The sequence below is a fragment of the Pongo abelii genome, chromosome 6 (assembly GCF_028885655.2).
Source record: "Pongo abelii isolate AG06213 chromosome 6, NHGRI_mPonAbe1-v2.0_pri, whole genome shotgun sequence".
NCBI lineage: Eukaryota > Metazoa > Chordata > Mammalia > Primates > Hominidae > Pongo > Pongo abelii.
Window position 1 is genome coordinate 54,367,392 of NC_071991.2, and position 72,089 is coordinate 54,439,480.

At 39.4% G+C, this 72,089-nt stretch overlaps 1 protein-coding gene and 1 pseudogene across 4 annotated transcripts; one reads left to right on the top strand and one right to left on the bottom strand.

The window, feature by feature from the left end:
* Positions 1-3,155: 3,155 nt before the first annotated feature.
* On the bottom strand, positions 3,156-45,420 carry GARS1 (glycyl-tRNA synthetase 1). 3 transcript variants are annotated; one of them, XM_054559081.2, is made up of 17 exons: positions 45,060-45,420; positions 41,316-41,417; positions 40,167-40,269; positions 39,016-39,157; positions 37,386-37,474; positions 36,936-37,012; positions 27,201-27,346; positions 24,670-24,819; positions 21,160-21,322; positions 19,933-20,097; positions 15,743-15,851; positions 14,778-14,922; positions 10,930-11,015; positions 8,602-8,711; positions 5,645-5,738; positions 4,754-4,944; positions 3,156-3,452 (listed from the first exon to the last, which is right to left on the bottom strand). In XM_054559081.2, the coding sequence occupies exons 1-17, from the start codon at positions 45,279-45,281 to the stop codon at positions 3,327-3,329; spliced, it is 2,220 nt and encodes a 739-aa protein (XP_054415056.1). In that variant the 5' UTR covers positions 45,282-45,420; the 3' UTR covers positions 3,156-3,326.
* Positions 32,202-34,652, top strand: LOC129060668 (ATP synthase subunit a-like; annotated as a pseudogene). The gene has a single exon (XR_008527524.2). The product of XR_008527524.2 is annotated as an ATP synthase subunit a-like (transcript).
* Positions 45,421-72,089: the final 26,669 nt, after the last annotated feature.

Consider the following 72,089-nt stretch of genomic DNA (forward strand, 5'->3'; position numbering starts at 1 on the left):
AACCCCTGGTGATACTCCCAAATCACAGCCCAATTTCTAGAGGAGACATTCCTCCAGATATCCACACAGCCTTAACACAATTACTGCTTAGAGGCAGCTCAATAACCAAAATTATTGAACAGGCAACAACAGGCGAATGTTGAGGCACAGCAAAATTAGTCATCCACTTACTTACTGAATCTTCAACTAAATTTCACTTTGGTGTTGGCCAAATGCCACAAACACCTGCCTTAAACATTGTCAGACTATCAGCAAAGATGCCGGTACAAGCAATGCTCTCAAAGCCTCTCCATCCTAGCCCAGCCCAAGAGATACAGATAATAGTTTTCCCTTGGGAAAGAAGGTTCATTTCAGGGCAACTATAACCAGAGATAATTTGGATTTATCTCTAGAGCATCCAGCCCTCTCAAGGAATAGACTCCACTGACTAAGACAGTTGCTGCCATTACCCTGCAATTACACTGGTTAAGGGAGTAGTAAATAAAGTCTAGAATGAATCTACTTCATGTGACTTATAATGAAAAAAACGATTTTGCAAGTTCTTATCACAAAGAACTTGAGACGTCTGACATCTTTAGTACCAGCTCATGAAAACAGTAAGATCATTTCCATGTTCTTTAGACTTGGTGATGAATTCCTTTTCTGGAACACCATCTATATTCACTATTTTGCTATTATGAGCTGTTGGGCAATATTAAGGTGGTGGACTCCTGCAGAAGCCAGGCACAGATAGCCTCTCTGAAGTAACTCCACATTGCATTTGACTGAATGCCCTGAATTCCAACCTAAGTATTAAAAATCTAATTCCTGTGTTCTTACGTAACAGTCCATGGAAATTAGTTAGAATCTGACCTTCCCCCATCATTATTTTTGGGAGAAGTAATAAACAGGAGTAACTTCTCCGAGATACAATGCTATTTATCTCGCTCTTGTTAAGCCCACAGTCCGGTACATACAGGTATATAAATAATTTAAAAGGCCTCAAAGAGCATTAAGCCAGAAAGATTCATGCTTTAAATACACATTGGGCTTGAACAGAAGAGGTGTGTGCGTATGCATACGCAAACTTGTGTGTAAAGAGTCTCTTCATTTAGAAAACAGCACTTCAACTGCTTGTTCTTAAAATCAAGCAAACATGGTACAGACAGAACCAGAGAGCTCTGCTGCCAGCCCATTTCCCTCACTCAGGTATCACTTTAGAGACCTGCTTTAGAGCAGGTGATCCAGGAGAAATCACGCATTGCTACCCAGGGGAAGGAACAAAAGAGGGCTTGCAGATTCAATATCCAGCCTCTACCTCATTACAAATGTATTTGCCAGTGAAAAGGGAAGTGAGGCTTGGTTCCAATCCCTTTCTGATCCAAAGTATTAGGTTGGTGCAAAAGTAATTATGGTTTTTCTCATTACTTTATTTATTTATTTGAGATGGAGTCTCGCTCTGTGCCCAGACTGGAGTGCAGTGGCACAATCTCGGCTGACTGCAACCTCCGCCTCCCGGGTTCAAGTGATTCTCCTGCCTCAGCCTCCCATGTAGCTGGGAGTACAGGAACGTGCCACCACACCTGGCTGATTTTTGTATTTTTAGTAGACGGGGTTTCACCGTGTTGGCCAGGCTGGTCTCAAACTCCTGACCTCAGATGATCCGCCCACCTTGGCCTCCCAAAGTGCTGGGATTACAGGCGTGAGCCACCGCGCCCAGCCTGTCATTACTTTTAATGGCAAAAACCGCAACTACTTTGGCACCAACCTGATAGGTAACTCTCACTATGTATTTAATGTATCTTTCCCTATTAATGAGCTTAAACCAATGTCTGAGGCTGTGGTGACTGTTTGACTACGGAGGTACCTGCTGTAAAAGCAGCAAATAAATGCAAAGTTAGGGCAGCCCCCTGCCAATGTAAAGCTGCTAGAACATATGCCCAGTTACAAGCTATATTATATGGAATTCGAAGTGAGAGAAGTCCCTAGAAAATGAAAACTCAGTTTATTTAAAATCTGGCTCCTTCTAATTTAATAATGAATGCTCATAAAAGCAGAGACGGAAGAGAAATATGCTTCAGTATAAGGCTTTCCTCCCAAAGAGGTCTGTTCAAAAAAGAAGTCTGTTCAAAAATTCAAGACTCATCCAAAGACTATTGAAGACCTACTATGTACAGCACTGCAGTAGGCACCATCGGAGATGAGATACAAATGAGGGAAATCCCTAGGAGATTCCTACTTTACATCTAAGAAATCACAACTTCAATTGTTCTTCACACTAGAGACAAAAGGGCACACTGGAGATCACCACTCCTCTATCCAATACTGCGGGGGAGGAAGTGGGCACACTAGATAAGGTCATAGCTCTGCAAATAAACATCTGCTCAAATTCACACAACCTGGAATTTTTCCCTTACAAATAAGCATAGTGTTCTGAGTTTTCTATACAAAAACATAAAAGAAGTAAAGTACCTTAAAACCTGAGCCAAAAACTGCTAGGCTAGAATCAAGACGGTCAGGAATTGCTAAATCAGACGAGACAGATGTGTTCCCCTAGCATCAGGAGCTTAATGATTTCCAGGCTATCAGTGGAGCCGAGTGCAAGCATGCCTTAAGATAGAAGGCAAATCTGGCAAGGCCCTCCCCTCCTGGAGAATCTGCAAACAGTAGGGTTAGCAGCCCTAAAGCACCACTCCAGCATACTGCCTCCCCCACTGCACCACTCCTGCCACCCCATCCTCGCCTCAGGCTTTCCCAGAAGTCATTTCACCTGCTTGGAGACTGCTGTCACAGTACCTGCACACTGCATCATTTTCTCAGAAAAAGATAAAGAATAGAAAAGGTAAATCAATAAACAGAAAGTAGAGGAGTGGTTGCCTGGGCTGAGGTTAGAATGGGAATGAGGTAAATGAGCATGAGACTTATTTTGGAGTGATGAAAATGTTCTAAAATTGGTTTGTGGTGGTGGTTGCACAACTCTGTAAATATACTAAACATCATTGAACTGTACGCTTAAAACAGGCTATTTTTATGGTATGTAAATTATACCCCAATAAAGCTGTTAATTTTTTAAAAAGTGTTAACTGTGTTTAACATTAAGCCATGAGCATGTCTACCCAAACGTGGGAGAAACAGCCTTGCTGAAAATGTAAAAACACGAGCAAATAGATCACAAGTTTGTTCAGGATTCCTTCAACTTTAATTGTGGGGGTAAAATCAGGCAGCCACTGAAGATAAAATACGGTCCCTGGGAGTAATCACAACGCTGTTTTCTTTTGTAAAGTGGACATAAGAGTTGTTGTTTTTTTTTTATTAGCGCAAGTGGTCAAAAGTTGTCAAAATTGTCCTCATTCCTCGATTGTCTCTTTTTTACCAGTCTCTTGCCCTTCAAACAGAGGATACCTGGCCTCCACATCGGCCCACGTGATGTTGCCATTGGCTAGGTCTCGGACTATGCTGGGCAGCTCAGAGACCTAGAGACAAGGAAAGAGAAGCCAAGTTATCAACCAACTTGTTCAGATTTTTAAGAAGAAGATTCATCCTGAACTCAGGAAACCTTACACAGAGCCAAACAATGTCATGCCGGGCATGGGTTCATGCTCTTCTTCTAGCCCACAACGCCCACCAGTTCCCCCAGACAACTCAATTCTGCCACAAAGCCTTTCCTAACTTTTCTAAATCTCCATGTCCCTTGAAGTTACTTCATGTGTATAAAATTTAACTATCAGAACAAACAGGACTCAGTCAAGTAACTCGTGTGAGGGAGTTACATAAGACTGGCAAACTGGAGAGCTCTGACCAAGGCTACTGTTCCTCAGCCAAAACCAAACACTGGCTGCCACACAGCAATGGTTCTCAAACTTAAGTGCACGTCAGAATCATCTGGACGTCTTGCTAAAACTAAAAAAGTTCTGCCTGCCCCCTCTGCCTCTCCACCCCCAGTTTATGATGTAGTAGGTCTGGGGTGGAGGTTTTGCTTATCTCATACATTTCCAGGGGATACTGATGCTGCCGGTCTAGGGACCACACTTTTGAGAACGACACCCAGATGGGGACACAGCTCCAGAGTAGCCAGATGGTCTCTAAAAAGTCAAGCTAGAAATTCATGACTTCTGGATTAGACTATAAACTCCTTCAGAAAAAAAAGCAGTCTTTTGCTTCTGTTTTCCCTATTATTATCTGTATCAAGCTAAGCACGCAACAGGCACTTGATGTGCTCAAAGGTGATAAATTAGGCAGGCAGATGTCAATTAAAGCAGCTACTCTTTCCTTTCCCTTACCACCCATCCTTCCCCTTCTGTGCTTCTACCATCTTCATTACTGCCTTCCTACTGACCAAAATTACTGAAACATGATTCACTGTTTTGAATATATGAACACGAAAAAGCTTATACATACACATGTATACGTGTCTGTAAAAATAAAAGATTAAAATGTCTAACCCCTCAAAAACCTACCAATAAAACTATGGCAACAAATTCTTAGGATCATATTTCTCCTGCCCAATAAACAAACAAGTATAAAAGCAAACTGCTGGAGAATGAGCCCGGAGCAACACAAATGTTTATAAAATATTAGAGAAGTGCTAATGGATATTTTCATAATTAAACCAGGGGGACTTGAGAATCTGGGCTCTGTCTGATACAAGCTGTTCATTAAAATTAAAAAGAAAAAAAAAAGGAAAGGAACCATAAACACATCAAAATCCAACACAAATCAGTAAGAAGCAGTATACATTTCCAAGGCTAAAAATGCCAAAGAGAAGGCCAGATACCTCTGCTCTTATCTGCCGCATTGAGTCACGGTCCCTCAGAGTTGCAGTGTGGGGGGTCTTGTTCACTGTGTCAAAGTCAATGGTGACACCAAAAGCCACGCCAATCTCATCAGTCCTGGCATAGCGCCTTCCGATTGACCCAGAGGAATCGTCTACTTTGTGAGACACTCCGTGCCTGGTCAGGGCTTCCGCTATCCAAAATAAAGTAAATTAAAAATAAAACAATGGAGTTAAGCCCGGTGTTATCTAACTACTGTCTTACAAGCTCGGGAGACTTATAAAAGGGACCAAGACAAGAAAGCAACAAGTTGAGTTGCAAGAGAAAGAAATATCCCTAAAGTTTGCTAAATCCCTTGCGGGAATCCAAATCTTCACTCATACCTCCATCTGATACAGCTATAGGGGGAACAAATATGGGACCAAGAGCCAAGGCCAGAAGGCGAGTCCTGACTCCACCACCTCTATTTATATGGCTCTAAGCAGGTCAGTGGACTCTCTCCATTTCCCAACTCTGAAATAAGTGGGATGTGCCAGATGCCCACCAGGATTCCTTTCAGGGCTGTGGATTCTGTGGCTGTAGATCCACTACGGCTGCTACACTCCACTCAGGTTCCCTCGATGAACTGAGCACCAAGGTCAGTATGAGAAGGAAACAATTTTTAAATCTGACTCTTGGGTCCTACCTTGACTCACTCAAATGCAAGAATAAAACATCTGAGCAAGCATATCCTCTCTCAGAAATAAGAGTACAGGCTAAAACCATGTACTCTTTATAAAATCATTTATATTCTTTATTCAATCTATATTTTTATTGAAATAAACGATACATTTCCTAAAATTCAGTCTCCCTGATGGTGTTCCCATGGAGTTTACCCAATTGAATTTGCTTACATAATTCCTTGACAAATGGCATGAACTCCTGGTTTTGGCTCAGTGGGAGGACGGAACATTTGAATGGAGCGACTACAGCAGGGAAACTGAAGAACTGGATGGTTTAAAAAGAAAAAATCCAAATATGTTAATTTGTAAATATCTAAATGCTAATATCCCAAACCAAAAGAGGTTAATATTCAGCAAGTGTTCAAGCATAACGTCATTACCAAAATGCCAGAAAACATGACATGAAAAGCAGTATGGCAAAAGAGAAGCAGAACCAGCATCAGAAACACCTGGTTTCAGCTCTGAATTTAGGCCAACTCATGAACTCCTTCTGAACCTTAGTTTCTCCATCTAAAAAGCAGGTCTCTACCACCTGCTCTGCTTGCTTCACAAGCTCGTTACTAAAAAAGTCAAATGATGTGAAAGCATTCTGAAAGCCACTGTATAAAAAGACGGTAATTTTTTGGTTCCACATAAAAGACTTTCTGTGGAGACTACCTAAATATTCAAACAAGTGGCAGTGACCCAAACCAAAGCCCATTCTGTCTTTTAAGAGAAAAATCTATGAACCTTAGTGACCAAGTGAAACAGAAAAGTTTAATTAGCTCACAAACATATGTCCAAAAGAAATAGTACAAAACAAAAAAAGATGTTCCATATACCTACACTAAAAAGTACAGCCTTCTTAAACTGCCCTGAAATAGTTTCTGAGTAACTCAGAAATCAAAGAAAGCAAAAATAAGGCTGGGCACAGTGGCTCATGCCTGTAATCCCAGCACTTTGGGAGGCTGAGGCAGAAGAACTGCTTGAGCCCAGGAAATCAAGACCAGCCAGGGCAACATGGAAAGACCCCATCTCTACAAAAACTAAAAAATTAGCTGGGCATTGTGAGGCGCACCTGTGGTCCCAGCTACTTGGGAGGCTGAAGCAGGAGGATTGCTTGAGCCCAGAAGTTTGAGGCTGTAGTCAGCTGAGATTGTGCCACTGTACTCCAGCTGAGCAACAAAGCGAGACCAAAAAAAAAAAAAAGGTGAAAATAAAAATATTCTGTGGAAGGCAAACCAATCTACCACTTTAGGTTGGAAATGGGAACTAAAGGCAGTTCTTAATACTTGTACAAAAGATTCACTTGAAGGCAAAAACACAGAATAAATTTGTCCCATAAAAATAATGAATGACACAGGTTCCAGTTTAGCCTCTCACCCAAAGTTGAATTAACCTTTATTGCCAAGCAATGAATATCCCACTCTAAGTAAGGCCTGTATTCCACCAATATGGCTGCTCACATCACAGAAGGTTCAGAATTCTATTCCCTTCCTCCATCTTGTGATATTTCTGTTTAATATAAGAGAGTAATAGGGACCTGCCTTTATAGAAAAATAATTTTTAAAATTTCACTAGCAATGTTTTTATACCAAATTTATAGGCAAATGGATTGAGGAACTAGGTGCTAATAATTTAGAAACATTTTTGGCTTCCCACAGCCTAATCAAATTTCTCTTCATGATGGGAATTCATGCAATTCATAAAACACTGTGACTAATTTATTCTTGTTTAGCCCTTACGAAATTTCTATTAAAGCTCTAGTTATATTAATATTGTTAGATCCAAAGGAACAGCTAAAAGATTTTCTAAAACCTTTTTATTAGAAAAATAAGCAGACAAAGCTTGAAGCAGACTTGACATCTAAAAAGAACACATGCAGTTATGTTTGTCATCATTTCTCAAAAAGAACCAAGCCTTATGTTTGCGCACCTGGGGCCTAGCCCAGGTTCTTACAATCTGCTGAATGAATATGGCTGCTCCTTCAAGGTTGGGAAATGAAGATGCAACTTTAGGGCAGAGAGTACCATACTAACTTTATTAGCTATGTATTACAATAGTGTGTCAGACTAAAGCACTGGTGCCGAGAACTCACTAGTTCATTCTTCGAGGTTAAATTGTCCTAGAAAGAACCACAGCGTTGATGTCTAACATTACGTACACTCAAGCTTTAGACTGGCCAAGTGGATGATGCTGTTTCTTTCAATTAACCTGACATATAGAGCCTCTCCTTTCTAGCCATTCTTCTGGTTGGCTTTCCTAGTAATCTGCCCAGGAGTGTAACTTCTGCAGGCAGAGGTGAGGTAAAAATGGTGAAGTAAGGCTTTCTAGCCATTCTTCTGGTTGGCTTTCCTAGTAATCTGCCCAGGAGTGTAACTTCTGCAGGCAGAGGTGAGGTAAAAATGGTGAAGTAAGGCAAGGAGATAAAGAGGAAGAAGGCAAGGAGCAGTGATTCAGAAGCATCAGACCCAAAAGAAAATTTGTGGGAGCTGATGAAGACTTCTTATAAACTTCTATCTTCAGCGATACTTGAATGCTAGGAAAGGCTATACACCAGATAACTATTATCTCATTTATGATCTGTCAAGCTTTCACAGTGAAATCACCCAGGATTCTTATTTTTTAAAAAAAACACCCAGATCCCTGGGTCTCAGACCTAGTGAATCAGCATCTCCGGAGTAGAACCTAGGAATTCACATCTTTACCCCAAAAGTACCCCAGACAATTTCATGCAGTTTGAGAGGGTTCCCTCTGATACTTTACCAGAGTACAGATACAGCTGAGTGGTCTGGCTAAATTCTATGAGTTATCTCATCCTTCCCAATTTTCTGAAACACAGCATATCCAGAAAGTACCATTCCTTCCATTGACATAATATAGATTGTTCCCCAAAGTAATAGGTTCAGTCTAAGAATAGAGAGCACCAGGCAACTAAAACAATAGCTTCTAGAATAACCTAAAGCTCAAATAAGATAACACAGGAAACTGGTTTGTCTATATATACTTAAGCAAAGATGAGTGTTAATAGCACTAGATTACAGTAATAACTAATTGACCATTCTAGTCTTATTAATGTACTTCACAATGTAATTCAGAAAATTTTTATTTTCTGACACTATAACAGCACATTGTACACGACAACTTACTGTTCTCTGTTCATCTCCTTCTCGTACATGGAATGTATGTTCAAATACCGTATACATGATCCTACCCAGGCCAAAGGAGGGTTCAATTACATTCGGAACAACTTCTTCCACTGCAAAAGAGATAGAAATTCAATAACATTCTCTCAAATACCACATAATGCATTTCAGATTCTCTCTAAACAATTCGCCAGCTGCGGTGGCTCACACCTGTAATCCCAGCATTTTAGGAGGCTGAGGTGGGTGGATCATCTGAGGTCAGGAGTTCGAGACCAGCCTGGCCAACATGGTGAAACCCCGTCTCTACTAAAAATACAAAAATTAACTGGGTGTGGTGGCAGGTGTGTGTAATCCCAGCTACTTGGGAGGCTGAGGCAGGAGAACTGCTTGAACCCAGGAGGCGAAGGTTGCAGTGAGCCAGGATCGTGCCATTGCACTCCAGCCTGGAAGACAAGGGCAAGACTTCGTCTCAAAAAAAGAAAAGAAAAAAATTCTTAGTGCTAAAAATATCTCTATTCTAGATGGATTTTTACCTCTGTATATCAGAACAAAGAAACTAGAACATACCTAAAAACTATTTGCTGATAGGAAACACGCCTTTGAAGAGAAAGTTGGAGTGAAAAAACCTTTCACCAAATTCTGTTTATACTGTGTAAAAATGAAACCTGAGTTACCAGAATATTCCTTCACCAGTTGGCAAACTACGAATAGCAGCAGCTACACTTTGTCTCTATTACCTGCCTCGGCTACCCAGAAAGCATAAAAAAACTAAGGCTTTTAATAAGATTTTGCTAGAATTTAAAATCTAACACAGCTGGCAAAATTCACAAAAATTCCTACACGCAAAAAGTATTACATGGTTTGTATTTGTTTAACTTTTTAGCTTGTTATCTTGATAAGAACTTGTTCAGAACCAAATTACTGGCATTGTATCACCAAGGTTCTGGGGTCAGGACGCCCTTAGGGGAGAGTTTGCTCAAAGAACAGCACTCCATCAAAGACATCTTACAGGGGCTCACAGCTCTTCCTGTGGGTAAGACAATACCCGTGGTATACACAGGAAATATACTGATGATTATCACTTATTATGTGGAAAGGAAGAAGCACTGCTAAGCAATGTCCAGGTCTAAGATAACTGGTCATAACCTTGGAAGAGTTTATGTTTTTTGGGAAATGAGATCATTGGTACCAAAACTCACACATGTAGGGGAAAAGAGAGCCTGTTTGTCTATGATAAAGAGTTAATATTTTAGAAACATGATCAAGGTATTTTCCCTCCATCCTTCTGTGGTATCTGAGTAATGGTGATGTGCAGCTCTGAACCAGCTGCCAGGATCATGGCTATAAAGCCCCAGAGTGTGATGGAGAAGCCCCCGCTTACTCCTACCACTGCTCACTGAAGCCTGGCTACAAGACAAGCCAAGAACAAAAGGAAAGGTATGCTCACTCTCTCCACTGGCAGTAGCTTCTCAAACACCCACTACTACTCCGTTTCCAGGAATTTCAATTCAGCCACAAATAAACTTCAGCATCCTTCATACGTGCTCCAAATTACTCATTGCCTAATTCACAGAATTTGTTCTACAAAAAAATCATCTTCTTAACTTTTAAAAAAGCATGAAACATCACTGGTCTAAATTACTTTTTTTTTTTGTTTGTTTGTTTTGTTTGAGACGGAGTCTTGCACTGTCGCCCAGGCTGGAGTGCAATGGCGTGATCTCGGCTCACTGCAACCTCCACCTCCCGGGTTCAAGGGATTCTCCTGCCTCAGCCTCCCGAGTAGCTGGGGTTACACGTGTGCACCTCCATGCCTAGCTAATTTTTATATTTTTAGTAGAGACGGGGTTTCACCATGTTGGCCAGGTTGGTCTTGAACTCCTGACCTCGTGATCTACCCGCCTTGGCCTCCCAAAGTGCTGGGATTAAAGGCGTGAGCCACCGCGCCCGGCCCCTAAATGACTTTTTAACAAGTTATTTTGCCAGAGAAGACAGGGAATGAGGGCCAGGCGTGGTCGTTCATGCCTGTAATCCCAGCATTTTGGGACGCGAAGGCAGGTGGACTGCTTGAGCCTAGGAGTTCAAGATCAGCCTGGGCAACATGGCAAAAACCTCATCTCTACAAAAAATACAAAAATTAGTTGGATATGGTAGCATGCAACTGTAGTCCCAACTAATTGGGAGGCTGAGACAGGAGGGAGGAACGCTTGAGCCCGGGAGGCAGAGGTTGTGCCACTGCACTCCAGCCTGGGTGACAGAGCGAGACCCTGTCTCAAACAACAACAAAAGCTTTAAGGAGCAGTGACTTTTTGTTTATTATTTTTACAAATTTACCATATAGTGTTTTCTGGAATCTCTTCACATTGACCATGTCTTTTGTTAACTGAAATGTTTTCCCTTCAGTTTCAATTGTGAATTCCCTACAAAGAAACAAAACACATTTTGTATTAGTTCAAACAGGCACCCCGTGCCTTAATTTAAAGCAATTTTGTAGATTGCTAAATTGTTTTTTATTTTTATAACTTGATCAACTCTCCAGATATAATAAGTGAGGTCAAATTTAAATTATTTCATAAGAAACACCAAATTAAGCATTAGTCTAACAATGGCACCAAAAAGTACTCTGAGGAGATACACCAAATTTTGACTAGTTTTATAAAATTCCACAAGTGACTTAATGACAAATTCCTTTGGTTTTGAGATCAAGGTAAAACCAAAAACAACTTTTTGAAAATTCAGTTTTAGAATAATAACAACTTTGTCAGAAATAGGCCTGCTGGTAAAAACACAAAGGTTCTCATTACTGTCCCAACAAATGTACAAATGAACCAGCATGCCGTCTTACAGAAGTAATTTTACAATCCAATACCCACACTATTTTCAAAATAAATTTTGACATTTGTGTTGATGAAGATCAGTTTAAAAGAAGTTTAATGTTTCTGTTTCATATGGCAATATAAAATATCCCCCTCAAAAATCACTGGCTGCCATGTATTTGTGTCCTGGGATATGCCCATTCAATTTCAGCTTATAAGAATTCATCTTTATAAAGAGCTTCATGTAATACCTGTATTTCAGCTTAAGAGGTATTTCCTCACATTTTGAATATCAATTTGGATTTCTCTTCCCTCCCAAGCAATTCAGTGCTAGGATAGAGAGCCCTCATGTGGTTGTCTCGGAAGCTGGATAGTTGGCATATGTTACAACTGTATTTTGCTAGTTTCCACCTGTGATAATCTCATGCCTCATCCGACTGGTGTTCACTGAATTCTTCCATTTTTACTATCCTGTCTGAAGTCTGTGTGTGCATGCATTAAAGGTTCCATTACATACACAGTGTCATATGCATCTTCTCTGTGAGCACAGTCTAAGTGTATCATAGTTAACAGCTATAAAAGAGTTGCAGTTGGGTCAGGCAAGGTGGCTCACACCCGTAATACCAGCACTTTGGGAGGCCAAGGCAGGTGGAACACCTGAGGTCAGGAGTTCAAGACCAGCCTAGTCAACATGGTGAAACTCTGTCTCTACTAAAAATACAAAAAATTAGCTAGGCATGGTGGTGCACAACTGTAGTCCCAGCTACTTGGGAGGCTGAGGCAGGAGAATTGCTTGAACCTGGGAAGCGGAGGTTGCAGTGAGCTGAGATCACGCCACTGCACTCCAGCCTGGGTGACAGAGTGAGACTCCATCTCAAAAAAAAAAGTTGCAATTGACAAGGAGACAGCCATTATTTGAGAATTAATAAAGCAAACTGTCTTTATGGATAATGATATTTAACTAGTAATATAACTTAGTCCATTTTAATGGGATTTGATATTGTTTTAGTATAAATAGATGTTAATTCTGGAAGACCAGAAATGTTTTTAAATTTTTCTGAAACAGATATCTTCAGCTTGCAAGAGTTCATCTTTGTCCCATCTGTTCTTTGTTCCTTTTCCTCTTCTCCCATCTTCTTGTGGAATATTTTTTCTTATTCTACTTTATCTCCACTATTGGTTTATTAGTTACACCCCTTGTTTTTTTTTTGTTTTTTCCAGGTGATTGCTCTAGAGTTCATTCTATCCACTTTTTAACTTATAGTTTATCTTCAAGTAATATTACACCATTTCACATATAATGTATACACCTCACAAGCATATATTCCCAATTCTTTGCTCCCATCCTTTGTGCTATTGACAGCATATATTTTACTTCCACGTTATAAATTCCAAATTATTTTTACTTTAAATACTCCATTATCTTTTAAAGAAATTAAGAGATAAGAGAGAAAATGCCATTTCTATTTACCCACATATTTATCATTTCTAGATCTCTCAAGTCCTCTGGGTACATCTAAACTTTCATACTTCTGCCTGAAGAAGTGCCTTTAACAATTCTCATAGTGGAAGTCTGCTGGCAATGCACTTTCAGAGCCCTGGATTGTCTAAAACAGAGGTGTTCAATCTTTTGGCTTCCCTGGGCCACACTAGAACTGTCTTGGACTGCACATAAAATACACTAACAACAGCTGATGAGCTAAGAAAAAAAAATTGCAAAAAAACCTCATAATGTTTTTTGGAAGTTTACAAATTTGTGTTGGGCAGCATCAAAAGCCATCCTGGGCCACATGCAGCCTGCAGGCCGCAGGTTGGATGAGCTTGGTCTTAAAGTACTTCGTCTTCATTTTTGAAAGATATTTTTGCTGAGTGTAGGAATTTTGTCTTAAAGCACTTTAAAAGATTTCATTCCATTATATTGTGATCTGTGTAGTTTTTGATATGAATTCTAATCATTCTTATCTTTGTTTGCTTTTATGTAATGAGTCTTTTTCCCCACTAGCTGCTTTAAAGGTTCTTCTCTTCATCCCTGGTTTTTAGCTATTTGATTCTCATGGGTCTTCATGTGGTCATCTTTGTGTTTATCCTGCTTGGGGCTAAGCTTCTTGAATCTGTAGTTTTACCGTTTTCATCAAATTTGGAAATTTTCCAGCTACTGTATAGTATTTTTTCTATACACCCTCTCTAGGACTGTCAATTACACATGCATTAGACTGCCTGATATTGTCCCACTGGACATTTTTTTCCCAGTCTCATTTTTTTCTATGCTTCATTTTGGATAGTTGCTATGTCTTTAAGTTCAATGACCTTTCTTCTGTAATGTATAATCTACTGTTAATCCCATCCAGTGACATTTTCATTTGAGATATTGCCTCTAAATGTTTCATGTTGTTTATATACATAAAAAACATGTGTTTATATCCATATTACACATATATTTTTCCATTTCTCACCTCACATGTTCATGTTTTCCTTTACACCCTTGAGTACATGAAGCATATTTATAATAAGTGCTTTAACATCCTTATGTACTTACTGCATCATGTTTGTTTTTTCTGGGTGTTTCTTTCGACTGACTTTACTCCTCATTTTCCTGCTTTTTCATATATATAATAATTTTTATTGTTTGCTGGATATTGTAAGTTTTACATTGTTCAGTGCTGGATTTTGTTGTATTCCTTTAAAGGCTTTTCTCTATATTTTTTTGTTTTTTTTTTGAGATGGAGTCTCGCTCTGTCGCCCAGGCTGGAGTGCAGTGGCGCGATGGCGGCTCACTGCAAGCTCCACCTCCCAGGTTCACGCCATTCTCCTGCCTCAGCCTCCTGAGTAGCTGGGACTACAGGCGCCCGCCACCATGCCCGGACAATTTTTTTGTATTTTTAGTAGAGACGGGGTTTCACTGTGTTAGCCAGGATGGTCTTGATCTCCTGACCTCATGATCCGCCCACCTCAGCCTCCCAAAGTGCTGGGATTACAGCCGTGAGCCACCGTGCCCGGCATTCTCTATTGTTTATATTCATGCTTAAACAATTACAGAGAGTATTCTAAACCTCCAAAAAGGAGAGAGAAGTGACCTGAGAGATAGTAGATGTAGTTTCTAACCCTTCCTTCCTCAGCCTGGCTGGACAAGTCTCTTTGTTTAAGACAGTTACTAGGAAAAAAAAAAAAAAGTCTTTATATTCTATTTCAAATCTTTTTTCAGGCTATAATGCCAAAATCTCAGCAAAGACAGTCCTTCAAATGCAGTCAAGATACAGTACTTACCTGCAAAAAATCTTAAGAAATTAATCTCACCCTAACTTTCAGAACCTGGCAGATGACACAACTGACTGGAGCCCACGGAAGAGTAAACATCTGATATCTTACCCTTTCTCATTCAGCAGCATCTCCATTTCTGTAATGTAACACTCATCACAAATGGCAAGATATTCCATCACCAGTTTTGCATCCTTCTTATACGCCTTACCAATTGCTCCCTTATTGGGTTCAAATTGAACAACATTGACTGTTTTGTATGAAGTAGTCAAGGAATCCAAAACTACAGCACTGCCTCATTATTTCAGAAAATGAGCCTGAGAACAATCAATCATCAACTTAAAACCACCCCAGCTCTCTATCAGTACTCCAGATCCTGTTTATGCTGATTTTAAGGCAAGATGAAACACCTGTCCACAAAATCATTCAGACAACTCTCACCCAAAATTAACACCATCAACAGAAACTTTTCCAGTTACAGTGAGAAAAAAGAGATATTATCTAATCAGCAATGACCCAACCCATAGCATAAGAACTTCTGATAAGAATTTATTTCTAAAATGCCCAAAACAAGATCTATTTCCTGTCACTGACCTACCCCCAAGAAATCAGCTCATAACTTCACTGCCTAGTAAAGAAAGAAAATTTCTATTTTGCTGATTTTCAGACCAAGTGAGCTAAATTATTATTTCAGCTACTATCAGATGGCACTCATCTTTTAATGGAAAAAGCTTTCACCAGGTACCCTTTATTTAAAGAGCATGTAGGTAGGTGCAGGTGTGAAGTGCGCTTTGGAAACAGCTGAGAAAAACTATTAACGCTCTGAAAGATATTCAGAGCATTTTTCTAAATATGCTTCTTTTAAAGGCCAAACACTGAGTGGGCACATGTCAGACTACAAGTACAGAGAATAGGAAAGGAACAAAGGGATAGGTAAAATAATAGGTTTAAACAAGTGTTACTATGGTGTCTAAAACATCTCCATTTATCCACAGAACAAGGTAAAGACTTGAACTTATTCATTAGCAAGATGTTCCCATGTGAATCCTGAGTTTTTGGAGTGACCAGAAAGGATATGGGTTCTTTCAGAGGTTTCTCAGCTACAAGTGGGACTTTGGTGGCTCGTGCATGACAGGAGAGGTCATAACAGGAACGATCAGCACATCCAACAATCTCAATCCAACCCTAAAAAGATATAATCAATAAAAACATTACTTACTTATTATTACTTATATTGGGTTCATTCACAAATGCATGCAGATTATAACCCTTTCATATATTCAAGGATAATTCGATTATATAATCTTCATTCAAATTTTATAAATATTTGAAATGGGAATAGCCTCATATATCAGGCAGCTAATAAGCCTATAAAATATAATTCACACTGATCTGGGTGTGATGGCTCATGCCTGTAATCCCAGGTACTTGGGAGGTTGAGATGGAAGGATCACTTGAGGCCAGGAGTTTGAGACCAATCTGGGCAACATAGTGAGACCCCCATCTTAAAAAAAAAAAAAAAAAAAAAAAAAGAAAGAAAAAAATACATAATTCACACTGTACACTGTACACAAAGTAGTCTTCCTTTCTGTATGGATTTATATTGTTATAGAGTCTGTGGGGTAAACTAATATATTCTGGAATTTAATTATGAAAATTAAATGTGAACCTAGACAAAGCCTGTAAATTTGGTTCAAATTTGTGAACAGAAATCAAAATGAATTTGGCAGAAACCACTATTCTTTAGATGAAGTACCTACTGTTCTCACAACTTGATATCAGATGGCTGACTAAACACTTACTTCAGCTGGCCATAAATGTGGGCATTTGGATTCAATTCACTTTCTTCACTGAACAAAAGAAAACTCAGTATAAGAGTGGGTAAAGTTCAGGTCACACAATAAAATTATATAAGAGCATTATGATCACATTGATGCCAGGTTCCCTTTCTTATAAATACACACATAAGATACTTTTAAAAAGCAAAATTTAAATTATTTTCAAAGAACCTGCAATGAATTGAATGCTTGTGTCCTCGGCAAAATTCTTATATTGAAATCCTAACTCACAACGTGATGGTATTAGGAGGAGGTGTCTTTGGGAGGTGATTAGGTCATGAGGATGGAGCCCTAATCACTGGAATTTGGGACTTCAGAGAGATCTCTTGCCCTCTTTCACCATGTGAGGATACAAGAAGTTGGCAGTACGCGACTGAGAATGGGGCCCTCACAAGGATCAGACGATGCTGGCACCCTGATCTCTGACTTCCAGCCTCCAGAACGGTGAGAAATCAATGTCCGTTGTTTATAAGCCACTCTGTATGTGGTGCTTTCTTATAGAAACTCCAACTATGACAAACTCTTAAGAACCCGTTATTTCAATAAGAACAAGAGTTTGTAAAGAGCTTATTTTGGTAGATATCTAGTTAGTCCTTCTAATGAAGATTCATTTTTTTTTTTTGCCCCTGATCCAAAGAGTTTGGGGAAATTCAACCATCAAAACTACTAAGCTTGGCCAGACACAGTGGCTCGTGTCTGTAATCCCAGCACTTTGGGAGGCTAAGGTGGGCGGATCACCGGAGGTCATAAGTTCAAGACCAGCCTGGCTAACATGGAGAAACCCCGTCTTCACGAAAATACAAAAATTAGCCAGGTGCAGTGCCATGCATCTGTAATCCCAGCTATTCGGGAGGCCGAGGCAGGAGAATCGCTTGAACCCAGGAGGCGGAGGCTGCAGTGAGCCAAGAATGCACCACTGCACTCCAGCCTGGGTGACAGAGTGAGACTCTGTCTCAAAAAAAAGAAAATCTACTAAGCTTTCCAAGCACGTTATCACATGGGGTGTTTGTAATAAAGCAAGCAAATATAAAACTCATATGAGCTCAGAAACTCCAACACAAAACAACAACAAAAGGAATTAAAGAACAAAGCCTAAAAGCATGTAACCTGGCAATCTGACATTCCCTATACATGTCAACTGGTAAGTATACTTATGTTCTTAACCATATAGTTTGGTGGTTATAATTTACTACAGATGTCAACTAACGTTTATGTACTAAAAGGTAAAATTACAAAAACGTGCCTGAGAATAACAACGTTGGGATAGTGATTACTTCTCTGGATGGAAAGAGAATTGGTGTGGCATTAACTGCAATGGTAACTTTTTTAATTAAAAAAATATATAAAGCACACAAAAAGTATTAAACTCTCTAAGGGAGTTCTCCCCTCTCCTTAAGAGCCTCTGGGACTCTGGAACTTCTTGTTTCATTTAGCCCTGTTTTCCAGTGACTTTCCATTTTCTGATCCCCAACCCTCACAATGGCACTCAGATAAGGACTAGCAGGCATACGGTGGGGTTTATAAAGCAGTACAGCATAACTGTTAAGAGCATGAGTCTGGCGTCAGATGGCCAGATTTATATCCCAGCCTCACCACTCACTGGCTGTGAGACTTCAGCAAATTACTTAACTGAGACAGTAAGAACAACATCTGGTTTAATCTGAAATTAGAGTCAGAGCAAACTAAGAGAAGGAGCTGGGTAGGAAACAAAAAGAAAAGAAATAATCTTTTCTCATACAAAAGGAAAAACATTTTATTGGTTTGATCTGAAAATAAAAAGAAGTCCCAGAAAATCTAAAAAGTGTAAAGAAATTAATGATCACCCATAATCCTAAGAATAATTACTATTATCATTTTGACATATGTCAAGCAAGCTTGCTAAGAAAATCCTAACATTACAGTAATTCTTTCTAATTCCACAAGGGAAAAAGAATATATTAAAAACAACATCATTAATAGCCATTTATAAACATATGCATATTATTATGCATTTATGCATGCATGTGTTAGAACACATAGAAAAAACATCTGGAGAAGGCAGACACACCCAAGACCATGGAGCTAAGCATGATCTTTTTTTGTTTGTTTGTTTGTTTGAGACAGGGCCTCACTCTGTCACCCAGGCTTGAGTTCAGTGGTGCAATCATGGCTCACTACAGCCTCAACCTCCCGGGCTCATGTGATCTTCCCACCTCAGCCTCCCAAGTAGCTGAAATACATGGGCGTGCTATCACACCTGGCTAATTTTTGTATTTTTTGTAGAGATAGGGTCTTGCTATGTTGCCCAGGCTGGTCTCAAATTTCTGAGCTCAAGCAATCCTCCCACCTCAGCCTCCCAAAGTGCTAGGATTACAAGCATGAGCCACCACACCCAGCCAGTTTGGACATTTTTTAAAAGCTGTAAAAAACAACAAAGTTATGTGACAGAGACTCATAGAGCTAAAAATATTTACCATCTGGTCCTTTATAGAAAATGTTTGCTCAATATAGAGAAGAGACATAAAACACCTGGGGAAAGGCATATAACTGGAAGTTTAATTTTCTACATAATAGTCTTCAGAATTATTTTTTCCTTTTTGTTTTAAAAAAAGTAGTCATTACTTTTTAAAATATGACTAATTTTGATTTTTAATTTAAAAATCCATAAAAAGCCATTTTAAAAAGTAAAAACTGAACCAAGGGTATACTGGAACCAATGACCCTGGACTAAAGTCTCTTTCTATGTAGGCGAGGAAGCCTCTCTAATACCCAATAAGGGAAATGCCAAAAGACTCTCAGCCTTGTTTTAGACGCCACATTTCCTCCTGCCACCAATATAGACAGCATCTCCTATATGCAAATGCATTTCGTCCCTAGCTTCAATACTGATGTTCATGTTTGGTGGTGGAGGCTGGAGGGGTGACAGGGTACAGGGGCAGGAGGGTACCTGGAGATCGTCTGTGAATTTTGAGTTAAATACATAACATTTGAGAAAGGTAGTTCTTAAGCCAGAGATCAGAATCAACTAGTATATTCCCCAAAGCTACTACATAGCTCATTGAGCTAAGAGCACTATGACTTTCTTTATTCAACCTCTCCACCATTTCCAATGTTTGCTGGGACTCTTGCCAGGAAGGAGAGGCCAATGTGTCTTAGATCCACTCCAGGATATTGCCAGTAATGCTGCCAATACACTGTACAGCAGTGTACACATCAGCACTGTCCCATCATCAACTAACTCTCTCTCTCAGCTATCTAAGACTACAACGGGCTCCTTAGCACACTTATAAAAAGGCAAGAGGCAACTGCTTTTTCCGTTTCGCTCAGGAAAATATCTATTTTCTTTTCCCTTTGTTCCTCTGTGACATAAACTGCACAAAAATTCATTTGGTACCTGTGCTCCTAAGTTAACAATGTGAAAATCACATGGTAAACAGCACTCCACTTACATAGGACGTTTTGGATTCTGCATCCCAACAGTCACAGGCGTAATGGGCCATCTCATTCTCCATGTGCTGCCGGAAGCGGAGTTTATCTGGAGATATTCCAACCTTCGTGAGGTAGAGGTAGATGCGGCCAATGAAATAGCCTAATACTGTGTTATTAATCACACCCTAAATCAACCAATAAGTAAGCAAGCACGGAGGAAGAAAAGAAAACACACATTAATACTCTTCAAAGCCAAGATATGTTCCCATTGACTCATTCTACTGAAAAATATTTGAAACCCAACGCAAACTATTTTATCTTGCTTTCAAAACAATTTCAAATACTCAGAATGAGATCTTGGTTATTTTTTTAATGGGTTAATGTCAAGATGATGATAATGGAGTTATTCAAAATCTGTCCAACATACTTACTGGGTCAGCAAAAATTCAGCCCAGTACCTCTTACCTTCTAGATCTACAGTACTAAAAACAATATTCATAATTGACACTAAAGAATGGCAAAGACATTCCCTTCTGAATTAACCAAAGTAATGACACATGTTGAGGGGATTTTAATGTATCCTTACCCACTGAAATTTGTGAACCCCGTAGAGTACACGTAATCATTTTGGTGTTTGCAAGGACCTTAGAAAACATCTAGCCCCATCTCCATACACTGCAGAGGTCTTCTCTGCAAAGTGGCTGACAAGCTATCGTCCAACCTTGCCAGGAGTATTTTCAGGGCCAGGAAGCTCACTGCTCCCTGAGGCAACTCATTCCACTAGTGGACAGCAGCTACTGTTGGCAAGTTTTCATGCACTCACTTCTCCAGGCAAATATTTACAAAGTGCTTATATGTAAGGCCTTATTCCACTGCCATGGGTAATACAAAAGAGTCTGAAACCCAGATGGCTTGCTTTCTGCGGGTCTAATGCTGTCTCCCTCAAAGTAGTACGTACTGTTGAGTCAGATTGGTGAGGCACAATGCAAACCAAGATCTATTTTCCAAGTACTCTGCTAAACGTTTTTTTTCATGCTAGCCCCAAGGCCCGCAAATTGAGATGTTCAGGTGATTTTTCTCTTACTATAATAATACTGTATAATAAATTCTGTACAAAACCAAGTACTGTATAAAAAGCAAATGACTGACAAAATAAAATATTTTGTCACCCAGAACACATAGAATTTGCTAATTGCTGCAAACCCTGAACAGGCACAATCTAAGTTAAGTTACCTCCAGAATCCTACCTGTTCAACAGCATCTCCCAGGCGCATTTTCCGAGCAGACTGTCCGCTGACCTGGGCTTTGGCTGAATACAAATAAAGGTGAAGGTCTGCCACATTCTGGAACTTGGGGTGGTCTTTCTCACTGGGATCTACAAAGTGCTCAATTTCTGCCATTGTGAATTCTCTGAAAGCAAAAACGTAAGCGATAAATCTGCATATTTAACTACAAAAAACAATAAGGCCCCTATTTTCAACTGCATTCTAGTGATAAAGGCTCCATACTATAGTAGTCTTTTTCACTAAACAGAAAGTTGGTTTCCTAAGGGAATGGCCAAAAAAATTTTGAATTAAATTTGTCTAGGTAGTTGTTATTTTAATTTTTTTGATGTATTATATTTCTACAAATTTATGGGGTACATGTGAAGGTTATTTTTAAACACATTAATGAAAATTTTATTACTCATTATTTAAAATAAACATGATCTAACTTCTCTGAAGTATTAATTCCTCCCCTCCAGCTACATCCAAAAAGATTATTACTTTTAACTGAAAATAGCTTGTTAAAGGCAGATTAATATAGTTTTTTTAAATTAGGAAAACATACGAAAAATCACATGCAAAAGAAATAAGATATTGAATAGTGACATCCAGATAAAATGGTTTTCCTTAAAGCATTAGCAAGTCTTTGTAAGTATACACTAAATGAAGTTCTTCATCCCATTTCAAAGAGTGGGAAATTAAAAGCGAAATGAAATGGTTCTTTAGCTTTCATAGCAGTTTGATTTCATCTTTTTTACTGCTACAAAAAAGTAAATGACTGATAATGGCATCATACAGCTGGTTTATTTGGAGTAAGATCTTCTTAAATAAAGTGTTATTCAAGGCAAAGGACATAAGGCATGAATTGAACAAGCTAACATCAAGCTAATTACCTAATGATGAAGTACACACAGTAATGGTTTCCCAAAGAGATTTCTCTGAATGCAATTTAGTAGCTATTTGCGGGGGAAGTGTTTCAAGTTAATTTTATGAGTCAAAATCAATCTCTCTTCTTTCAAGAAAAATCACATTTTCTGGTGTACTTCCATGATTATCTCAGATGTTTTACAAGTAATGTAAAATTGCTTAAATGGATCCTAAAAATACATGAAATACACTGCAAAAGAGGTTTAATTTTTAAATTTTATTTTTTAATAGTGTCTCTTATTTGGTCCTGCAGCACCTATGTTTTAGTTGTCTTTCAACAACTAGGAAACATCTTCTGCGCCCATATACATGTGAGAGAAACAAACACGGTGTTTGTCCTCACATAGCTTATAATTGGGCTGACAGCAACTGAACATCTACAATGCGGGACAGGATAAATTACGGGCCCTGCCTAGAATCTCCAAAATGCTGCTGCCAAAGTCTTTCCATCTGTTCTGTCACAAATCTCAGCACAGTGTCTATAGTTAATGATTCACTGTATACCTGAAATCCGCTCAAAGAGTAGATGTTAAGTAGATCTCACCACTAAAAAAAAAAAAAAGTAACTATGTGAGGTGATAATTACATTAATTAGCTTGACTGTGGTAATCATTTCACAATGTATAAGCATATCAAAGCACCACACCGTGTGACTTGAAATCATACAAATCATACAAAATTTACTCATCAATAATCTCAGCTCATAGATAGGAGGCAGGAATCATAAGAATTCTGAATAACTGCATCTGAGTTCAGAGACTGTACCTGAAACTGTAGAGAACTAAAATACACACAGGCTAGGAAGACAGACAAGTCAATCAAAATAAAATAAAATTTTAGAAAATCTTCATATGAACAATCTAATACCCCTAAACTAACAAAAGGAAATACAGCTATGCAAAGATTAATCACCAGAGAACTCTGCCATCAAGAAGAATCAGAACACTAAATAAACCAATCCTAGTCCTACCATGGAACAAAAGCCAGGAGGATGCTGACTCATGAAAAAATTAGTAGACTTCCGGTCAGGAACTTGTAAAGGACATAACAAAACTAGCCAGAATTCAGACACGACACTTTGAAGTGAAAATGACCGAAGAATCCACTGTTAAGAAGCCCCAGAGCCTTTCTACCAGTTAACCCCTGGGATCACTCCCAAGTTCCAAGCTGGTTTCCCTACTCACCATTTTTTTACTGCACAGGCCCCAGACACTGCCTTACTTCTCAGTCCTTCTCAATAATCTTCCCATAGCTACTCTGTGTAAACCCTCTTCGTAACACTGGCTTTAGACAAGGTCAGCCTTACACAGCTTCCTCAGTTTGGGAAGGCATGCTTGCTAGGTATTGAAACGGTCAAAAACAAAAAAACAAAAACACTCAAGACACTGGGAAATAAAACAAAGACTCAAATCTGACAAATTTGTCATTGCTATCATACCTGGCTAAAGTTTCTGATGACCTCCTCTTTTTACACGAAAGCCCAGAGGGGTCCTTCCCCCAACTTTCTCTAAGTTGTGCACATTCTTTCCTCTGTAAGTCCCTCCTTCCTAAACCGTAAACCTGAAGGGCCTAGAGATACAGTTTGCACAGAACATAGGCATCTTCTCCCAGATGGCATCATGGGTACTAATAAGATGAGGCAGGTGCTGTGGATGCTTTGATCCAGAGTCAGTGACTGGGCTACGTTATGACTCAAGTCTAACTACAGTGAGTAAGAAGACAGGAAGTGGGTGGGCGCTGAGGCAGGGAAAACACTTTGGGGCCTTAGAAAGTTATGTTTAGCTACACCTCTTATTTTATATGGAATGTATTACTCTAAGAGATGATACCAGGAATAACATGTATAGAAATCACAAAAAACTTAAGTCATAAACAGCTAAGTCATAATAAATTTCTAAAGAAATGTGGAACTCACCAGCCCCAATATGGCTTCCCACACACCCCTGGATAATCAGACAAAAGTAGGCTATTTGAATAGAGGCAAGTGAGTGAACATGAGTGATGACGGTAAGCTTGCTTGCTGGCCTTTCTGTCATATAGGCCCCCCAAATACCTGGACGGAGGTTGTGTCCAGAACTCCAGTTGGTTACTGATACATCCTCACCCCAACTTCAGCAATGTTGTCTGCCCTAGACACCTAGAACAATCCTCCTGCCACAACTTTCACCCTACCCCACCCGACCCCACCCCACACTTTATACACATCACCATTGCCAGTATTGCTTTGGTTTAGACAATCAAGATATTACCATCCTCGAAGTATATGATGAACAAGGAAAAAGGCAATTTTGGAGCAGGTGAGACTCTTAAGATATTCTCCACCCTCCTTCCTTTCCCTTCAAGTTCACTTTTGTCACTAAAAACTGCCTGTCATCCTGGAGATTACATTTAGAGATTATTCCAAATGTAAAACATGATTTTTGGAGAAGACAAAAATAAATTCATAATCAGCATTATGAAGCAGAATTGTTTCAAAACAGCAAGCTTTCATTTTCAATACAATGCCAAGGTCATTCACTAATTTGTATAGTGAACTAATTTGTAATAGAGTAACCTGAGCAGTACCTGACTCTGATCAGTCCAGATCGAGGGGAGATCTCATTTCTAAAAGAATTTCCAATCTGGGCAGCAGCAAAAGGCAACTTTCCTTGGTTGAACTCCAAAAGTCGTTTGAAATTCAAGAAAATCCCCTGTGCAGTTTCTGGTCTCAAGTACCTATAAATTTAAGTAAGTCAGTCTGTTACAAAGAAAGAAATTATGTTTTCCAACAATCATGAAATTCTAGATACAAATCCTAAAAGTCCTAAATATGCCATTTTCACAACAAAGTTGTACAGGCCCTAAAATGAAGTCTTAGAAATATTGTCCTCGGTAGCAAACATTTTCATAGCACGTATTAGAAAACGTATTAAGTAATTAGTGTGGCAATACTACTTTGGCAATGCCATTTCATTTAATTACACCAGTGAGTCAAAACCCCACTTCTCAAAAAGCAGAAATAAAAATAAATTTAAAAACACCACCTCAGGCCGGGCGCAGTTGCTCACACCTGTAATCCCAGCACTTTGGGAGGCTGAGGTGGGCGGATCACCTGAGGTCGGGAGTTCGAGATCAGCCTGACCAATATGGAGAAACCCTGTCTCTACTAAAAATACAAAATTAGCCAGGCATGGCGGCACATGCCTGTAATCCCAGCTACTCAGGAGGCTGAGGCAGGAGAATCACTTGAACCTGGGAGGCAGAGATTGCAGTGAGCCAAGATCACGCCATTGCACTCCAGCCTGGGCAACAAGAGCGAAACTCCATCTCAAAACAAACAAACAAACAAACAAAAAACACCACCTCTCCCATAGTGCCCCTTAAGCCCCTGATGTCTTCTAAGTCATCATGTACATGGAGGCAGATGACAATCTTAGGTTCTTTGGAAAATAATACCCATGCCTATGTTTAGCTCTGTTAACCCACATATTAAAACTTAACTGAGGGGCTAAAAAGAAATCAGTATAGGCTCACATTTAACATCAGCACTCACTTACCACTAACTATCACCTCACCAAGCCAGGTAATTTTCAAAGTTTTTCAAATCATTTTATTCTCTGCAGTATTTTATATTTTCAACCAGAGGCTTCCGCATTTCTCTGTATTTTAAAGATATAGTCAAGCAAATACACTACTATAGCCACTGCCCTCTCAATTTCCTAGGAAATATTCTGTGCAAAACATCCACTAAGGAAGCGCTCCCAATGGCCTACTTCAAAATAAGTATTTTACTAAAATAACTTTAAAACCAAGGGGTAAAAACCCTAAAATTGTACCCTCTTCTTACTTAACAGACCAACTCTTTTGATTTTTATGGCCCTTTCCAGATTTCATCCAAATGTTAGTAAAGTTTATATGTATATTTACAGTTAGTATGTATAAAATTATGTATTACCTATTTTATACTTCCCATTTTCTAAATAATGGCACAAAGTTCTCACATTTAATAGTGGCAGAATATTATCCCAAACTAATCCACTTTACCATAATTTGTCTAACCGCTCTCAAATTACTGAATAGGTTATTTCTACTTTTAATTTATATACTTCTTCTAAGTATAATTTCCTTTCCTTCTGAATTATTTCCTTAGATCAGTTCCCAGAAATGGAATGTCTGGGTCACAGGTTATGTCTCATTTTATCACTCTCTGTACATATGGCCAAAATGAAAGGCTTGCCGCTGGCCTCTTTCCATGAAATATTCCAAATCAACCTGATGTCTCATTAGAATAATTAACTGTGACACATTCTGTCACAGTTTTCTTATTCTTCAGTCCCTACTCTGGGAAACACGATCTATCTAGCTCATGTAGCAAAAACTTACTCTCTTACCCTATCATAAGAAAAATATCTAAAGCTATGAAATGGAACATTGGCTAACTCTGTTAAACAGTGGACAAGGAATCAGAAGATAAAGATTCCAATTCTGAATCACACTGTAAACTAACCAGATATTCTTTATCTGTGAAAACCACATCTTTCAAATCAACAGGCTATACCTCTGCTGTCCAATATGGTAGGCCACCAGTCACATGTCTATTTAAATTTCAATTTAGATTAAATAAATTTTAAAATTCAGTGCCTCAGAAGAGCTGGACCCATTATGAGTGCTCAAGAGCCAAATGTGGCTGGTAGCTAATCATACCGGACAACACAGATTACAGAACATTTCCATCACTGCAGAAAGTTCCATTGGACAGTGGCATGCTAAACTAAATAGTTTCTAAAACATCCTTCAGCAATAAGTTCAATGGCTTTTAAAACCATTCTTCAACTGTCCCTTCTACCCTATGCAGCTATAACTAGAAGATATAGTGATCAGAGACTTTATATCTATTTTATGGCAAAAAAATACATATATACCAAAAAAGAAATAATATTCAGAAAGAATTTTTTTAAAGACTTATTTCTGCCATTATTTCTCCATAATACATTCATCTGTACTTCTGTATATCACTTTTTAAAAATTTTTCCTTCATAACATTGATATTTACCTTTTAATATAAGCAATCTTAAAAACTTCATTACATAAACAGGTAAACAATAAGTGATACATACCCAGGCATGTTTCCTCCAGGCCCAATGAAAGTCTTGAACATTAAGTTAAAAGATACTGGAGGGGATAGATCATTTCCAGTAATGGGAGATTTTACATTATAGTTCACAAAAAGATCCGCAAGTTCTTGCTGTCCATAGTTATCAAGCTAAAAGACATATAAAGAAATTAGTGTAAAAGACAGAGAAAACAAGGCATAAGATATAAAGTATTATATATAACCCTAGCCATCCACTGTTACAATCACATACAATTCAGGAACATCACAATTAACCTAACCTTCAGGACACCCACATTAAAACCATAACCAATTTATACACTTTCCATTTACCAAGAGAGAAAAAAAAAATCTTTCTGGGACCTAAAACTCATATAGTCACTGTTTCAAAGTGAAAGATAAAGCAAAATACCTCTTATTCAATTATAACAGTTATTAGTTGGCAAGAATCTGAAATTACCTAAATAAGTTTTCAAAGCTGAATTTTACTACTCTGAACATATTTAAGGTGCATTTCTGCATTTCTCTGTATTTTAAAGATCCAGTCAAGCAAATATACTATTAATAGCCACCACCCTCTCCTCAATGGAATAATTAAATGTGCACTGAACTTTCCTTTCCCATTAGATATTAAGCGCCAAGAAGATAGAAGCTGTATCTTATTCACCTCAGCATTTTCCAGTGTATTGCACATTCTATACATTGATCATCAATGCCAAATCCTGTAAAATGATGTATGCCCTCCAATTTAAGAATTTCAAGTGACTATGACAAACCATCTAATAGTAAGCAATATTTAAAACTTAAAAGTCTCCTAACAGAAACAAAATAATTCAATAAATCAATTAATGGTCATAAGAACTGAAGCTTTGAGTTCAGAAAGACCTGGGCGTATCTCCCAACTCTATACCACTTATGGGTTGTGTGACTGAAGATTAAGTTCTTACCTAACCTCTTTAAGAACAGGGGAGAACAGCTTCTACCTTGCTATATAGGAATATTATGAAGATTAAACAAAACATGTAAAGTACTTAGCACAGGCAGGACCTGGTACATAATACCTACTCAATAAAGAGCAATTATATTTGCTACCCTCATAAATCCAATGGTATTTCCACTCCATAAAAAGGCAACCCACTCACACTAACTACATGTTCCAGATTTCAATGTGCAATTTAAAATATTAAGCCTTCTAGACTCTATTTCTACAGAATTTCTAGGAGGAATCCACAAAATAACATTATAAAATTACCCAAGAGGCTGGATCAATGAGGAAATTGTTCCAGTGAACTTCAAGACATGGGTACCATAAATATAAGCTGGTCCTACTAGAGTAGAAAGTTAAAGAGCCTGAGGAACATCTATTTCCCAGGTAATTCAAGAATATATAGTGTTTTCCAATAAAAGGCATAATTTAAAAAGAAATCAGGAGGAAAAAGATTCCTCCAATACAGACAGAAATCAAAACCCCTGGGAAAGGGAATCTGGCAATATCTAAGATTATTACATTTGTATTTATCCTTTGTCCCATTTCTAGGCATCTATCCCAAAGACACAATAGCAAAAACATGAAAAGATATAAGCACACAATTATTCAATGCAGCACTATCTATAATGTTAAAGATGGGAAATAACCTAAATGTCCAGCAGTGGACAACTGGTTATGTAAAATATATCCACACAATGCCGAATTACGTAGTTATAAAATGGAAGGAGGCAATCTCTATATACTATGAGGGACCAATCTCTGAAATATTCTGTTATGTGAAGAAAACCACAATGGAGAAAAGTGTGTATGGAATGCAACCATTTATCTAGAAAGGTGGGCATACAAATATCTATACGTCTTTGTTTATATTCTATTTTTTTAAAAAAGGAAGTTGTTTTAGGTTAAAAACTGCTCAGGGAGCAGGGAAGTGGAAGGAGGGAAGGTAAAGGGAAGAGAAAGATAGTAGACTACTTAAATATACCTTGTGTTTTAGATTTGCCTTTGGAGGTATAAAAAATGCTTTATATGATTATAAAACAAATTTTAATTTTTTTATTATACTTTAAGTTCTAGGGTACATGTATACAACATGCAGGTTTGATACATAGGTATACATGTGCCATGCTGGTTTGCTGCACCCATCAACTAGTCATTTACATTAGGTATTTCTCCTAATGCTATCCCTCCCCCAGCCTCCCACCCCCCGACAGGCCCAGGTGTATGATGTTCCCCACCCTGTGTCCAAGTGTTCTCATTGTTCAATTCCCACCTATGAGTGAGAACATGCAGTGTTTGGTTTTCTGTCCTTGTCAGAGTTTGTTGAGAATCATTGTTTCCAGCTTCGTCCATGTCCCTACAAAGGACATGAACTCATCCTTTTTATGGCTGCATAGTATTCCATGGTATATATGTGCCACATTTGCTTAATCCAGTCTATCATTGATGGACGTTTGGGTTGGTTCCAAGTCTTTGCTATTGTGCTATATGATTACAAAACAAATTTTTAAAAATGAAACCCTGAATACTGAAAATAAAATGAAATATATGGACTAACTGCATATCTAGCTGATGACATAACCACACAGAGAGAATGACTCCAAGTTACTTTAAATACAGTTATCAGACTGTAAGACTATACAGTACTGGCATATCCCTAAAGAAAAGAACAATAAAAGTGTTTTTAACTGTTTTCAACATTCATATTGCTGATGGTGGTGTTGGTATTGTCATTCTGAGACTGTTAACGTATACAGTGGGAAATAAGGCATGTCAATCATTATGTTTTGTTGCTGAGAAATGGGATTTTTGGTGAGGGTAAAGGAGAGAGATTTAAGATTAATATAGTAAAAACCCCATAAACCTAACTTTAAGTAAACTATTAAGTATCTATATTAACTCATGAAAAGTTTATCTTTTAAAAAATATCAATTTCCTAGCTCAGATCACTGACCAGGTTTATAATCAGTGATCAATACCATCCCCACTAATAAGTACCAGGGCTCCTTGGAGAAATGTCTGATTCCAAGTCTGAGACAGGAAATGTACAAGATGAGATGGCAATATCTTGTCATATTAAAGGAAGTTTTCAGAGACTACTAGGGCTGTGTCAAAAGGACTCAGCAGAGAACTCCTGGTCACCAAAGACTGGACAATTTAACCATCAATAAGATAACTGCAACTGACTGAATATCAAATATTTGAATCTAAAGTTCACAACAGTACGAGGAAAAAAGGAAAAGGCAGGCAGGAACTCGTGCATTTCTGAAGGATGTTAGGGAACCAACTAATGGAAAACAGGTTTAAAAAGACAAGATGTGGGAGAATGGATGAAGCACTTATTCTCACTTTTCTTTACAAATGGTGTCTCAGATAAATCAAATAGTTGATAGAAAAAGTTTTTTCATATAGAAATAGTCTAGCTAAAAAAAAAAAAAAAGAATAACAGAATGACAAAAATCACCATTTTGAAACCCTCTCATCAATTAATGCATCTAAACAATGGACATCAATGGCCACAGCCCACAGAAGAGCTAACCAGGTACTACGTACCTCTGGACAGAAGTCCATAACACCACTTAACCAAATATCTTGCCAAAAATACCTGGTCAAGCCTCTAAATCTAATACAGAAAAAGATGGACATGTGTAACCTCACTACAATAACATAATTAGCCAAATCCAGACAGTAGAAAACAGTAAGGAACAAATGACTCAGCTTCCTGAAAAAAATTTTAATGAAAATGTGGGGGAAAAAGGGAATGAAGGAAGGCCATACAGATTGGAAGAGATTTTAAAAACATATCAACCTATCACAAAGTATAGACTTTATCTGGATCCCAATTCAAATTTTAAAAACTGGAAACATTTAAGACAGCCTAGAAAACATGAACATTGATTAAATATTTGATGATATTAAATTGTTAACATTTCCCAAGGTAAGAGGATTGAAAAGGATTTTTTAAATCCTTTATTTTTAAAGGATTTTTCTCTTTTAGAGATAGATAATGAAAAATTTATAGGTATAATAAAATAATGTTTGAGATATGCTTCAAAAAAATTCAGGCTGGGTACCATGGCTCACATCTGTAATCCTAGCACCTTGGGAGGCCCAGACAGGAGGATTGCTTGAGCTCAGGAGGTCGTGGCTGCAGTGAGCCACGTTCATGCCCTTGCACTCCAGCCTGGGCTACAGAGTGGGACTCTGTCCCCACACTACCACACACAAAAAATTAGGGAAAAGAAGTCAGGAAAGTGAGAGGGGAATAGATACAAAAAAATCTAACAGTGAAGCAGGGTGATAGGTACATAATTATTATGTTTTTATTTAACATATAAAATTTCATATGTTTTGAATTTTTCATAAACAAGTTAAAAATGATTTTTTAAACTGGAACATCCAGAGATGGGCCACAAAAACAGACAGAGAAGAGAAACAAAAGAATTCGTTCTGAGCTGTTAAATCCACATAATAGGAGTAGAGGTCTTCCTACCACAGAAGGTGAATCAGGGCCTTTTAAAGAAACAATCATGCTTCATAAAGCTGAAAAGGAGTCAGACACTAAGGTGCAGAAAACACTACTCTGTGCTTAAGCAACAGAAGGGCTTTCAGCCAGTGAATCCACCAGGGCCATTTCTGAGTGCTACACCATTTCCCATGGGTCCCCTACTTTTCATTGAAGATTATATTGACAGCTGTACATGTATCTGATATGGCAAGTCAAAAACCAAATCGCTCTCCTAGAACACAGATCTGAAATAAAAGAGAAGGCCAATGCTCAAACAATAAATTGACTTGTCAAATCAACCAGTTACTTCCCAACTCTGACAATGTACTTGGAAATGAATGATACTGTTAAGATCAAAAACATATATATAGAGACAAAACCTCAGTAAATCTAAAATTCTGAATGGAAAATTTTAGGGATACTTAGAGGCATTTTCCATTTTTTTCTAATAAAGGGCATGCCTTTGGAAAAGAAAATGAGATGAACGTGTAGCTTCAACAGTATCAAAATATAAGCAGGCGACCTTCGACTCCTCGACGTCGACAACCGAGTAGTCCTCCCAGTCGAAGCTCCCGTTCGCATAATAATCACATCCCAAGACGTCTTACACTCATGAACCGTCCCCTCACTAGGCCTGAAAACGGACGCAATCCCCGGACGCCTAAACCAAACCACATTCACTGCCACGCGACCAGGAGTGTATTATGGCCAATGCTCAGAAATCTGTGGAGCTAACCACAGCTTTATGCCTATCGTCCTAGAACTAATCCCCCTAAAAATCTTCGAAATAGGACCCGTATTCACTTTATAACTCTTCCACCCCGCAACCCATCCTACCTCCTTTCCTGAGGCCCACTGCAAAGCTAATCTAGCATTAACCTTTTAAGTTAAAGACTAAGAGAATCGACCCCTCTTTGCAGTGAAATGCCCCAACTAAATACCACCACATGGCCCACCATCATCACCCCAATACTCCTTGCACTATTCCTCATCACTCAGCTAAAACTACTAAATTCACACCTCCACCCACCCACCCCACCAAAATTTACCAAAACAAAACCCCACGCCAAGCCCTGAGAACTAAAATGAACGAAAGTCTATTCACCCCATTCATTACCCCCACAGTACTAGGCCTCCCCGCCGCAGTACTAGTCATCTTATTTCCCCCCTTACTGGTCCCCACCTCCAAACATTTCATCAACAACCGACTAATTATCATCCAACAATGACTAATCCGGCTCATCCTAAAACAAATAATAACTACCCATAACACTAAAGGACGAACTTGATCCCTCATACTAACGTCCCTAATCATTTTCATCGCCTCAACCAACCTCCTGGGACTCCTCCCCTACTCATTTACACCAACTACCCAACTGTCCATGAACTTAGCTATAGCAATTCCCCTATGAGCAAGCACGGTAGCTATGGGCCTCCGCTTCAAAGCCAAAATTACCCTAACCCACCTCTTACCACAAGGTACCCCCACACCCCTTATCCCTATACTAATTATTATTGAAACCATCAGTCTTTTTATTCAACCACTAGCCTTAGCCGTACGCCTAACTGCTAACATCACTGCAGGCCACCTACTCATGCACCTAATAGGAAGCGCCGCACTAGCTATGCTAGCCATCAGCCTCCCCCTGACCCTCATCACCCTTACAACTTTAACCCTATTAACAATCCTGGAAGTTGCCGTTGCCCTAATTCAAGCCTACGTCTTCACACTTCTAGTAAGCCTCTACTTGCACGACAACTCATAATGGTCCATCAATCACACGCCTACCACATAGTAAAACCTAGCCCATGGCCCCTAACAGGAGCTCTCTCAGCCCTCCTAATAACATCTGGCCTAACCATGTGATTCCACTTTCACTCCACAACCCTACTATTAACAGGTCTACTAACCAATGCACTAACCATATACCAATGGTGACGAGATGTGGTGCGAGAGAGCACATACCAAGGCCACCACACACTGCCCGTCCAAAAAGGTCTCCGATGCGGGATAATCCTATTCATCACTTCAGAAGTCTTTTTCTTCGCCGGATTTTTCTGAGCATTCTACCACTCCAGCCTAGCCCCCACCCCTCAACTTGGAGGACACTGACCCCCAACAGGCATTATCCCCCTCAACCCCCTAGAAGTCCCACTCCTAAACACATCCGTACTGCTTGCATCAGGAGTCTCAATTACCTGAGCCCACCACAGCCTCATGGAAAATAATCGAACCCAAATAATTCAAGCACTACTCATCACAATCTTACTAGGCATCTACTTCACTCTCCTCCAGGCCTCAGAATATATTGAAGCTCCTTTCACCATCTCTGACGGCATCTACGGCTCAACATTCTTCGTAGCCACGGGATTCCACGGCCTCCACGTCATTATTGGATCAACTTTCCTCACTGTCTGCCTAGCCCGCCAACTATCATTCCACTTCACATCCAAACATCACTTTGGCTTCGAGGCTGCCGCCTGATATTGGCACTTTGTAGACGTAATCTGACTGTTTCTGTACGTCTCCATCTACTGATGAGGGTCCTACTCTTTTAGTATAAGCAGTACCGTTAACTTCCAATTAACCAGTTTTGACAACGCCCAAAAAAGAGTAATTAACTTCGTCCTAGCTCTAACAGTTAACACCCTCCTAGCCCTGCTACTAATAACCATCACATTCTGACTACCACAACTTTACCCCTACATAGAAAAATCCGACCCATACGAATGTGGGTTTGACCCCGCATACCCCGCTCGCATTCCTTTCTCCATAAAATTTTTCTTAGTAGCCATCACCTTCCTACTATTCGATCTAGAAATTGCCCTGCTACTACCCCTGCCATGAGCCCTACAAACAGCCAACTTACCACTAATAACCACATCATCACTTATATTAATTATCATCCTAGCCCTAGGCCTAACTTACGAGTGATCACAAAAAGGATTAGACTGAGCCGAATTGGTAAATAGTTTAAGCAAAACAAATGATTTCGACTCATTAAATTATGACAGCCATATTTACCAAATGCCCCTTATCTATATAAATATCATACTAGCATTCACCATATCACTCCTAGGCATGCTAGTCTACCGCTCACACCTAATATCTTCCCTACTATGCCTGGAGGGAATAATGTTATCATTGTTCATTATAATTACCCTCATAACCCTCAACACCCACTCTCTCCTAGCTAACATCATACCCATCACCATACTAGTCTTCGCTGCCTGCGAAGCAGCAGTAGGCCTCGCCCTACTAGCCTCAATCTCCAACACATACGGCCTAGACTACGTCAACAACCTAAACCTGCTTCAATGCTAAAACTAATTATCCCGACAGTCATACTGCTACCCCTAACATGACTCTCCAAAACACACATAATCTGAATCAACACCACCACCCACAGCCTAATCATCAGCTCCATCCCCCTACTATTCCTTAATCAAACCAACAGCAACCTGTACAGCTACTCCCTTCTTTTCTCCTCCGACCCCTTATCAACCCCCCTTCTAATATTAACAACCTGACTCCTGCCCCTCATAATTATAGCAAGCCAACATCACCTACCCAACGAACCCCCATCACGAAAAAAATTATACCTCACCATACTAATCTCTCTCCAAATCTCCCTAATCATAACATTTACAGCCACAGAACTAATTATATTTTACATCCTCTTCGAAACCACTCTCATCCCCACCCTAGTCATTATCACCCGCTGGGGCAACCAACCAGAACGCTTAAACGCAGGCACATACTTTCTATTCTACACACTGGTAGGCTCCCTCCCCCTACTCATTGCCCTAATCCACACCCACAACACCCTAGGCTCACTTAATATTGTACTACTAACTCTCACCGCCCGAGAACTAACAGACTCCTGATCCAACAGCCTAATATGACTAGCATACACAATGGCTTTCATAGTGAAAATACCCCTCTACGGACTACATCTATGACTCCCTAAAGCCCATGTCGAAGCCCCCATTGCCGGCTCAATAGTACTCGCCGCAGTGCTCTTAAAACTAGGTGGCTACGGTATAATACGCCTTATCCTCATTCTCAATCCCCTAACTAAACACATAGCCTACCCCTTTCGTAACTGTACTAAAACAATGAGCTTCAAGCAAGGGATAAAATTATACTCCACAAGGATCAAAATAAATCAGCAGATGATTCAACAGCCAAATTAAGAAAGTTTTCAATGTAAATGAAGAAGGAGAAATTATTTTAGCTATGTTGGAAAGTTAACTATCACAGAGAAAAAAAAAGCATGCTAAAAAAAAAATTAGGACAACAGTGGAAAAGTATCCAGTAATTCCCATGAGAAAAAAACAACAAATTAGGGAGTTCTATATTCAGGCAGAGAGAGAGAGAGATTGGTGTAAAGAAAATAGGTATAATCACAGTACTGGTTTTTTGTTTTTTTGCCCAAGGAAGTAAATAAAATTTAAGAGGTGAACCTCAGTAAACCTCATGACTAAACATGGTGTTGGAGAAATGTACTTTGCCTAAAAGGAACAGCCAATAGATGAGGTGAGACACCAGCAACATATATACATGAGCACATGCATCTTCCCAGGGAGACGTGCAGTTTTGACCATATTCTTAGGGTGGTCTGTGACCCAAAACAAGGATAAGAACTACTTCTTATATAGAAAGTATTCCTGCAATTGGTAAAAGGTCGGAATAAATTATCTGTGTGGTCTCTTTTTTGTCTTCTCTAAAATTTGTCAGCTTAAATATCATACAAATTATAAAACTCTAGGCCTACAGGCAAACTGAGAAAAGCAAGGACAGAAAAGTTGGGACCTGCTCATGAGGTTCTAAGAATAATAGCACGAAATCAGGGTCTAAGCAGAGGGAGATCAAGTAGCCAGTGAGAAAGTGCTCATCAAGTTATCTGCCCCGAAATCTCCACACCAGTGCTGAACACTACCCATCATCAGTCACTCCTGTGGTTTTAGCTATTAAATCCAAAAAAGTAGTTTCCAAGGACAGACAAATTTAATGCCCATTTACACTGACTTGTTAGTTTTGGCTGAAATAAAGGGTTAGTTGCAAAAGAGAGAAGCAAATAAAAATGCAAAAAAAAAAAGAGATGCTATAAAGGACAGAATTGACCTCTGCTTCTTTACAATGTGGCCAGGGTCAGCATAATGGGAAATGCAACAGTCATTAAACACTGAAAGAAGGACAGTGACCACCTAGGTTACTCTAATAACATCTTTAGAGTACTCACCTGGGCCAAAACACTTTCCATCTCTGATTTCTTTTCAACAGAACACTTCTTATCAGACATCAATTTCTGTAAATGAGCTGTAAGAACAGTGTTGACATATGTCAATCAATGGGAAAAAGGACAATGCACTTTTCAGTTTCAATGCTGGACAATTAAAAAGTAAATCCAAGGATAAAGTTCTTAATTTACATGAATCCCACGGTTGATTTTACAGCAGCAGTCATGGTATTGTCTTGATTCATTTACTACTTAGAAAAATTACCTGTATATAACTAATTATCTACGTACAACTTTTTTAAAAAATAAGGGACTTGATATATATACTTAAGATCTGTGCACTTTACTCTTTGAATGTTATGCCTCAATAAAAAATTTAATGAAAAACATCTGAGAGAAAGTTTAAACCTTTTATTTTGATCAATCCTACCTGAAGGACATGAAGAACCTCACCTTTTAATAGATGGTCAGCACGAAAACATTCTCCATTTTTTACATCTTTTACCATGAAGTCAGCAAATTTGTCTACATGGCCAGAGGTCCTAAAGTAACAAATGCCAACCCAATTTGTCATTCTTATACAAATTACACATAGATATTACCTTATAAGATAATTCCCCATCAATGTTTATATCTGTATATTTCAAAGATGGAAGCTCCCATATCTATAGTAATGATGTATCCATGACAGACAGTAATGTATGCCAGAGAAAATTCTTCCTCAAATCTATTTCTCACCCTCTCCCACATTCTTCCTTCCCATAAGAAAAAAGATGTTAACTAGACAATAAAAAGACAATTCTTTTCTACAAGTTGTCATAAAGTCTGTACTATTCTTCAGGATCAATTAATCCATGCCTATGCCATTATTATTAGTGATCTAAGCAAAGGCCAAAATCATTGGGAATTTGACTAGTTAAGAATTCATGACAGCTCAGTATAGACACTGAACCTTAAGGAAAGTGTTTTCTGCCACTGAAACCTGTACTGGCATTGGTATTATCTCTACAAAGTTCCTATTGGTGGAACAAGTAGCTAAAATGATAGGTAGTCCTGATCTTACAGAGCCATCATTCAGAATTCCTCATCTTAATTGGCTGAAATTATTAAGAGAACCTAACGGATGCCAATAGTAAAAATTAGCTCTCCACCAGGCAACCTTAAATGAATAATGATGAGTTACAAAATGGCAAGAATTCCTCTTTCAGTTTCACATTCTGAAATTCTGCCCTACTTTGGGAGGCCAAGGCGGGCGGATCACGAGGTCAGGAGATCGAGACCATCCTGGCTAACACGGTGAAACCCTGTCTCTACTAAAAATACAAAAAAAAAATTAGCCAGACATGATGGCGGGTACCTGTAGTCCCAGCTACTTGGGAGGCTGAGGCAGGAGAATGGCATGAACCCAGGAAGCGGAGCTTGCAGTGAGCCGAGATCAAGCCACTGCACTCCAGCCTGGGTGACACAGCAAGACTCTGTCTCAAAAAAAAAAGAAATTCTGCCCTACTTTCAATAATGTTGGTAGGAATAATCTAAGTTTCTGTATTGAAACTTCAATACAAATAGTATTTAATTGAAAATCTCTACAAATATACCTTTGCTCAGAACTTCTAAAAACTTGTATTAAGGAAATAATCAAGGATATACCCAAAAATCCATCTATCAAGATATTCGGTGCAGTCAAAAATGAGAAACACCTTAATGCTTTCAATATGGCACAAACTAACATATTATGGCACTTCCATAAAACAGAATACTATGCTATCATTAAAAATGCTTTAGATGAATAGTTAATGACATGAGTATATGTTCATCTATATTACATGAAAATAAGCAGTGTACTGCTAACACTGAAATACATAGGGACATACAGAAAAAACAGGAAGGACAAACACAATCATCTTAACATGGCTATCTGTGAGCAGAAGGTATACATTTCTTTGTTTTTCCATGTTTTCCAGATTTTCTACATGAAATGAGTAGTTCTTTATAATCAGGAAGTTATTTAGATAAGTATATTAAATAATTTAATAAGTTGTTTTATTTAAAATAGGATTCTCCCCACTCCAAAGTAAGACCTCACTTTAAAACTGGCTCAGGGGTGAGCATGGTGCAATCGATCTCCAGGATCTGTTCCTCTTGGATAAAGTGCTGCCTCCAGGTCTGAATAATATTGTTCTTCAAAGCACAGCCAACTGGCCCAAAGTCATACAGACCACTAACACCTATAGAATATGAGAGGAAAACAAATACTTTACCTTGTTATTCTGAACAAATGAAGGCAAGGAGACATGAGAAACTGATACCTATACTCCCTAAAAGTGTATTCAAGTCAACATTGCAAATCCCTCAATACTGAAGAGCCTTACTTTCAGCTAGCTGACGGAAGTAAAATAAAAAAGCTCTTATGCCATTTACTAATTCTATATTTGTAATTTCAAGTAGGACTAGCCCAAAATCTACAACAAAAGCTCCCCCTTAGAGAACAGAATGAAAAAGCAGATTACGGTTTTCTGCCGTAAAAATTACAAAATAATTTCTCACAACATCTGATAACAATGATCCATAATTTTAGCATCCAATTCTCTAATTTATTCCTGGGTATTTGAAGCACTGTTTAACCTCAAAAGGGTAAACATTTACAGATCCACTTAGCCAAACTCAAGTCAACTTTCAGTGGCAAAGTACTATATGTCTAATGTTGTTGTAATAATCCGCTGACTATGAAAAATATAGTTTTACATTTCATCAGTGAATTGTATTTGCCTATATACCTTCATATGGTATTCAGAGTGATTTATCTATATCCCTGGGAAGAATGTTTTCTCCTGGCAGATGACCATAAAGAATAATCTAAGGACTGTTTTATCCCTGCCCCTGTGTGAAGGGGCACAGTATAGTTAGCCAGTACTACAATGGCCCTCTGTTGCTCTTCAGTCTCCATTGCATTTTAAAAAGAGTACATGAGTACACAGACACATCAAATGCATACATGGGCCTCCAACAATTCCCTACATCCTAATTGAAAAAAGTGCTCTCCAAGAATAAATGCAGTGGAGAAAAATAACAGGTATTACACCAAATGGTGACTCCAAGCAAACAAAAGCAAAACATCCATCCTCTGCTTTGTGGCCTGATACAAGTGGATACCAACAGGCAAACCATGTTCTTGATTTAAGTATAATATTAGAGCCACTAACAACACAATAGTTCTTTTTGTCATTAATCCCTTACCTCCATAAATAGCAAAAGCTTGATCATAGAAAAACCTCCTCTTCAGGGTATCTTCCATTTTTGCTCGGTCTACAATATCATCTTTGGGCTGTAACGCCAGCTCCTGTTAGAGATTAAATAAAAAGTGAGTGATTGGAGGGGTGGGTGGGAATCTGAACTTATATATCTGAATTTAGTTTATTCCTCACCAGAATTAAATATAAAATTTATCAAACAGACAAGATTTTGATAGGTTAAAAACAATAGAAGCCATAGGTCTTTTTTTCCCTTTGAGTAATATAAAAGATATCTTTACTTAATCATTTAGGAAAATATATGATCCTTTCCAAGATTACAAGACAGCTTGGCCGGGTGCGGTGGCTCACACCTGTAATCCCAGTACTTTGGGAAGCTGAAGTGGGTGGATCACCTGAGGTCAGGAGTTCAAGCCCAGCCTGGCCAACATGGCAAAACACCGTCTCTACTAAAAATACAAAAATTAGCCGGGCATGGTGGTGGGCACCTGTAATCCCAGCTACTTGGGAGGCTGAGGCAGGAGAATCACTTGAACCTGGGAGGCAGAGGTTGCAGTGAGCTGAGATCACACCATTGCACTCCAGCCTGGGCAACAGAGCGAGACTCCATCTCAAAAAAAAAACAAGACTAAGTTTACTTCGATGTAGATACTGATAAGCAATATAAGCAATATTTGAATTGTTAGTGGATTGCTATAGCAAAATGGTTACTTTAAAACCCCAAAACAACTTAAGTTTGGTGATGGGAGATCTATTGTTTGAAAGGTCTGGGAGCAGGTATCAAATAAACAGACCTTTTCCTTAAAACAAACAAACAAACAAAAATCATTATTTCCAGGCATAAGAGAAGTCGTAAAGAAGAGCACAATCCTTTCCATGGAAATTCATGTAGCGTATTGAGTCCAGGATTTGCAGGGTCAGGAAGGCTTTATTAAAAAGTTGACATTTTGAGTTGCATTTTGAAAGGATGAGGAGTCTACCAGGTAGAGGGAAAGGAGAAGAAGGCATTATGGATAAACAGATAAACCAAATGATACTTGTTCAGAAACTTTTCTAGGTCTCTCCCATCCAAAGAAATTAAAGATGAACAATCCTATACCTACTTATGTTCCTATTTTAGCATCCCAGGACTCACCTTTGCTTCCAGAACCCTCTTGCGGGCTTTGAGCTCAGCCACTGCTTTGTCTACATCTACTTGGGGTGCTTTATCTTCTTTGAGTTTTCGCACAAGATCTCCCTAGCCAACGAAGAGAATTTATATTTAGGATTGGTTTCAGAAGTCAAGAAATGTTAGGAATGTGTTTTTAAGCATGGCTTTTAAAAAGTCTGTGTAAGAATGATGCAATCCAGGCCAAGTGTGGTGGCTCACGCCTGTAATACCAGCACTTTGAAAGGCCCTCCTCACCACCTCAGGTCAGGAGTTTCAGACCATCCTGGCCAACATGGTGATACACCATCGCTACTAAAAATACAAAAATTAGCCGGCCATGGTGGGGGGCACCTGTAATCCCAGCCACTCGGAGGCTGAGGCAGGAGAATCACTTGAACCTGGAAGGCGGAGGTTGCAGTGAGCTAAGATCATGCTACTACACTCCAGCCTGGGTGACAAAGTGAGACTCCGTCACAAAATGAAAAAAAAAAAAAGAATGATGCAATTCAAATGTTTATTATGTGAGTGGTCATTATGAATGAAGGTCTCTGCCCTCTTCATTTATAATCTAGAAGAACACATGGGCAAGTTAACAAATAACTGCTCACAGGGTGAATTTTTTCCTTTGGGTATAGAGGGGTGAAAAAGGAGGAGAGAAAAGCATTGATTAAAAAGTATGAAAGAGCAAGATTTGTACTGAGAACACAGAAGAACCAATAAATCGACCACCTTCTTAAATCTCTCTCCTCTCTCTCACAAAAAAATAAAAAAATTATTCAGTTTTCCTCCCACTTCTCTGACCGTTCTTCTCAGTCACTGCTGGCTCATCTTCCTTTGCCTTTCTCTTTACAGTTGGAATTTTTTCCTTGCTAATATTTCTGAATTATTTTATTAACTTCCAACAACCTATACTAATTCCATATTTATAGTAATATGGTGGACTAGGTCATCTGAGAAAACAAACAAAATATTACCTATATAGGATGAAAAACTTTCAGCTGAGTAATTAAAGTTGTTAAATTGATATAGCCCTTGGGCACCCAACAGAGTTTCTAATTTCAGTGATCTATTTCCATACAATATGTGGTTCATTTTCACACTGTGTGATTGTTTTTGGTAGTCTCTTGTTCTTTGCTCATATTTTTGAGTACTTCTTTTATTTTAAAAAATTATCTTAAGCATTTTAAAAATATGTGATTATTCTAATACTTTTGGAGGATCTAATTCTATTATCATTTCCCCTGAGTCTCACTCAAGGTGGCTTGTTTCCTCATGGGTTTTTAAATTTTGAGTTTGGCACTTATTATTTTGGTAACCTCAATCTGTGAAAAATCCTAAAAGACTAATGTGGAAAGTCTGCTTCTTTTGCAATATGACGTTCTGGGTAAAGTATATGAAGAAAGACATATGTAGGTGGAAAAGGAAAAATAATTTAAAAAGCCACTTCGGATAATTATGGATATTCTTTGATATTACCTCAAAACTCTGACAAGTGGTAGCTTCTTCAAGGTTATTTCTAACTCAGAAACTACAGCAATGAATTTTTTGTACTGTTAGAATAAATCTATTAACGTATCTTAAGCTTTGAATGGCTCTTTCACCAATACCTGATTTCATAACATCATGCGTTGGTCACCTGGAAAACATTGGTTCACTGAGTTATGCAGATTATCCAAATACTATCAAAAAAAAATCCACGTCTGTTAATATCACCACTCATCTCATCACAGATATCTTTAAGGACTGTGAAGCTGCCAAGCTCACAGCAAAAGATACGTGTCTTCCCAAATTCTAAAATTTCCCCAAAGTTTGAATTTTATTATTGGCCACAAATACTAACTGTTGTTTTCTTAAAGTGACAAACTCACTTCATTCATTTTCCAGATTAACAAATTTCTACGAAACATGTGCTACTAACAAGACCAGTCATTAAGTAAAAATCCCACTCTGGAAAGGTTTTCAATTGCACTTCACAATGGAATTATCCAAAATGGATAGGGGTGACAGTGTGTCTCATTTCCCCATATACAAAAAATGGGTAAAATTAGATCATCTTTAAATTATCTTTCAGCTGACATCGGACTCAGTAATTCACACAATTAACTAACTGATATATATGTGTTCTTGGAAAATTAGAAAAAATATCCAAACTAATTTAAATCAACTAACTCGCATATTCGGAAAATATCTTAAAGTACAAAACAATTAATAATCAAGACAACATAAACAATATACAAGACAGTAGTAGCATCGGAAAGCTGCGGCGATCAAAGTTTACTTTAGTTAACTAGATCCAGTCCTAACTACCGATGGATGATTTTCACTGCAGTTCCAGGCTAACGTGGCAGAGGGAGGGGTTTGGGTGTGGTGGTGTTTTTTTTTCCCCCAAATTAGTTGTATGCTCCCTTCTAAAGGGAAGGATATTTTTTAAAATGGCAAGTTAAGAAAAGACAAAGGAACCACACCTAATTTTATTTGTGGAGTGGAAGGTGGGTGGAGGGAGACAGAATATGCAATCGGTGTTCTGACACCAATCATGAAGAAAAATGTTAAGCCCGTGGTGATATTTCAAAATGAAAGGCTATTTATTAAAATCGGTCAGGCTCAAACCAGCGAAGAGGACAGATGGCAAAGTGGCTGAATTTGCGGCAGCTATGCCCCAATGAATTATTTCCGAGAGAGGGTTCCACCCTCTGTAGCTAAGGCAAATTATTGCATCAGGCGCCCATGCAGGAGAAACCCGTTTGGTGTTTACTACTAGGTCATGATCTCCGGGGTCCTACTGCAAGCTCTGGCTCTCCCTAATTGGAAATGCGAATCACCTGAAATAATCTTTTCCTTGCCATCTCTAAATTCTAATCTCTATGGCAGTGCCCTAGGAAAAGGAGGTCTATATTAAATCACCAAGTCCTCCAGCCCATGAAACCTTCCCTCACCTTCGGGAAAATCAAATTTCAAAATATTCCGTACTAAGGATGGCTGACTTCACTCCGCAACACTTAGTTTCCCAGGTTTACGATCTGAGGGCTCACTGGTTCCAAATGGCCTTTTCAGAAGCCAGAAAAGATGACAAGAGCAAAGGATGATGAGTTCACAGCATTAACAGAAAAGTTCGACACCTCCCCACATCCACGTTTCAACTCTATTTTCTCAGCCAATCATTCTGCTAAACTAAGCACTGAATGAAGGAAGATGTTAAGGAGGAAACACTATTCAAAGCATCCTGAAGATTAAAGGGCCTGGCCCTAAGATGAAAGAACCGGCAGTTTTTCGGCTCATCATTGACCACGGAAAGGATTAGGAAGCTTTCCACCCAGGGTGCACAAAGAGTACAGCAGAGCCTGGAAAACTGAAGTTAAGGTTATTCAGTTAGGAGGCGAGGAGAACCAAAGGGTCACATATCCCAGCCCCACTGGAAATAGAGGAGACGCGGGCTGTGACAGAATGGGGAAGGAAGAACGGAGCCGGAGGAGAGGGACGCAGGAAGTCGGAGGGGTTCCAGGGAGTCATCCAAAAAGAGAGGAGGACGGAGGTCCGCGGGAGAGGAGGTGGCTGACGCACGGGGACTTGGGACCAAAGTGGGGGAGGCGAAGAAGACGCCAGAGGATGGAGCGAAAGAAAGGGGTAACCGAAGAGGAGGACAGTTCCCCGGGGAGCAGGGAAGGATGGCCAGAAGAAGGCCCTGGGAGGAGAGCCGGAGGCTTAGCGGAGGGCGCAAAACACCGGTACCTGCTGGCGCACTGCTAGCCTCAGAGGTGCCAGCACCTCCTCAGCCCCCGCGCCGTCCATGCTGCTCCGGGAAGCGGCGGCGGGCAAGGAGATCGGGGCGCAGGAGGGCGCGCTGAGGGGCCGGCGGAGCAGGAGCGAGGGCCGGGCTAATAGCCGGGGCGGCAGCAGCAGCAGCAGAGCGGCGCGAGCACCTCTAAACAGCACTGGACGCAGAGAGGGCATTAGCCGGCGGCCCTGGGCGGTCCAGAGAGGGTGGCGACCGAAGCGGCGCGCGCGGCCGGGGTCGGAGCATGATGAAATCGCCGCGTAAACGACGCGGCGCGCGTGCGGCCGCACATTCACCACCCCATGACGCGGCGCCGGGTCGCCGCCGCAGATTCGACACAAAACCCGGAAGGACCCAGCCGAAGGTTTTCTCCGGTTCGGGCAAGAGGTAGGTAGGGCTGCTAGCGAACATTTGCCCAGAAGTACGTCAAGCCACCCCAGCAGGGTGGATGTTCAAGGACACAGCTCTGAGCGAGACCTGCAGGCCGAGACACACGAGAACCTTCAAAGCATAGGCTTTTATACGAGTGACACCCCGGCCGACCTACTTGAACGGACACTTCTGTTTCTGTTCTTTCGCGCCCTGCGCCTTAAAAGGGTCGCAAAACATCAAATCAGATAGGGACCTTAGACTTCTGTTGCTCAAGTGCAGATGTTCCCCAGATAAGGAAATAGGCCCAGAGAGGTTAATGATTTGCCCAGTGTCACACATTGTTGGTCCGCCGATGTCAAGACAAAAGCTGGCGAACGGGGGAGGAGGAGTGAGGGGATAGGGTCACCCCGGGCTTTCTGGAGAAGGTAAATTCCAATCTGCCCTTGCGGGCGAGCAGGATTTGAACCAGCAGAGATGAGGAAAGGCAAGAGGTGCCTGATAAGTCTTTCTGCTTGGCATAGCCTCAGTTATCTGCCTCCTGTGGTTAGGCCCCAGCTGACCAACCACCCAGAGATGGCTTCCCCCAGCCCCACACACCCAGTTCCTCCTGCCCAAAGGGTGGAGGGCCTAGAAAAGCTGGGTTCCCCCTCCAGAAAAGGAAGAGAAAAATAATGTGTTGGTTATAAAAACAGCATTGCGCACACCTGCAAAAATGGCTAAAATGAAAATGATGGAAAATGCCAAGTGACCCTCTGAGACTCCCCTACACTGCTCAGGGGAGTGTCAACTGGTGCAGCCAGCCACTTGGGAGCTCTTCGGCAGTATCCACTGAAGCGGAGCACGTACATCTCCCTGTGACCCACAATCCCACCACAGGAGTGTGCAGGAGTAGACGGCCTCGCTATAATGAAGTCTCTTTTCCTAATAGTGTGAAAGTCCATGTTATTTCTCTTCCTGTTTCAGTGTGCAGTTCTGGAGAAGTACTTACAGTTCAACATGAGCAGGGTGGGTTGCTTAAGAACCTCCTGCAATATTGAACAATTATATTTTTAAACACTTTTATTTCAAGATTTGATATTAATTATAATTTATTTGGTTTTTATTTTACTAGGCAATTTTGAATTTATTTTAATATCTTTAAATGTGAACAATCATTTTAAGTTTTACTTTTATTTTTATTTAGGTTTTTATTAAAATGTTGAAATTCTATATCCTTTGAATAAAACTATTTTATTTCTAAAAAATTCCTTAGATCAATAATGTCTCATCCATTTTCATGTTAGGACAGTCCTGAAAGGACTCCAAATCCGTTCTTCCTTCCTCCCCACTGCTGCTTCAGTCATTCTTTCTTCCTTTTTTCTTTTTTTTTTTTTTTCCCAGATGGAGTCTCGCTCTTTGACCCAGGCTGGAGTGCAGTGGCGTGATCTTGGCTCACTGCAACCTCCGCTTCCCAGGTTCAAGCGATTCTCCTGCCTCGGCCTCCTGAGTAGCTGGGATTACAGGTGTGCACCACCACGCCCAGCTAATTTTTTTATTTTTGGTAGAGACGAGGTTTCACCATGTTGATCAGGCTGGTCTCGAACTCCTGACCTCGTGATCTGCCCGCCTCGGCCTTCCAAAGTGCTGGGATTACAGGTGTGAGCCACTGCACTCGGCCCAGTCATTATTTCTGAAAGGCAAATCTGACTGTGTCCCTTCTCTTCTCAAGACACTTCAGTAGGCCCTTCATGGCCTTTGGCAGAATTTCCTAAACAGTTTTCCTTTGAAAACTGTGTCTGCACAATCATGATAATAGTTTATGTTTGTTGAGGACACTATGTACCAGTTAGTTCTAATTTATCTCGTGGAATTTATTCACCAGTTTAGTGAGATAGGTTCTATAATTATTACGAATTTTCACATGTGGGATTCAAGGGACTGAGATATCAAACAGCTTGTCCGTGGTCACACAACTAAGTGAGTGTTGGGCCAGAATGTGAGCTGGGGGCAGAGGCAGATTTTCTACATAGCTAATGAAGCTTCAAGTGAGTTTAGCCCCTTTCTCTGTTGGGCTCTTTAAGTGCCCTGCAAGAGGCCCTAGTATTGTGTGTGTATGATCATACATTTTTCTTTATTTATTAAAGTTCATTTCTTTGAGGGAAATAAATTTTGCATACATTAAAATGAACAAAAATGTATAGTTCAATGGGTTTCGACAAAGCAATATCCTTTTGTAACCCCGACACCAAGCAAGATAAAGAACATTTTTCCCTGACCCCACAAAGTTCCCTTGCGTGTCATCCTGGTCATCCCACCCTCCACAACCAGGCAATCACTATTCTGATTTATTTTCCTCTTAGATCTAGACTGTTGTATAAATGAAATAATGTGATATGTACTCTGTGTCTGATGTCTTTAATTGACCATAATGTGTGACAGATTCATCCCTATTGTTTCACATATCAGAAACTTGCCCTTTTTTGCTCTGTAGTATCCCATTGTGTGAATATACTATAATTTATTAATTTATTCACTAGTTGATAGACATTTGGGTTGTTTCATATTCTAGACCATTATGAATAATGCTGCTGTGAACATTCTCATACATCTTTTTTTGTAGCTATATGTTTTCATTTCTCTTGGGTAAATATCTAGGTGTGGAATTGCTGAGTCAAACAATAGATGCATATTTAATTTTATTAGATTGTCACAAGTTTTTCCAATGTGGTCGTATTATTTTATGTTCTTAAGAGCAATATATAAGAGTTCTAGTTGCTCCACATCCTTGTTAACATTTGATGTTGCCGGCCTTCCAGATTTTAGCTATTCTAATAGTTGTATCTCACTGTGGCTTTTATGCATTTTCCTGGTGATTAATAGAGTTGATTGTGTTTTCATGTGCTTAGTGGTCATTTGTACCTCTTCTTTTGTGAAACAGCCACATTTTTTGTCTTTGCTTTTTAATATTGAATTATAGGAGATTTAGATATGCTGGATACAGTCCTTTGCTAGGTACATGTTTCATTAATATTTTCTTCCAGTCTGTGGCTTGCCTATTTGTTAATGATGGTTTTGATAAGCAGAAATTTTTAATTTTGATGAAGTGTAATTTATCAATTTCTTTTTTTTCTGGGTTCTAAAAAATCTTTGCCTACACTCAGATATTCACCCATATTTTTGTCCAAAATTTTAGTAGTTTTATGTTTAGGTCTATGATGCATCTTGAATTAACTTTTGTGTATAGTTTTAGGTAAGAGTCAAAGTTCATTCTTCCCATAGATATCCAGTTGCTACAGCACCATTTGTTGGAAAAAAGTAGGGCTTACAAAAAATTATTGCCATTGATCAGCTCTAGTGCCTTTGTCAAAAATAAATTCACCATATAAGGTGGGTCTATATCTGGGGTCTCTTTTCTGTTCCAATGATCCATTTATCTATCAATCTTTATGCTAGTATCACACTTCCTTGATGACTATTGCTTGAGGATAATTACTGAAGTCAAATAATGTATATTGTCTACCCTTTCTTCTTTTTCAAAATTGTTTTTCTATTCCTGGTTCTTTCTATTTCTATATAAATTTTAGAATTGACTTATCAACTTTTTAAAAATACCTGCTGGAATTGTGAACCTGTAGTTTAATTTGGGGAGAATTCATAGTTTAAAGCACTGAATGCCTTTTGATAAATATATTCCTAAATATTTTATTCTTTGAGTCTTGTGAATGTTATTTTATTTTCCATTGGTTTGCTGTTAATGTAGAGAAATATAATTGATTTTGTATAGTGACGTTGAGACTTTCACTTATTAGTGCTATTATTTGTTTTGTAAGGGCGGGGGTTGTAGATTCCTTAGGATTTTCTATGTTAATATACATATCTTTTGTAAATAGAATCAGTTTTACTTCTTTCTTTCCAGTATTTATGCCTTTTTCTTTTACTTGCGTGATTGCATAGTCTAGGTCATCTTGCACAATATTGAATAGAAGCAGTGAGTGAACATCTTGCCTTGTTCCTGATATTAGAGGGAAAAGTGTTCAATGTTTCTCCATTTAGTGTAATGTTAACAAATTCAACTTGGTTTTGTCTTTCTAATATTCTACTGGATTTTATTTACCAACATCTTGATAAAGATTTTTGCCTGTATCTTCATGAAAAATATCACCGTATCATTTTCTTTTCTTGTATCTTTGTCAGGTTTTGGCCTGGGTTTATAAAATAAGAGTTTCTTTCTTCTCTATTTTCTGAAATTTCAATATTTGTAAGATTGTTTTCATTTCTTCCATAACCATTTGATAGAATTCACCAGTGAATTCTGGAGTTTTCTTTGTGGAAAAGTTTTTTTGCAGATGCAGAGCTATCCATGCTTTCTATTTCATCTTTTGCCACTTTTGGTAAGTTTTGTTTTTCAAGGAATCTGGCCATTTCATGTAAGTTATCAGATTTATTGTTTTTAAAGTTGTTCATAATATTCCAGCAGTATTATTTGAATATATGTACAAGATCTGGAATGAAATCTCCTCTTTCATTCCTGATACCAGTAATTAGTTTTTTTCTCTCCCTCTCTTTTCTTGATTAGTCCTGCTAAAAGCTTACCAATTTTATCAATTTTGTTAAACATAAAAGTTTTGAGTTTGTTAATGTTCTCTATTATTTTGTCTATTTTCTATTCCATTGATTTCCACTTTTATCTTTATAATATTTTCCTTTTTACTTACTCTGGGTTTAATTTGCTCTTTTTTTTAGCTTCTCAGTATGAAAATTTATAAGCCCTTCTTCTAAGACAAACATTTGAAATTATAGATTTCCTTCTACTTACTGCTTTAGTTAAATCCACAAATTTTTGATACATTGTTTTCATTTTCATTTAGTTCAAAGTACTTTCTAATTTGCTTTATGATTTCTTCCTTGACTTACTCCTTATTGAGAAGAGTGTTATTTAATTTCCAAATATTTAGGGCTTTTTAACATATCCTGTTATTTTAATTGTTGCTTTCTAGTATAATTCCTGTGTGATCTAAGAAAGCCTTTTGAAATTTATTGACTTGTTTATGACTCAACATATGGTATATCTTGGCAAACACTCCATGTGTACTTAAAAATTGTGTATTATCCAGTTATCATATGTAGTGTTTTATACATGTCAAATAGACCAAGGTGGTTGATAGTGTTGTTCAGATCTTCTATATTACTTCAACCCAAATAACAGACAGAGGGAGATTCTCCAGAGACACTGAGTTTATTTGACATGTGAAGGGGACTTGCAAATCCAGGATATGGGGCTATTGGGACCATAGGCATAACTGAAGAGGCTGAGGCAAGGGGAAGCTTTTAAAGGCAACAGGGAGAAGGACACCTAATTTGCTTTGAAACAAAGAGAATATTGGTTACAGGGGCTTATCACAGGAGTTGAAGCCAGTTCATTAGTGAAGACAGTATGTCAGGCAGGTGTTCTTGTACATCTGGCTATCTATCATTGTGATTCATGTAGCAGTTTGGGAAGTCTTTGACAAAAGTTCTTGTTACAGGCATGGGTGGGTAAGAGCTCTTCAGAGAGTCTTTGTAATCGTGTTCTTATCATAGATATGTGTGCAACCTGTTCCCCCCACACCATCCTGCTTCTCAGCCTCCCAGCCTTATTTATTTATTTTTGTTAGAGTTTGACGTAAGTAATTCCACTTAGATTCTGACAACTTTCATGATCATTACTAATTTTTTATCTAGTTCTATCAGTAACTAAGGGAGGAAGTTAAAATATCTAACCACAACTCAACTGTGGATTTGTCTATTTCTCCCTTTAGTTCTTTCTCATTTGCTTTATGTATTTTGAATTTGTTATGAGGCATGTACACATTTATAATTGTTATATCTTACTGGCAAATGACATTTTTGTTATTATGAAATATTCTTCTTCATCTAAAAATATACTTTTTATCTTATAATGTATTTAGCCTAACATGAATGTAGCCACTCCAACTTTTTTATGATTAGTGCCAATAGTCAGTGAGGAGCTGCGGCCTCCTGCCGACAGCCATTGGGGTGAGCTATGCAGGAGGTGGATTTTCCAGCCCCAGTCCAGCCTTCAGATCACTACAGCCCCAGATGACATCTCGAATCTAACCTTATGAAAGACCCTGATCCAGAACTTGCCAGCTAAACTTCTCCCATATTTTTGACTTTCAAAAACATTGAGACAATAAATATTTGTTGTTTTTTAAGCTGCTAGTTTTGGAGTAATTTGTTACATAACAGTAGATAACTAATACAGGAATCTTCCCTGAACTGAGTATACAATTCCTTTTCTTGAGAAGTGAGGTCCCTTCAAGGTGCCTCTTGGGGCTTTGACAGTGAGTGTCATAGCAGTGAGGTAGTATCCTCCCTGAATCTTCTGTGCCAAATAAGAGCCCTGGCACCTGTCATATAGTCATTTAATCAACATTTACTGCTTGAGAAGCTGAGAGTTCCAAAGTGATATGGTTTGGCTGTGTCCTCACCCAAATCTCATCTTGAATTCCCATATGTTGTGGGAGGGACCTAGTGGGAGGTAATTGAATCATGGGGGCAGGTCTTTCCTGTGTTGTTCTCATGATAGTGAGTAAGTCTCACGAGATATGATGGTTATTATAAGGGGGAGTTTTCCTGCACAAACTCTCTTTGCCTGCTGCCATCCATGTAAGATGTGACTTGCTCCTCCTTGCCTTCCGCCATGATTGTGAGGCTTCCCCAGCCACGTGGAACTGTAAGTCCAATTAAACCTCTTTTGTAAATTGCCCACTCTTTGGTATGTCTTTATTAGCAGCATGAAAACAGACTAATACAAAAGGCTTGATTTTTTTAGTCTTATTTCCTTAGGCTCACGCAGTCCTAGCAGGAGCCAACACAGGTAGGTGCACTGAAGAAGCCTCAGAATGCAGGATGAGTCAGCCCAGCCTGTGGGCCAGATGATCTGGCCTCATTAATCCTCTCTCATTGACTCTCCTTTCTGGCCTGTGACCCATTAATAATGTTTTGCCCCAACTTCCAGCCTCCCTTAGCAAAGATTTGTTTCAGCCTGTGTCCTCCAAAAACGAGGAGGTGAGGTCCCTCGAATTCTATGGGATAGTGTCAATAGCTGAAGCAGTGCAATTTGTTGTAAGATTTAATTCTCTTTTGATTTCGCTGGTACAGAAGCATCAGGAGGGAAGAGGTTTGTTTCCCTTCCCTCCCTCCTTGATTCCCAGGGCATAGGTAAGGGGAAACTTTATCTTCTAATCTGTTAAAGTAGGGTTGGGTGGGGGGCAGGCATTCAGGGGCTTGGAGAGTGAGAAGCAGAAGTGGCCAGAGTGACAAGATTTTCTCTGAGTTGAAAGCTTGCAGAACCAAGGCTTGTGGATGCCAGAAGAAATGGAGATCTGTTCACTGACTGTGACAGTGCCAGGGTCTCAGGGAGAAATGGTCATGTGTTGCTCTGGCGGAGACTGGGTCCTAGTGATGGGATTCTGAACCTTTGAAAGGACTCCTGTGTTCCAGCTTGACACTGAGTGACCAAACTTTTGGCTTTCAAGCGACCTCTTAGGACTTAAACAGTGTATGTCACGGGAGTGAGGTAGTGTCCTCTGTGAATCTTCTATGCTGCACAAGAGTCCTGCACCTGTCACATAGTCATTCAATAAAGGTTACCAAGCATGTACTATGTGCCAGGCATTGTTCTAGGCACTGGAGGGGCAGCAGTGAACAAAAATGACAAAGTTCCTATTTGCAAGGAGCTCATAGTCTTTGGGACCAGATTGGCAAAATAAAAATAAGCTGATTAATACATCATTTCAGATACTGATAAAGACTCTAAAAATAATAAAGTAGGGAAAATTGACAGAGCATGATGTGAGATGAAGGTGGTCTTTAGATAGGTGGTCAGGCCTCTCTGAGGAAGGAACATCTGCTCTAGGACATGAACATGGCAAGCAATCAGCCAATAATAAGAGCATGTGCCAAGGTCCTGAAGTAGAAACCTGCTTGACCAGTGTAAAGAACAGTAAGAAAATCCATCTGTCTAGAATATTGTGAGTGAAGAGGAGACTGGTATAAAATAAGATCAGAGAGGTAAGCAGAAGCTAGATCATATAGATATTGTGGGCCATGGTAAGAAAATCGTATTTTCAGTGCAATGAGAAGTCACTGAAGCATTTTAAGCAGGGGAGTAAATGGTCTGATGTCTGCTTTAAAAGGATGATTTTGGCTGTGTGTGGAGATTGGGCTGGAATGGGACGAGGATGGAGGCAGGATACTAGTTAGGGAGTCATTGTTGGTGCCCTTTAGCTTGCCTGGGTGAGGGTACAAATAGTGGAGATGTGAAGAGAGGTTGGATTTAGAAGCTATTTTGAAAGTGAAGCAAATTAGGCTTGCTGATAGAAAGACATATTGCAGGCGGGAGGAAAATCAAGAGAAGAAAATAACATTTACTTGTAGATAGTTTTACTCTAAGAAAATGAATACATTGTGGTGTCACTTCCTGGTATGGAGGGAACAGGGAGAGGAGCAGGCTCCCTGTGTCAGTGAGAAGGGATCCAAAAAATAAGACATAGATTAGACCTGTGGAAGAACATGGTGATGGCGAACAGGAAAGGAAGATGAGTGAAGTGAGAGGCAGAAGCTGCATGAAATTCAGAGATTTCCTTTCTGTGACTTCTGTGAAGTAGGAGGTAAAGTCACTTGTTGAATGTGAGGGGAAGGTTGCCGGGCTGTAATGTTGTGGAGGATGGAGGAGGTTGCAAGAGCCCCTATAAAGAACACCAGTGTAAACCCTGTTGGGGAGATGTGGAAACAATTCAGGTCAGTGCTGGAGGCCCAGCTGAGCTTGGAGACTGTTATGGATTGAATTGTGTCCCCCCAAAATGTTTATTGAAATCCCAACTCCTGGTACCTGGGAATATAAACTTGTTTGGAAATAGGGTCTTTGCAGATGTAAACAAGATGAAGTCATTAGGATGGGCCCTTAATATGACTGGAGTCCTTAGAAGAGTTTGATCACAGACAGATTTGCACAGGGATAATGCCAAGTGAAGATGGAGCGATGCAGCTGCAGGCCAGGGAACACCACAGGTGGCAGCCACCACCAGAAGCTGAGAGGCAAGGAAGGATGCCACCCAGGGACTCAAGGAAGCACAGCCCTGCTGAGGCCTTGATTTCGGACTTCTAGCCTCTAGAACTCTGGGATGATACATTTCTGATGTTTTAAGCCACCAAGCTTGTGGTGCTTTGTTATGGCAGCCCCAGTAACCTAATTCATAGACTTAATAGACCATAGTTCTTTCTTCATCCTCTTAATCTTTATTCTTTCTAATTACAAAAATAATACAAGCTCTTTGGAAAATTCAAATATTATAGCAGCATATGGCTTGGAAATTGAAAGCCAGAGAGAGAAAGAATAAGGAGGGAAGGGGACAAGTTACATATATTTAATATATATTAATATTTAATATACACACACATTTTTTAGAGATAGTTTCTTGCTCTGTCGCACAGGCTGGAGTGCATTAGTGCCATCATGTCTCACTGAAGCCTTGAACTCATGAGATCAAGCCATCCTCCTGCCATAGCCTCTCAAGCCACGTGCCACCACTCCTGGCTAATTTTTTTGGTTTTTGTAGAGAGAGGTCTTGCTATGTTGTCAAGGCTGGTCTCCAACACCTGCCTCCAGTGATCCCCCAGCATTGGCCTCCCAAAGTGCTGGGATTACAGGTGTGAGCCACTGTGCCCAGCCTCTGGTTTTAAATATTTAGAATGCATTTGTGTTGTTTATATTTTTACAACCTGAATTACCTCTACATTTAAAAATACTTTTGTCAGCTGGGTCCACAACTTGTACTCTTTCTTTCTTTCTTTCTTTTTTTTTTTTTTTTTGAGACAGAGTTTGGCTTTTGTTGCCCAGGCTGGAGTGCAACGACATAATCTCAGCTCACCACAACCTCCCCCTCCCGGGTTCAAGTGATTCTCCTGCCTCAGCATCACTAGTAGCTGGGATTACAGGCACCTGCCACCATGCCTATAAAAATACCATGTATTTTTAGTAGAGACGGGGTTTCTCCATGTTGGTCAGGCTGGTCTCAATCTCCCAACCTCAGGTGATCTGCCTGCCTTGGCCTCCCAAAGTGCTGGGATTTCAGGTGTGAGCCAGCGCGCCCAGCCAACTTGTACTATTTCTAAGCAAATACAAGTCCATTTCACATAGATAACACATTTCATTTCTAGAGAAATCATTGTATTAAGCCTATTGAAATGCATCTTGCTGTTTTTTAAACTTAAGACCGTGTATAAGTGATAGTTCTTTCATATCAGTACATGAATCTTGGGAGACCCTAATTTTCAGTGGCCACAGGTCCTTAGTCTGTTGTGATTTTCCCTGGCAGTGCTCAACAGCTGGGAGCTGCCCCATGGAAAGGGACTACTGGCCTAATCCCAGACTGGGGTTTGACTAAAAGGTTGCACCAGGAGGACAAAAGGGCAAGAGAGTAAGACCACTGGCAAAAGAATGACCAAAATGATAGACTTGGGCCATATTTTGGGCTAACTGTGCCCCCCAAAACATATATGTTGAAGCCCTAACCCCCAATGTATCGGTAGTTGGAGATGGGGCCTTTTGGGGGGTAATTAGGTTTAGATGATGTCACGAAATAGAGCCCTTATGCTGGGATTAGTGCTCCTATAAGACATCAGGAAGTTTGCTCTCTCTTTCTGTCATGTGAGGATACAGTGAGAAGGCAGCCATCTGCCATCTAGGAAGAGGGCCCATGCCAGAACCTGACCATGCTGGCACTCTGATTTTGGATTTCTAGTCTCTAGAACTGTGAATAAGTATGTTTCTATTGCGTAAGCCACCCAGTCTATGGTATTTTATTATGGCAGCCTGAGCTGACTAATATAGGCTTCTAGATTGGAAGGGGAAGGAAGTAAAGAGAGAGAATTGATAGGGATAAAGAAGAGGCATCAAGAGACTTGGGGTATCCGCTACTGAAGACATCAGCTCTCCATGACAAAACAGCACAGCATGTTCGGAGTAAGAGAAAGCTGAAGTCTCAACAAACAAATAAATTCTTAATGTTCTACACCACCAGAAAAACTGCAGCCCTTTTATACATGTGGAGTACTTTCTGGGCCAGTCCTGTGGCCCCTTTCAAATGTATGGTGTTGAAACGTAGTAAGTTTATGTCTTTAAGGTCTGCCCCTCCCTTCTTGCATTATATCATAAACTCTTCTTTTTTTTTTTTTCTGAGACGGGGTCCCGCTCTGTCACCCAGGCTGCCAGACTGGCGTACAGTGGTGCAATCTCAGCTCACTGCAACCTGCACCTCCTGGGTTCAAGTGATTTTCTTGTCTCTGCCTCCTGAGTAGCTGGGATTACTGGCACACACCACCATGCACAGGTAATTTTTTTGTATTTTTTAATAGAGACAGGGTGTTGGCCAGGCTGGTCTTGAAATCCTGACTTCAGTGATCTGCCCGTCTTGGCTTCCCGAAGTGCTGTGATTACAGCCATGAGCCACCGTGCCCGGCCAACTCTTCTCAGTTCTAAATGTCCTAACACCCTTCATCTCCTGCTGACTGCAAGGCAGTTCTCAGGGAGGAACCTGGATTATGTCCATGTATAAAGAAAGACTCTGCTGCTGATGTGCAAAGGAATGTGGATGTGACAGTTTCCAGCCTGAAAGTCCCCCTCTTTTTATCTCCGCAGTACAGTTCTTAGAAACAACAAGACTTGCTTTTACGGTGAGTCCATACCTAAAACTTTAATGTGAACCCAAAATACCTGGGATAGGTCTCAGTCAATTTAGAGAGTTAATTTTGCTAAGGTTAAGGATGCATCCAAGACAGCTTCAGGAGTTCTTGACAACGTGACAACGTGTCCAAGGTGGTTGGGGCACAACTTGGTTTTATAAATTTTAGGGAGACATGAGACATCAATCAATATATGTAAGCTGTACATCAGTTTCGTCTGGAAAGATGGGACAACATGAAGCAGGGAGGGGGCTCCCAGGTCACAGGTACATTTGCATTCTTTTGAGTTTCTAATTAGCCTTTCACTGAATACATACCTATGACCTGGGTTTCCAGGTCATAGGTACAACTGCATTCTTTTGAGTTTCTAATTAACCTTTCACTGAATATATAACTTACAGGAATAGTCACTTATGCCTTAGTCTGGCTTAGTGAAACAATAGGGAAAAGGAAGCAATTAGATATGCATTTATCTCACATGAGCAAAGGGATGACTTTGAGTTCTGTCTGTCTTTTGTCTACAGGGAATTTTCTGGTGGGCAAATTGTGAGGGAGGTATGTAGCTTTTTTATCTTTGTTGCTATCTTGTTTAGGAGTACAATGGGAGACAGGTTTGCCCCACAGTTCCCAGCTTGACTTTTCCCTTTGGCTTAGTAATTTTGGAGTCCTGAGATTTATTTTCGTCTCACATCTCCCCGCTTTTCTTTTTAAAATCTTTCACAGACAGCATTTTAGAAGAAAACAAGTCTCTGGTCTCAGGCTTTGTCTGATCTCTCATGGCTAGGATACTTTATTCCTAGATGGATAAGTACACGTTATTTGGAAAGCTCATTTTTAGTAGGTTATGAAGTCTCATGTCCTTTGAAGAGAAAATAGGGGGAGGAAGGAAGAAAAACAACAACAAACAAACAAAATGAAGAAGAATCCTGGAAAATCAATGTAGGCCATATTACTCTGAAGTCCATGTCAGTAGGCAGGTATGAAAGTGGTTTATGTGTGTAAATAGGTTGCTATTATTTTCTTCTGAAGTTTACGTTGTCTAGCTTCAGTTTGCAGGGCTTTAAGAAAGACTGCTTAATTTGAAGTGATTTCAAATCAGGAAAAATGGGGTGGGGGGAAGTAAAGGAAAGAAGAAAAAAAATTGAAAACATTATTTTGGAGACTTGTAGCCAGGAAAAATTTTTGAATTCAATCTAAATTGTAGAAAATAAAAAAAATTGAAAAACATTAGGCAAAACTAGAATCTAATAACAGGTGTACTATAGTTTATGTTGAAATATAATTTTCCTCTCTCCAGTCTCATTTTCACTAAAGACAAGTCATAGTACAAATTCATTTGCAAAATAAGTTATAGTCTTATTATACTTGGCTGGAGTATTTGCATAAAGTCAGAAGGATAATTATTTGCTATATAGGCTCCTCTTTTTTGTATTGGCTTTGCTAGAACTTTATTCCACTAAGAATCTCAGATTTAACTTTAATGCATTAAGCCTGGCCTGTGCCTGCAAATACTTGCGTTAGTTGAGTGAATTCCTCACTTCAAGGTCCCAAGAAAACTTGGGGCTCCTGGGCCTGTCAGAAAGTGACATTCTTTACTCACTACAGGTCACCCTGTTCCAGGACTGTGCAGACAAGGTATGAGACCAGCTTTCTCAAGGAGTTTTTATTGGCTCTAAAGTCAACTTTCATTCTTTAAAGGAGTCTGTTTGTATCTGAAAGCATCCCATTCCAGTCAAAACCTTGGTAAAATAACCAGTGTCTCCAATTGTGCCCTGTTACAAAGGAACATTCTTGAGAAAGAATCTTTCTCAGAGGAAAGATTCTTATTGCATGTATGCAAATAACTATATTGCCATAAGTTAAGAATACTCACAACTAGTTTCTAAATTTTGGAGAAATCAGGTAGAGAGAAATATGCTCCAAATTTTGTTTACAGGAATATACTTTACTCCATTGTTAAAAGCTATAAATAGCTCAAAAGAAAAGTTTTCTTGGCTCTGAAAAACAAAGGGTCAGCAATGTTTTAGGCAAAAAGTCATAAAAGGACTATTTCAGTTTTCTATTAGTTCAGTCCATGCAGTTAACCCCTTTTCTGCTTGATATTCATGAACATTTCAGCTCTCCATTGGAGTCTTGGAAGTTTTTCCTCTATTCTAGTGTCACAGTCTCCAAAGTTATTAGAAGCCTGCATTCAAGAGCACCTGTCAGAGTCCCATAGCTGATTATAAAACCACCTTTTGAATAGGATAAAAGTAAAACAACTGTGGATAACAAAAGTCTTAGAACAGTCATAAAGACACAGTTGGGAAGGATATTTGGTTACTTCTGTGGCATACAACAGTTTTACATAATTATAATTACCACAATTACATAATAATAATAATTACCACTGATAACATATGCCAAGTCATATCAGAATCACAGGAATTTCATGCAATTCTCAAACATATACCAATAACATATGTGCATAAATATAATCCAAAGAAGATTAAACACTGTTTTATACTTGACAATACTTCCTGTATGATTTTATTATATCAAACCAAATATGTCTCTTTTGGACTTCAGGGGACTAATATCAAAAAATTAATGAGGACCAAAGTTAGAATTTGATTTTGGAAGGTTTGTCAAACATAAAAAGTTTAAAACACTTAATATCACAAAGTAGGATCACAGGTCATTGTAAAGTCATTCATTTAGACAAAGCGATAACTCAAAGATTTTTTTTTAAGGCGAAAACCTTTATTCTTTGAGAGGAGACTTCATTTCCCAAACAATAAGCCTTAATAAAGACAGGATGAGGCCAATTAAACTTATACAAAATTTTATAAACAGTCTATAATATTAAATAGTTTAATCATCTTGACCATAAGATGTAATTTCCATAAGCCTTTTTTATAACCTTTTATTAAGGAGTGGGTTAATGCTCCAAGAAAACCTTGTTAATCTGACTCAGAGGCCTATATGCTAGTCTTGCATCAGTGCCTTTGACATTAATGGTTAATTTATAGAAAAACTAAACTTATTTTAGCTCTCAAAATTGACCCTTACAATGTCACACACCCATGTCTTCCATGATAGTTCCTGGGTCTTGAGGAGTTGAATAGTTTTAATTTCTGGCCCTGTGTCTCATGAACACAGTTTATTTTGACTGGTATCTTCTACAGGATCTGAAGACAAAGCTTTAACTGCTGTCAGTGTTTAAGATTTAGCCAGACTTGGCATCCTTTTTAGACCCAGGAGTCTAAACCCTGTAACTTGATGGCACAAGGACTTTAAAAGCACATGCAGGAAGTTACACAGATATAATAACCTTAATGAAAAATATTTTTTCTTTTAATTTCAGTTTTTTCTAAGCAGACCAAAACTTAGTAATAATGACATAGGAATTATTTCAATATAAAGTGTAAAATCTGTTTGTTAGGCCAGTTACCCAAAAGCAAAAGAAAAGAGCTTCTGCACTGCGACTGCTGTTCCCTGTGGAGAATCCATTTAGATTAACTGCAAGTCAAAACTAATTAAAGAGATACTTGAATTAGTTAGGAGAGGTGAAGCCAGCTGGGCTTCTGGGTCGGGTGGGGACTTGGAAAACTTTTCTGTCTAGCTAAAGGATTGTAAACACACCAATCAGTGCTCTGTGTCTAGCTAAAGGTGTGTAAATGCACCAATCAGCACTCTGTAAAAACACGCCAATCAGCACTCTGTGTCTTGCTAAAAGTTTGTAAGCACACCAATCAGCACTCGTAAAAACATGCCAATCTGTGCTCTGTGTCTAGCTAAATGTTTGTAAACACACCAATCAGCACTCTGTAAAAATGCACCAATCAGCGCTCTGTGTCTAGCTAAAGGTTTGTAAGTGCACCAATCAGCACTCTAAAAATGGACCAATCAGCACTCTGTAAAATGGACCAAACAGCGCTCTGTAAAATGGACCAATTAGCAGGGCATGGGCGGGGCCAAATAAGGGAATAAAAGCTGGCCACCCAAACCAGCAGCCGCAACTGGCTTGGGTCCTCTTCCACAGTGTGGAAGCTTTGTTCTTTTGCTCTTCACAATAAATCTTGCTGCTGCTCACGCTTTGGGTCTGCACTACCTTTATGAGCTGTAACACTCACTGCAAAGGTCTGCAGCTTCACTCCTGAAGTCAGCAAGACCATGAACCCACCAGAAGGAAGAAACTCTGGACACATCTGAACATCTGAAGGAATAAACTCCAGACATACCATCTTTAAGAACTGTAACACTCACCACGAGGGTCTGCGGCTTCATTCTTGAAGTCAGTGAGACCAAGAACTCATAGGCAGGAACCAATTCTGGACACAGACACAGGAAGAGTGTTTCCTGGGTCGTTAGTGAAAACTTTTTATTTCATAGAACAATTTAAAGCCAAGAGCACAGAATATTATGTTGGAAGGAAACATTTCCTTTAGACCTTTAAGAGAAAACATTTTTAGCATCAGACCACAACAGAACCCGAAAAAAAAGAAGCTTACAGAAGCTGAAAATGAGTTGAAGAATAGAGTGATTATTTCAGGCACTTTAAAAGGGGAGAAAAAGCTGAAAACAGTGAGATGCAATACAAGTTGAAATTTGCTTAAAAAATTATAATGTCTTTTATTAATTTTAATTTTATTAAGAATGAAGCAATACTTCAAGAAAATTCCATTGTTCTAACCAATTTTTTTTTTTTTTTTTTTTTTTTTTTGTGATGGAGTCTCACTCTGTCACCCAGGCTGGAGTGCAGTGGCACAATCTCGGCTCACTGCAACCTCTGCCTCCTGGGTTCAAGCAATTCTCTGCCTCAGCCTCCCGAGTAGCTGGGATTACAGGCGTCTGCCACCACGCCTGGCTAATTTTTGTATTTTTAGTAGAGACGGGGGTTTCACCATCTTGGCCAAGCTGGTCTTGAACTTGTGGCCATGTGAGCCATCCACCTTGGCCTCCCAAAGTGCTAAGATTCTTTAGTATATACATGGTTTTTAGAAAATACCAAAACCCAATTCCTAGAAAGACCATTAAAAATAATTTCCCTTTAATTGTAGACAACTTGATTATCTAAAAGTTTTTTTTTCCCCATAAATCCTCTTACAATTCACTCAGACCATTCATGACATGCTTGTGAGGTGGAAGAATAGGGTCTGGAGGCAGGGAATCTAAGGCCAATTTGCCCTGACTTCCTAGAACTGAATCAAAAGGAAAACCCCACCTCTCCACACCCAAGTAACAAAAGTATCAGAGGCTACTCTCTTTGCACTGCCTCACAGATGAAAAATGGAAAGTACCTCTGATTAGTCCCCTCCCACAACCAATCAGAATGGTTGCAAGCCAAGTCTTCATGTGTAACTTTGTAACTTCACTTCAGCCTCTGATTGGTCACCTCCCACAACCAATCAAACTGGTTGCAGGCCAAGTCTTCATGTGTAACTTTGTAACTTCACTTCAGCCTCTGATTGGTCACCTCCCACAACCAATCAGACTTGTTGTGGGCCACTCCTTCATTTACATAGGGTATAACCAAGTAACCAATGGGAAACTTCTAGAGGGTATTTAAACTCCAGGGAATTCTGTAACCGGCCTCTTGAGCTCCTTGCTGGAGCCCAATCCCAGTCTGTGGAGCGTACATTCCTTTAAATAAATCTGTGCATTCTTTGCTTCATTCTTTCTTTGCTTGGTTTGTGCATTTTGTCCAATTCCTTGTTCAAAATGCCAAGAACCTGGATGACTCAGAGTCAAGACCCTCCACCAGAACATATATTGGCGAGCCAGCCAGGAGGTAAGCCCAAAGTTTGGGATTTATTTTTCTTCTCTTGCTTTCCCTTTTCCTCTCTGCTCCTTACAGGGGAACTCTTTTCTCTCTCTCCTTTTCCCTTTCCAGCTTGGAACCCTCGGTGGACAGTGCCTAAGCACAGAGGCAACCACAGGTTTCTAACCAGGGCCACTCTCCGGTGAAACTGAAAGGTTTCTGTGTGAAAGTGCCTGACCACCACTGCCCGGTTCGGGTGAGGGACCTGAGTCCTTTTCCTTTTTTCAGTGTTTCAGTGGCCGTTTCCTAGTAGCTTCTTGGTAATTGAGGGAAACTGGCCGGGACCACTCTCTACTGTTACCTGAAGGCCAAGGAGTGAACCTAGGATAGCTCCCCGGCCCAGAAGGAGGAAAGACTCTTTTGTATCTTTTTGAGTTATAGTCCCTGATCCCTACCTGTGATGCAATTGGCAGCAGAAGCTCGACCAGGGTGAACTCACACACATTTCAGGCAACTTAAACCCTCTTTCTTAAGCTAAATTCTCCCATAGAGTTAGCCTGTAAGGACAAAAGATAATATCTCTTAGATGTTTTGACCTCCCTTCTCCTACTCAATCTATTGACTGGCTGAGTACATTTGGGACCCACAAGCTTTAGAATACATTCTACATCTTGGACCTCCACTTAGGGGAGCTTGGTGGTCATTGCTTTGGCATCAATTTGCTTGCCCTGAACCCCATAGAAATTCTGTATATCTTTTATATAACCAATATAAACCCAATCTTTTATATACCCCCTGCACCATTTCTTCATGGGGAATATCCCACTAGCGTTGGTACTGTTAACTCTGCAGTGTTTGGGAACCTCCTTAGTCTTGCAAGGAATGCAGGAAGTTATGGCCCATCTAAATTGGTAGGATGCTAGAAGCTGAGACCTCCATCCAGGGACAAGAGAAAAACTCATATTAGGCCATTGCCTCTGGAGGGAAAACATAGAAAGCAACACTGGTGCCCACCTAAGGTCAGAGATGTCTGACACTTTTAGACTGGACCTCAAAGGGGGATGCCTAGGGGATCCAACTCCAGACCTCAACCTCTCCAAAGGGGATGCCCTAGGCAGAGGTTCTCAGGTCTAGTACTAAGCCCTCCTTAGAATTTTCTCTCTCTTGCAGACCACTACAGGAAACACTCCATTTATTCCACCTGAATTCCCACTTGGCTGCATCCTCAACCATTGAAATGAATTTGACCCTGATAATCTAAGGAGGAAACATTTGATATTCTTTTGCAATAATACTTGGCCCCAGTATTGTTTGGAATCTGGAGTTTGCTGTTGAATGGGAAAGTGGGATGACGTTGCATGTATCCAGGCTTTGGTGCTGCTGTCCTAAGAAGGGTCAGGCCTGGTCAGCATATGGTGCTCTCCTTTGGTGCTATTTGGCTCCAGTGTCTTCAGAGTCTGAGGAGGTTTGGCCTTTAAAAATCAAACTGCCACTGAAACTACTTTATCCAAAATTTTAGTTCACAGCCTTCACTGGATTACCTATTGGGGCAAACAAAGTGTAACCATGTAAAACCTGTGAGCTTGTATTGATATCTCATGGCTAGCGCTCCAAGGTAAAAGCTATTGGATCTCGTTTGTGTGTGTGTATACATGTCTAGATGTGTTTATTTGTATGTACACTTATTGTTATATGTTGTGTCAACCAAATCAGCTTATAAATAAAAGAGCACTCATAAATTAAATAAATAAGTCCAAGCAATTTTCAAGTTCATGTGACTTAAGTAAATCTTTATGAAACAAGCTGGCTTTAAAATTATTGGTAAAATGAAAATAGAAATGTCTTCAGAATTGTCAGCATACATTTTTGTCCGGGTTTTATATTTGTCTTTGTTAGAAATGTTAAAGTGTCAGCATTTGGCATAGAAGATTACAAAGCTATTAACGCAGCCAAAACAAAATGGTCTTAGTTTATGTGGCTTCTTTGACAAATGAGACTAATTTAATATTGTTAGCTAAATCTGCTGGGTTATTGGCAAAAATACCTATGTATTTAACTTTGAGGTTCCTATTTAGGTGAACACATGATGTTCATTGGCTATTAAAAATGGTTAACAAAGAAATAACTAACTTTAAATGATGATGTCTAATATCTCCGTTTTCAGAAGTAATCTAGATAAACTGTTAAAAATGAAAGACTTAAGTACATGTAAATGGGATGAATGATTAGGTAAATTTTGTGTAATTTAAAATCTTAAAAGTATTTTTGATGCTCATTGGATATCTGGGTCATTTCCAATTAAGAAAGGGTTATGATAGGGAGGAATATGTTTCCAAAAATTGTGGAATTATTCTCATCTATAAAATGCTAATATCTGATAGTTTAGGATTTTTTGCTTCCTAAGGTTTCACTAAAATTTAAGGTTACTAAGATGATATGGTTTGGCTTTGTGTCCCCACCCAAATCTCTTCTTATAGCTCCCATAATTACCATGTGTTGTGGGGAGGGATCCAGTGGGTGAGAGATGATTGAATTATGCTGCTCTCATGATAGTGAATGGGTCTCATGAGATCTGATGGTTTTGAAAGTGGGAGTTACCTTGCACGAGCTCTCTTTTTGCCTGCTGCCATCCACATAAGATGTGATTTGCTCTTCCTTGCCTTCCACCATGATTGTGAGGCCTTCCCAGCCATGTGGAAATGTAAATCCAATAAACCTCTTTTGTAAATTGCCCAGTCTTGAGTATGTCTTCATCAGCAGCATGAAAACAGACTAATACATAAGGATATGAATTATAGTTAATATATAATTCTGTATACAAAATATGCCAAAAAAAGTGTTATTGGTGAGAAAGAATTATTTTGGGTAGTTTGGAGGTTATCTGAAAGTTAATTCAAATTATGGACTTTAAAAAAAAGAGTTATTTATGAAACAAGGTAGTAAGGAACCAGTAAGTAGGGGAGAGAAATGTGAAGAAAGTTATATATATGAAGATATGTTTTTGTGAGGGAAGGCTGTAGAGATGGTGGCTTTGTATGAGAAAAGATCTTGTATGATAAATTCTTGTCCTAAAGTAAAATGACTGGTTGTTTAAAAGAAGGAAGTTTAGGAAAACTCAGAAAGTCCTAGCATTTTGTAGATGGTCTGGGTAAGTTATGAAAAGAATACATGTATGAAAAGGATAATGTACTTTTGGTAAAAAGCATGGGAATGTGGATTTCTTGCCTAAGTTTAGAGGGTGAAAGGATGGTTTTAAGTGAGATAGGAGCAATCTAAAAGGTTTGAACAAGTTGTGGAAGGCTTATGAAAAATTAATTGTAAAAGAGATTGTGTGTGTGAACATATTGGCTAAAGTTAAAGGGGAAGACTGGCAATTAGACTTCACCCATATGCCAGTGTGCAAAGTATACAAGTTTTTGGTAGTAGTAATAGACACTTTTACTGGCTGGGTAGAAGCTTGCTCTGTGAGAACAGAGAAGGCTCATGAAGTTGCTAAGCTTCTTTTAAAGGAAATAAATCCCCTAGTTCGGGTTACCCCAAAGCCTCTAAAGTGATAAAGACCCATCTTTTAGAACTCAAGGGGCTGCTAAGGCTCTCAGAATCAAAAATTATTTACATGGGAAAGTAGAAAGGGCTAATCAAACTCTTAAAATGGGTGTTAGCTAAGCTATGTTAGAAAACATCAGAAATTTGGGTCAGCTTATTGCCTGTAGCCCTCTTAAGAACCCATAATTCTCCTAGAGCAAAAATTAATATGAGCTCATACGAAATGTTATACAGAAGGCCATTTTTTTTTTAGATGGAGTTTTGCTCTTGTCACCCAGGCTGGAGTGCAATGACACAGTCTTGGCTCACTGCAACCTCTGCCTCCCTGGTTCGAGCAATTCTCCTGCCTCAGCCTCCTGAGTAGCTGGGATTACAGGCACGCACCACCATCCCTGACTAGTTTTTGTATTTTTAGTAGAGACAGGGTTTCATCATGTTGGCCAGGCTGGTCTTGACCTCCTGACCTCAGGTGATTCACCTGCCTCAGCCTCCCAAAATGCTGGGATTACAGGCACGAACCACCTCTCCTGGCTGGCCATTTTAAAATAATGATCTAATTACTGATCCAGCAACAGCCAGTTTAGTAACATGCCTAATTAACCTGCGACAATTTCAGCAGGCTTTACAAAAGTTTAGAACTCAAAGACTCCCCACACCAGGAACTAACCAGCAACCCAAAATCAGGCCAGGAGATTACGTACTTGTTAAAACATGGAAGGAGGGATCACCTGCTGAACAATTACAACCCAAATGGAAGGGACTATTTTCAGTGGTACTGGCCATGCCTTCTCCAGTCAAAGTACTGGGAATAGTTAGTTGGATACATCTTTCCAGGGTCCAACCTGCAATAACTGAAGCCCCAGACCTGGAACCTGAAGATACCATCAGCCACTAAACCTGTGAACCTGTGGAAGACCTAAAGTACCTGTTTAAAAGGCAGCCAAAAGATAAGTAAATTCCTATCAACTTTCCTTGGTGTCCTTCTTGTATATTTACTGTAAGCTGGATATAATAGCAGCCATTTTTGTATTTTTACAATTTAATTGCTTTCTTCCAAATGGATTGAATCACTTCTTTTAAAGTGTTTTCATTAATTTTTTATCTATAGAACAAAATAACAAATAAGTATATTTTTTATACCATAATGGTCACCCACAGCCTGTGTATACTAAGACCATGCATACTGAGAATCAGCTTTATTTTACAAAAGAGTTTCACTTTACCCCTCTGGTAATTAATGGATTCTGAGTATTTATTAAAAACTTTAACACAAAGACTGTTAAATACCACCAGTCCAGCTTTGGCAAGGCACCAATGGCTTTGTTTATCTCCATCATCATCCAAACACACTACCAATCCTGATCCCAGCCCAATCTCGGGCCCTTGAAAAAATAACTTAACATCCTAACTACAAGGGAGAAACTCCTTTCAAATTAATGAACCTGGCTGACTTATATAGCCTTAAAATTATGGAAATGACAAGGGTTACAATGTCAGAATGAGCAGTAAACCTTCCTCAGTCCTATCAAAGCAACCTTTCTGGGGTTGCATCCCCTCAGAAACCCATTTGGGGCCCAATATCCATGCACATATCAGTGCACAATGTACTAAAATTCCAGGCACCACTTTGTATTGAGAGAAGCCAAAATTTTGATCAGGCCCTGGGACATGTAAAGTCACCAATGTAACTATACTGTACAGATTAAACTCTCACATGATCATGTAAGCTATGCAGTTACACAAGCTGCATCATTTAGAAAACCTGTACAGTTTTTATGGAAACCATCCCTAGTTAAGGACCCTTTAAATACATAGTCTAAGTACTGTCAAGGTAGGCCCACTAGCTGTGTTCACATGTTCCCTTGGCCACCTTAGCAGGGACCTTAATCACTTGGGAAAGTGAAAACAACAAGCTAACCCACATGTTCACCATAGAAAACAATTTTGTCTTGAAAAACAAGGACCCTTTTTCCCGTGTGGGACCAGTTCCTACTTATGTTTTACCAGCCAATTGGACTGGAACTTATACAGTTGTTTATTTAGCCCCAGAAATTAATATAGCTCCCAACAACCAATCCTTCATTATACTTTTAACTGCAACCACCAGACACAAATGAGCCATCCAACTGATACCACTTTCGGTAGAGCTAGGAATAACAGCAGGAGTAGGAGTGAGAGTTAGCAGCCTTGCAACTTCCCTATCCTATTACCAATGCTTGTCCAAGGATTTTATGGAAAGCTTGGGTGACATTGCCCAAAAGTATCATCACCTTACAAAATCATATAGACTCTTTGGCAGTGGTAGCTTTGTAAAATAGAAGGGGACTGGATCTCCTAAATGCTGAAGAAGGTGGCTTATGTCTTTTTCCTAGAGGAAGAATGCTGTTTTTATGTCAACCAAACAGGATTAGTAAGGGATGCCACCCAAAAACTAGCCAATTGGGACCATAAGATATGACAACAGCTGTCTGAGTCATGGGGCACCTAGTCAAAATGCTAATTTGGGGTTCACATCTCCTTCCTCTGGCCCAGTCCACTATTAATTATTATACTTGCCTTGGTTTTTGGATCATGTTTGTTAAATCTTTTAACCAGATTTATTTCTTCTTGCCTAGAGACCATTATGCTAATGCAGCAGGGCTACCAGCCAGTTTCAGATAATGATGTCAACCTCGGCCATCAAGAAGTAACCTTGTCTCCACTAGACAGAGCAGGGTGAGAGTTCTGTAATCCCCAGTAGGTAGGGACTGTGCCCCAAGTCAGCATGAAGTAGTTATGGAAGAAAGACCATTGGTCCCTCTGCCTCCCAGAAAGATTTATGGGGATCACATCTCTCAGGGGAAACAGAGGCAGGAGAATAGGGTCTGGAGACAGGGAACCTAAGGCTGATTTGTGCTGAGTTTCTAGGATTGAAGGAAAAGGAAAACCCCACCTCTCCACACCCAAGTAACAAAAGGATCAGAGGCTACTCCCTTTGCACTGCATTGCAGATAAAAAATGGAAAGTACCTTAGATTGGTCCCCTCCCACAACCAATCAGACTGGTCATGGGCTACTCCTTGATTTACATAGGGTGTAACCAAGTAACCAATGGGAAGCCTCTAGAGGGTATGTAAACCCCAGAAAATTCTGTAACCAGTGTTCTTTAGCTGCTTGCTGGAGCCTGCTCCCACTCTGCGGAGTGTACTTTCATTTCAATAAATTTGTGCTTTCATTGCTTCATTCTTTCATTGCTTTGTTTGTGCATTTTGTCCAACTCTTTGTTCAAAACACCAAGAACCTGGATGACTTGTAATCAAGATCCTCTACCAGTAACACTTGAACTTTCTGGCTTGTCCTGAACATCCCTCTTTCTTAAACAACTAGTCATTTTATTCTAGGCCAAAAATTTACCATAAAGATTCTTTCTCATATAAAATTATCTTCCTTCTAACTTTTCTTGCCAGAAATACCTTTTATAACTTTCTTTACATTGCTTTTATTTAATGGTTACTTTTACCTTGTTTCATAAGTAAGTTTTAAATAGACTTTTAATTAGATAAAAAAAATTTTCCTTTAAATAAGAACACATTTCTCTTTTTAGAAAAATATTTTTTACATATATATATATATATTTTTTTTTTTTTTTTTTTTTCTTGAGACAGAGTCTCGCTCTGTCACCCAGGCTGGAGTGCAGTGGCGCAATCTTGGCTCACTGCAAGTTCTGCCTCCTGGGTTCATGCCATCCTTCTGCCTCAGCCTCCCTAGTAGCTGGGATTACAGGTGCACACCACCACTCCTGGCTAATTTTTTGTATTTTTAGTAGAGACGGGGTTTCACTGTGTTAGCCAGGATGATCTTGATCTCCTATGATCTGCCTGCCTCAGCCTCCCAAAGTGCTGGGATTACAGGTGTGAGCCCTGCGCCTGGCCTAATTTTTTAAATTGGAAATGACCCAGACGTTTAATGAGTACCTATTATTTAACTTAATATAATTTTAGATTCTAAATTATATAACAAGTTTAATCACAAGCATTTATTCCCTTACATTTACCTAATTAACTTTTTTAATAGTTTACTCAGATTACTTTTGAAAACTGTGAGTTATCATTGAAAGTTATTTCCCAGTTAATCATTTTTATAGACTGTGAATTTCAGGTTTTCCTAAGTAAGAAACTTAAGGTTAGATAAATGGTTTCTTTTTTTTTTTTTTTTGCCAATAACTCAGGATTTAGCTGTTTTCATTAATTAAACAATATTAAATGCCTTATTTATGAAATTTTACACAAAGATAATTTTCCTTTGGGCTGCATTCATTGTTTTATAACCCTCATGCCAAATTTTGAAATCTAGCAGAGATAAATATGAAACCACTTTACCAATAAATTTAAACAATAGTTTATGTTGACAATTCTGAAGCCATTCTAATTCTAATTTTATTTCATGACTACTTTCAAAACCAGCTTATTTATTAAAGATTTACTTAAGTCACATGACTTGAAAAGACATTTGGCTTAAAATCTCTATTTTCTCTGATAAAGTATTTGATTTAAAGCCCCGTTTTTTCTTTAAACCAATTAATTAGAGCACTTTTATATGTTTTTAGTAGTGAAACATCATATACATGACACATAAATACATAGATGTATTATACATGCAGATAGAAGTAGAGCTTATCATTTCACAAGACCCCTATTTTCCTCCTGTTTTAGACTTCTAATTTCTTGATCTTATTACCCTAGGCAGTTGTCAGCTAAGATAACCCTAAATTTTCATATTAAAGGAACTCTTAGATGAAAAATCAAATAGTGAAATTTACATCTCAAGGTACAGAGAGAAAGTCTGGTGCTAGTGTTTCTGGAATTTACTCCTTCTGGTGGGTTCTTGGTCTCTCTGACTTCAAGAAAGAAGCCTCGACCTTGCAGTGAGTGTTACAGCTCTTAAAGGTGACATGTCCAGAGTTGTTTTTTCCTTCCAGTGGGTTTGTGGTCTCACTGACTTCAGGAATGAAACTGCAGACCCTCATGGTGAGTGTTACAGCTCTTAAAGGTGGTGTGACCAGAGTTGTTTGTTCCTTCTGGTGGGTTTATGGTCTCACTGACTTCAGGAATGAAGCTGCAGACCCTCATGGTGAGTTTTACAGCTCATAAAGGTAGTGTGGACCCAAAGAGTGAGCAGCAGCAAGGTTTATTATGCAGAGCAGAAGAACAAAACTTCCACAGCATGGAAGGGGACCCGAGTGGGTTGCTGCTGCTGGCTGGGATGGCCAGCTTTTATTCCCTTATTTGTCCCGACCCACGTCCTGGTGATTGGTCCATTTTACAGAGCACTGATTGGTCCATTTTACAGAGTGCTGATTGGTCCATTTTACAGAGTGCTGATTGGTGCATTTACAATCCTTTAGCTAGACACAGAGTGCTGATTGGTGTGTTTTTACAGAGTGCTGATTGGCGCATTTACATTCCTTTAGCCAGACACAGAGTGCTGATTGGTGTGTTTTTACAGAGTGCTGATTTGTGCATTTACAGTCCTTTAGATGCAGAGTGCTGATTGGTGCATTTACAATCCTTTAGCTAGACACAGAGCACTGATTGGTGTGTTTTTACAGGGTACTGATT

Excerpts from the sequence above, each read along its gene's own strand:
- GARS1 (XM_054559081.2), bottom strand. The coding sequence starts at position 45,281 with ATGCCCTCTCTGCGTCCAGTGCTGTTTAGAGGTGCTCGCGCCGCTCTG. Across the intron at positions 40,270-41,315 it reads AGAGGGTTCTGGAAGCAAAG|GAGCTGGCGTTACAGCCCAA; the intron begins GTGAGTCCTGGG and ends AATCTCTAACAG. Across the intron at positions 3,453-4,753 it reads TGCGGCAGATAAGAGCAGAG|GTCTCTGAGCTGCCCAGCAT; the intron begins GTATCTGGCCTT and ends CCTTGTCTCTAG.